At 39.0% G+C, this 72089-nt stretch overlaps 2 protein-coding genes across 2 annotated transcripts in view; both read left to right on the forward strand.

Annotated features, from left to right (window-relative positions):
- Window positions 1–9708, forward strand: part of LOC108424770 (voltage-dependent calcium channel gamma-4 subunit) — a 19612-nt gene extending 9904 nt beyond the window's left edge. Inside the window, exons 3-4 of the mRNA XM_017692987.2 lie at window positions 3710–3850; window positions 5721–9708. Coding sequence (XP_017548476.1) covers window positions 3710–3850; window positions 5721–6259 — 680 coding nt within the window. The 3' untranslated portion in view covers window positions 6260–9708. The remainder of the gene's footprint in view (window positions 1–3709; window positions 3851–5720) is intronic.
- An 11117-nt stretch (window positions 9709–20825) lies between these two features.
- On the forward strand, window positions 20826–51692 carry cacng1a (calcium channel, voltage-dependent, gamma subunit 1a). The gene is made up of 4 exons (XM_017692986.2): window positions 20826–21243; window positions 35619–35693; window positions 41551–41688; window positions 45601–51692. The coding sequence occupies exons 1-4, from the start codon at window positions 21009–21011 to the stop codon at window positions 45831–45833; spliced, it is 681 nt and encodes a 226-aa protein (XP_017548475.1). The 5' UTR covers window positions 20826–21008; the 3' UTR covers window positions 45834–51692.
- Window positions 51693–72089: the final 20397 nt, after the last annotated feature.

Below are 72089 nucleotides of genomic sequence, written 5' to 3' on the forward strand. Positions count from 1 at the left end.
CCCCCAACAGTCATTGTTAGTGTAGTTATTAGTTCAAATATGTGCAACGTGCATTAACAGTTACATTTAAAACCTAGCTGATTTGAAATGAAGTGCATTAAGTTAGTTACCTTGGATTGAGTAGCACTGTAGTGGAGAAGAGTGGGTTTTGTTCCACATCACTAAAGCTCTTTTGTGCAGCTATAAATAAAGTATGTTTCATAGTTTTGATCCTCATTAATCTCTGTCAATAAAAGTCTCTGCTCAACTGACTGAGTAAAAGCCGAAATCGATCGTGTTCTGTGGTGTGTGTAGTCATTGCTGAGCTTTTATCATGCTTAAAGCCACCACACACTGGTTTAGCAATGTCCAAACATTTAAAGGCATTGTCCTTAACGATGGTGTGCTCACCTGGGGCAGTGCTGCCTCAAATTCCAACTCCCTGGGGAGAATCCAATTCCCTTTAGTGTGGACACATGTCACGCAGGCATATAGACATTAAAGATTACACTCGCTGTTTCATTGTTTCTAAGTGTAAATAGCAGTGTATCCTTAATTTTCCTTTATTGTAAACGGCACAATAAGCCTTAAAGCCAAACACAGAGTCTCACAGTGACAGTTTAATGTTTGGTTGTTGTTGCTGCACTCGAGAGACTGAATGCCTTTCAGTCATAACGATAAGTATAACAAGAATATTTTTAAGTTTTTATTTTCAATTTTGGAGCCATACGATACCAGCAGTTGACAACTCTGAGCACTGTTTAGTGCGCTACTGTAATGTTACTTTGTTCAATTAAAACCACATCAAGACCACAGAAAGCCATTGTAGACAGTCACTCTTTTAGATAAAGAGCCTAGTGTTTTTCAACTCACTAATAGAGAGCTGTTAGTAAAGTATTGATGTCAAGTGTGAATAATGATGGTAAATCAACTCCCACCAGCGTAAAAAATGAAATGCAAAAAAAAAAGAAATAAGAATGTGGCTATGGCAGGCCGCCATGGGTAACACTATGGCCTCACAGCAAGCAGGGTTTGATTCCCCAGTCAGGTGACCAGAGTCCTTTTTATGTGGAGTTTGCATGTTTCCCCCATGTCTGCATGGGCTTCCTCCCATGGTCCAAAGACATGCTGTCATGCGAATTGGAGATGCTAAATTGGCCCTAGGATTGGCGTCTTGCCTGGGGTGTCTCCTGCCTTTTGCCCAGTCAGCGCTGAGAGGGCTCCAACACCCCTCGTTACGCAGGAGGATAAGCATCTTAGATATGTGTGTGGTGAAGGTGGTAACAAGGTTATCGCCACAATAGTAATACATCTCTTATTTTCACTAGTCAGTTTCACTAAGCCAGTATTATCATACTAACCTAGTCACTTTTAGCTTGAAAAAACGGAGTGTATTAAGATTTAGTTAGCTGACACCGAGGGTGATAAATTCACTAAATGATGTTGAATGTTTTATCCCATTAAATGAATTCCAGTCAACAGTAAAATGAGCCTAAGCTTCTCGTTTATTGGCATTATTCTGTGAAACCTCATATATTTAACAGCTGCGCATGGTGCAGGGTTTCTTGTACGGAGTGCGAAAGCCTTTAGATGGCTGAAGTAGTCTTTCAGTCTTTCCTCATTGAGAATAAACAGATAAGAAACTCATCAACAAATGTTTATGCCTTATTTCCTTTGGTACCACCAACATTCATGTCCACCTGCAACAAGTTAAATAATAGAAGGTATATTGCCCCCTACACTTCCCTTAGTTTGTTACTTTGTCAATTTGACTGCATGTATCATATGAACAATAGAGAGCATTATAGAGTGTTTTAAATGAACAATTCAAGAACTTTGGACAATTCAATCGACATCAACATGTTTTCATAATTGACATTGTTACTTTAGGACTAATCACTGAAACTCTAAGTTTCATGGCGAAGGGAGATTAGCAATGTCTCGTTGCCAAGGCCAAATAGTCCAAGAAGAAGCAATGGCAGGATGCACTGGAATTTCAAGAGATGGTGCATGAACTTCTTAGATGAGTGATAATGTTGCACGATTAGGGAGAGACTTCTTACACTGGGAACTAGAAAATGAAGAAAAGACATTAGGACAATAAAATCAATACCCAGAGTGCTGCTTAAGTGAAAAGCTGTGAGTACATCACTCAAATCAAATAGCTATTCACAGTGATGTAATGAAAAATAGATGGTGGATCATTCTCAGCAATGCAGTGATGCTGATGTGGTGGTCATGTATGTGTGCGCTGGTATGAGTGGATCAGACACAGAAGTCCTGCTAGAGTTTTTCAACACTATGTCCACTCACTGTCCACTCTATTAGCCACTCCAAAATTGTTGATCCACCTTGCAGATGTAAAGTCAGCCATCTGTTGCTACACAGTTGGTCATCCTCTAGTCCTTCATCAGTGGTCACAGGACACTGTTGACTGAGTATTCTTGGTTGGTGGACTATTCTCAGTCCAGCAGTGACTCTGAGGTGTTTAAGTTCAGCAGCACTGCTGTGTCTGATCCACTCGCACTAGTGCAGCACACGTTAACACACCACCACCATGTCAGAGTCACTAAGAATGTTGAGAATGATCCACCACCCAAATAAAACAAGACAAAACAAGATAAGAAAACTTCAGACAACAAACATGTCCTGGTTGAACAACAACATTTTGAAGTTACATCATTTTTGTGATTATTTCTCACAGAAATGATCATACTTCAAGGGTTCTTTTATAAAGAAAATGGTTCTATATAGAACCATGAACATCCAAAAAACCCTTTGCTTGATTAAAGGGTTCTTTGTGTGGTGAAATAGTTCTTCAGACTGATGACGAATGTGCTGTTTATGGTTTCATATAGAATCTTTTAAAAAAGCGTTCTGTATAGCTTCAATAAGAGACAATGGCAAGCTTGTAACAATAGAAGAACCCTTTTAAGTGTATTATATTTTTCAAAAATATTCCATATAGAACCATTTACAGCACATTCTCCATCAATCTGATGAACCATTTCACCATATAAAGAACACTTTAATTATGCATTATGTTCATGGTTCAATATAGGACCATTTTCTTTATGAAAGAATCCTTGAAAACCATAATTTACCTAACCAAAAAAAGGGCCCTGCACTTTGTGCTTAAGCAGGAAGCATTTTTATAAGGCAGGTTACATTTGATTGACAAATAGGTAAATACGAAACAATGATTTGAGGGAATAAGAAAGACAGATGACTCATAAACATGTAGTAACTGACATATAATAAATAAAGAAAACTGTTCTCTGACTCCCAGCAGGTTCTCAGAGCACCACAGCGCTTGACTCATTCTGATGAAACCAAAAACAAAACCACAGACACTGATATTAGATGATGTGGCTTCGCCGCTAGATTATGAAAAGTCAACCTGGGAATATATTTAAAGAAATAAGTAATTTAGTTTATGCAAATCGCCTGTTACATCACCCCAGCCACACCTACTAGTCTGCAGTTATACAGTACAGTCTCCATCATTCCTATGTTAATTAATTCAATGGCCTTGACAATCAGGCAAAGTTGATTACTGATTATATTATGTATACATTGTCTTGGACCGCTGAGCTAATGGTAAATTCCTGGAATCGCCACTAATTTAAACCATGTTAAAGCAGAGAAAACAGGGAAGCATACAAGCCTTTGGGTCACTATAAGTGGAAAAATCCAACATGAGTGTTTGGCATGTTCCTGTTCTGTGCAGGGATTGTGCGAGCCTCCAGCCTTTTTCCCATCCTAAGCACCATCCTGCTGCTGCTGGGGGGGCTGTGTGTGGGGGTGGGACGTGTCTACAGCAGCCGAAACAACATCCTCCTGAGCGCTGGCATCCTCTTCGTAGCTGCAGGTAAAACAAAGGACCAGAGTAAAGCGGCTAGTGATACGACGCTCACTCATCTGATGTGTTTTTACTGACGTACAGAATTCAATTTACACACTCCTGAGGGAACAGCACAGCGGTCGAACTGAGAGACTGAGCTCCTGCTGTACTCGCATCATGAATAAATCCTTTGTAAGTTACCGGATGAGATGAAGCACAAAGGATGTTTCCCTGCAAAATCATACATACTGTAACTTTCTGTGAGTGTATAGGCTTAAAAGACTACACTGTAAACATTTTCTGTAATTTCCACAATCATATATATGTATTCAAGCCAGTATGATACATTAAAACTATTTTACAGGTTTATATATCTTCCCATATTGAATTCTGGGAAAACACTTATAGTGCAGGCAGATTATACTGCATCAGGCACCTTATTGTACATGATCACTGTAACATTATTGTAACAATATTGTAATAACACAAAAAATATAGTAGTCTCAGCTTTACTGTAAATCTGCTTCTCTGCAGCAGCAAAGGATCATCTTCACTGCGATTTAATTATATTTTTCACTTTTTTTTTATTATTTTAATGTTAAAAGAGCAGCTAATGAACCAGAGTACATTCTACAAGTTTATGTTTTCAGTGGTGAAGTTAGTTAAAAATAATAATAAAAAAAAAGCGTAACAAGCCAACACTACCTTATTATGTAGTAGCATGTTAGCTTACCTAGAACAATCTGTACCATCATACAATAAAGCAGAATATTCATATTGAGTATATGGATTTGTTTAAATTTTGGTCATATCTGTTATTACATAGCAGAATTCAATGTATTCACTCCCTATGGTATTTTCAATGCCATGTTAGTACCATGCTAACGATGGTATACATTCAAATTCCAACATTATTTTTATTACAGCTGTGGCTTAAACACTTAGGAGCATATAAAACATTTTTTTACATTCTATATTCCAGTTTTAAGTGAATTCTTCAACTTAAAGTATAACTGTGTGCATTACTACAGTAGCCTGTTAATCTTGTGAAAAAATAAGCACATAAAAATAAAAAATGAAATCATATTTTATTAGGATTTTTTAATCTATTGTATTTGAAATTGTTTCAACTATTTCAGCCCTTTCATTTCTACCTTTGTATGTGCAATTCAGAAAATAGGAAATTATTGTTTACAGTATGATGCATTTAAAAATGCAGTGCAATATATCATTATGTTGTAGAGTAAGAGTGTTGTAAATATTAATTGCAGTAACTGTAAGGGAACTGTGCTGGCAGCAAGTTACTTTAAATCTAAAGTATATTTTCTTATATTTTCTAGCCTAAACTGTATAGCATACAAGTAAAAATTTATTTTATTTAGTGTCATGGATTTGTTTAGATTGATATTGGCTGCTTTGAACTGATGCCTAGCATAATTGAAAAAGGCAAAAAAAAAAGAAAACGAAGAAAATTATAGAAAAAAACATAATTCAGTTAGAAATATGATGACAGTTGCATTAAATACAGATTTAGCATGCTGATGCAACAAATCCACTGTGTGGTATGTAAAGATAAGCGAACGCATAAGGATAAAGCTGCCAGCAAAGCCTGCAAAAAAAATCTAATCATTTGCCGTCCATCAAAAACATTGTGGGCAGCGGTTCAGTCTCTCTATAGACTCTCTATAGAGCCATGGTTCTGAAGCCAGTCCTCAGGGACCCCCAGAAAGTAAAAATTCTTACAATGTATAGAGCAAAAATATGGACAATCTGGAGGGCCTTGAAACAAGTTTAAAAGCCATTGCCCTAGAGGGTCCAGTAAGTTTATATGGTAATACAGAAAGGTCAGGAATGTCAGACTTGATGTTCCACTCTGAAGTTTCTGTTCTTTCTCCAGGTCTCAGCAACATCATTGGCATCATAGTGTACATTTCCAGCAATACCGGTGACCCCAGTGACAAAAAGGGTGAAGACAAGAAAAACCAGTACAGCTACGGCTGGTCCTTCTACTCTGGAGCTTTGTCCTTTATCGTAGCCGAAGCCATCGGCGTCCTGGCCGTCAACATCTACATCGAGAAGAACAAAGAGGTCCACTTTAAGCGGCGTGAGTTCCTCAAAGGTGCGCCATCTTCGTCCTCCTCACCCTACACACGCATCCCCAGCTACAGGTACCGCCGGCGGCGCTCCCGCTCCAGCTCCCATTCCACTGAACCATCCCGGGACGCCTCACCTGTGGGCCGAAAGATGGCCGCCGCCTCCTCGCTGCCTCTGGGTGAAATCTCCATGTACACACTGGGAAGGGAGCACCCTTTGAGGCAGGCAGGGGCCCTGGGCCCTTATAGCCCTGACCGAGAGCCACCCAGCTTCCTGCAAGTCCACAACTGCTTCCCCAAAGACACAAAAGATGGCGGAAACCGCAGGACCACACCAGTGTGAACACACTGTGGCTGTTTACAAGATGGCCACCGGTTAAGGTGGTGCTTGGAAGATTTGGAAAACAGCATGGTTTCCGTTTGGTGCAGTTATCAGTGGACAAGTCATAACAAATTTGACAAGAGGTTTGAGACCTTTGAGCAAGAAAAAAGATCTTTGCTTAATATTGTAGCATTTCCAGAGTCATATTTGGCTTCGTGGAGCTCCATACTGTATATTTGAATGCACAGTGACAAGTCCAAGTAGCAATACATCTATGATGCACTGAACACTGAAAATATTAAGCCTTTGCCCCAGTATTGATGAAGTACAGTTTTTTTCTCAACTTTTCTTTTTAAAATGAATGATGTACAGTGCCAGTATGTTTGACTTTGAGACAGTAAAGCGAAGGAACAAAGTCTGCAAGGTGCTAACTTAGTCAATGTGACAGGAGTTGTGATCCACTGCCCAAGCTATTATCAGGTCCTGCCCCTTTTTTGATTTTATATCTAGTAACAAAGCCATTTTGTATAACTGTGTTTTGAACCACTGCCATATTGTTTACTTCTGACGTTTACATTTCAACAAATCTGTTGATGTATAAAACTGTGAACTGTCCTATGTAAAACCTTGGAGTTAATTTGAAAACTGAAGAAAAAGTCTTAAAAAAAACAAAAAAAAAACGGGATGTTCAAGGACTTTCTGCTCAGGGAAGTTAATAATTATTGTTGACTGGACAGAAATGGAGGTACTTTATTGAACAGGGTTAAGATTGAGCCTTTATGACCTAGAGCAAACTTTGCTTTGAAACAGTATCAAGGTACTGTTGACAAACTTATCAGGCCCTATTAGAGGTCTGCTGCCCAACCTGAGCCTGACAGGAGCCTGCCACAATATCAAGTTTTGGGCCAGTTTTTTATGATCGACTTTGAGCTAACTTTTCACACACAACATTAGGTTTGGTCTGGATAATTTTCCAGGACAGCATCGGACCATTCTGGTTTATTTTCTATCGAGTTTTTCTTATAGAGTAGATTTGCTATTTTTTGATGACATTTGCCTGCATGAAACACTTTCTTCATTTATCTATCTAACTACAATTGAAAGAAGGCTCACAAGAGAGGAACTGTTTCAAATTCCATATAAATCAGAAACGTCCTCATTGTGCAAACGTTATGAACTGGTCCCTATATCAGATGAAGCACTAAGGTCATGTACACCGAAGAGCTTGCAAGCTAATTTTGAGCTGTGAGAGCAGGACACGACATTTACCATGGATGCAGGTGTTCAGGAGAAGCTAATAGCCGAATGTCAGTAGCCATGTTTACATGCAACTTAATAATCCGACTAATAGCTCCATTGGAATAGAATACGTCCATGTAAACACCTCAATCGGAATAGTCTAGTCTGATTGAGGCCATTCGGAATACAGTTTCTATCCGATTGAACAAGGTGTGTAATCCTGTAAATAATCCGTTAAATAGAAGAATAATAACGTAAACACCCGTATCCAATTACATTTCCAATCGGAAGTGTAAGTACATTCTGCGCATGTGCGTTTAACATGGCGGGAGCAGAAACTGGTCTGCAGAGGAGACGAAGTTTATGCTCTGATCTTTAAAAGACGGCGGTGGGACGGACGTCCAGCTTATGTGTCCCATCCTCTCGCCTCTTCTTTTATAAGTATATGTGAAGTATGTTTTTCTGAGTCTGACATCATTTTAAAGCAATGAAAAACACAAGTGCGGCAACTGGAGTTCGCTGTCTTGGTAATGTTTACTCTAAGTGGTTCCCCCACATGCGCGTCATTTTCCATCAGATTACTTGTAGTGAGCATGTAAATGAAGATTTTCCATCAAATTGTTAAATAGAGTGAGCATAAACACCTCAGTCTTAATCTGTAATTGGAATGTGTTCAGTAGGATTGACAAAAATCTTTGCGTGTAAACACAGCCAATGTCAGAATACATCCTCGAACCAATTAGCCCTTTAAGGCTGGCACAAAATAATAGCTAAACCTGTTCTTCGCTGCTAATCACATGCTGTAAAAAATATGACCTAACAAAGCCATAGATTTTTGTTAGGTTTGTCTCACAGACTACCTTTTTTCACAAGAAATATATGAACTTGGAATATAAATCACACATTAGATGCCTTTTATAGATACTCTGAATAAACAACAGAATAATAAGCACTCACTGATCTGAATTTCGCTCTATATGAGCTCTGAAAGGTTCCAACAATAGAGAAAGGCTCATGCATCTTTTATCCAGTGATAGGAAACACTGCAAACAGAAAGCTCCGATTCTACACGCTGATACATTTTAATCTGGCCGATGTAGACATACACATGCCTTCACTCCTCTGGCAACAGATATAAATGAATTTTAGGGACTACTTTTATAGGCTGCCTAAGTCAGTGTCAGCTACAACACAAGCTCGGCCTCCAGATACGTGTGTGGAGTATCTTCTGGTGATCAACTGAAATCTGAATTTGAAGGTGCATCATAACAAAGCAAATAACTACTGAGAAACCATGGAGTGCATGGAGGCAGGCTCAGGTCAGGTTCGGGCTTTACATTTAGCAGTACCAGTCACAGGTACAGGTCGGGTTCGGGCTTCAATTGCATGCCCCTGCAGACCTCTAGTCCCTTCATCTAAGCCTAAAGTTCTGTTGTTGAACTTAAGCTAAAGAAGCTCTTCATTTTCACTTCCTCAGTGGGTGTGCTTTAGCACATATGGTCCTAACATTTGGGTAATTTTCTCTAGTTTGTGCCATGGGCGGCTCATGTTCATTGTGGGTAGAAGGAGGCATTTGGCTAATGAAGCAAGCTTGATTGCCATACAACACACAGAGTCCATTCAACGAGAGCACAGAACACATTACAGCATCCACAGGGTGTTAAATTAATGTGCCACAGCTCTCCAAGCGTGGCGCTGAGCCTACTGCAGCAGTCCCAAGCATTCTGAGACATTTGTCCAGGTCTCTGAACAGAGAAAGCTGAGTAATTAAAAAAAAAGTAATAACGTCTGGCATCAGCTGACAATTACGGATGGTAACATTCCAGGGCCAGGATGCCACAGTCATTGAGGTGATGATATAACTGCCAAGAAGTCGATTCGTTATCATATCTTATTGCTGTGATCAATCAAACACGGACAGTTGTTGTTTCTCTGTGGATGGTGTGAAATTGTCTCATAATATAACAACATTACCGCAGGAAATATCTTTCTATTCCCAACAGTTATTGTCATGGCAACAGTTAATAAAGTCAAAGTGAATTGCGCTCTGAAGTTGCCTATACTCCTGTTGACGACTACGTGAAGATAAAAAAAGCTTCTTGTTTCCAAGCTGTCCTGGTATTACGTCTTTTAACAACTATTCTAACAAAAAAAAAAAAAACAACATGCATACCTGTAATTTAGCGCTATGCTTTCTGTTAATCTAACACATTTGCAATACATGATTTTTTCTGTGGAAAAGTAAGAGTGGATGTGTATTGTTATGCTGTAACTTTTTTTAATTATTTGTCGTCTGCTCTCCTTGACTGTAGTCCACCTCAATAAAGGCAAAGATGATAATGTTTACCTGACATGCTTGACCTCTGCACTTTCAATCTCTACATCATATAAAGACAATTTCCAGAAAATATGATCAGAATACAAGATGTGCACTTTTAAGAATAAAAGTGCTATAGAAGAACCACTCTTGGCTTCCTAAAAAATTAGTCGAGCCATGATTATTTAAAGAAAAAATTGAATAAATGGCATTTTGGAGAAAGACTATGACTGAAGGTCTTCCTCCCTCTAATCTACCTTCCCTTTAGGACTGTAAAAAATGAATGTGTTTGCAAACTGTTAATTAAGCCCAGCTGCATTGCACTGAATGTTGTTCTGACAACCTGTGATTGTAATCAGTTCAAGTACAGCTTTCAAATGGCTTTTAAAGCAATATCTTCAGCACCTTCAAGGAGAGCTATGGATAAAGCAATGAGCAGCAAACTAACAAAAGCAGCCCCGAAATGAAAAGTTCCCTTTCCCCTTGATAGTCTAAACATGACTATGTTCGAACATGCAGCCACTGTTGATCTCACTGGACATCGTTGATGAAAAGCAGGAGCTGTGCTCATGCTGATTTTCATGTTTAGATTGAGAAAACAATTTTAGTTAGTAATGCGCAATGAATAGTGAAAATAATTAACATATTTTGGTGAAGCTTAACTTAACCACTCATATACACTCTAAAATTGTTCTATAGTAAAGAAAATGACTTTACATGGAACCATAAAGACTCAAAGAACTCTTTGCATAATTAAAGGGTTCTTTGCATCGTGAGAGGGTTTGATTGATGGAGAATGTGCTGTAGATGGTTCTACATAGAATGTTTATGAAAACGGTTCTATAAAGCATCAAAAGGGGTTCTGCTGTTGTTAAGATGTCAAGCTTGTACCTATAGAAAAACCCTTTTTGGTGCTATATAGAACCTTTCTCCTAAAATAAAAACATAAAAGTCACAGGCTAACTAAACGTCATGACTTCGAGACAACAAAGCTGCAGGAGCGCAGTTAGCCAGAGGTTTCTCAGGATGCTTTCTCCTACCCCGTTTGGTGAGGACCTATCAAATATTTCTTTAGTTAGCACTGTTTTGATGTGTGAAAATTCCACCTGTGCTCGGGTTGGTATCAAACAGCTGAACCCACATGCTTCAGTCCACTTCCAACCTGCTGGCAGGAAGGAGTTCTGTAATAAAAATGTGGGAATTTATCAGCAGAGCCTCATTTTCTTCTCTTCTAGCAGCACGTCAGCGCTGTATGCTGTCTGTTTTAAAGTACGACTCTTCACAGACTCTCATATCATTCCTGCTACACCAGCTGCAGCTAATAAAAGCTACAGATGACCTGTAGTACTTAAACTGATAAACAAATGACAAAGAAGCAGGTATCAAAAAAAGGTTGATTATTATTGTTGATTGTGGAGACACAAGTATTGTATTAGTATAGTATTTGCAGTGAAAACCTAAACTACAGCTCCAAATCACTGTCCACATCTAACTTTTTTCCTCTTTTTGACATCTTTGCAGACATATGTTTTTGACACCCATGTCATGTGCACTAATGCACCCCTATACCATCATGAATACTGGCTTTTGAACTGTTTGCTGATAACAAGCTGGGTGGACTTTGAGGTCCAGTCTTCTAGTGCTAAGTAGAAGCCAACTAGGAACTCATCTGAGGTTCTCAGGGTTTTTTCCCCTCCTGCAGACTTACAGCTTCCACAGATACTACAACCACATGTCTAAGATTTGATCAAAACCTTTGTTGGAAACTAGCTTTAAAAAGCAATTCTTGAGCACTACTCTTAGTCCATTCATCATAAAATGTTCACTCAATGTCAAGAAACCAATATAAATGCAAATACAAAATAAAATACAAATACATGTTTTAGTGTAACAGCGATGATTGTTGACACTGCTGTTTCATTTAATTTATCACAAACAAAAGCATACCTTTTTTCATGCATCAATACATGAAGGATAAAAACCTGCAGCTTAACTTGCAGATATCGCCCAGTAATGGAAGGCAAAAAGCCAGCAGTTTTCCAGGAGTGTGAATCCTTCACAGACCTGATGAAAGTGTGAGAGTATTTTTAAGCCATGAATTTGCATTACAAGTGATTTCAGTTCTTCTCTGAGCTCAACAATGACACACAAAAGCCTGAAGTGTTAAGTGAACTCCAGCAGAGCAAAATTGTCACCTGCAGAGTTCACTTTAATACAGTTCATCTTCACACAAGCTAAATCCATATCCATAATTTTGCTGTATGCAAAGAAAAACATCATAAAAGTTCTTTATATCTGAGATTGACAGCCATCTCAAGAGTCTTATCAGTGAAATGTAAAGCTGTTTGCACCTGGGACTAATATATGTTGTAATAACAGTCAATGTCTCATGCAAATTTTTATAACATATGATCAATAATCTGTCGTGGTAACTCATGACAGCATACTACATCAGTCATAGCATGTTTACAGCATGCCTATGTCAATATTGTGTAGCAGGGCTCAAAAGAAGTGATACCAACAAATGTTTTATATAGGAATTACTTTGAAATTAACAGGATAATCTAGGCCACTTAATGCAATTATTTAGTTTTTATTTAAGTATAACCCCATTTCCAAAAAGGTAGAATATTGTGCAGAATGTAAATAAAAATAGAAGTAAGAACGGGCTTTCACACGGAGCACACGGGAACGTTTTAAGCTGCACCAGACTGCTCTTGCTAAAATCCAGCTGCTACCTCACACCAACCTAACGCACCTTAAGTGCTGTTTCAGACGGTTTCGGGGCTAGTTTCGGCCGAGGGGGCGTGGCAAACCCCCTGACGTTCACACTCGCGGCATATAAAGGCAGTCTGGTCGCGCTGATCTCCCAGTAAGAACGGGCTTTCTAACACGCTAACAGATTTCCTAACACGCTAACAGCTGTTTGCAATTTGCACTCCTATTTACCACGCCCAGTCGCTGAGGCGTCAGCCGTGGGCGAAGACCCCCTCGCGTGAACTCGGGTAAAGACCTGCGAGTCTACCTGCGCCAGTCCACCGGGCAAGCCTGCCTCCCAAAATGTGCTTCCAACACATCCCCGTTATGTGCGCTATGACCAGAAGGCCACTAAATAACACACAGGCGCCAGAACCATTCTAACCTAAGGCGACTACGGCAAACCACGCCCACTGCTGCCTCATTCTCAGTTGGGCTGTGGAACTGCCAGTCAGCCGTTAACAAAGCTGACTTTATCGCCTCTTATGCCAATCATTTATCATTACAACTACTGGCTCTGACAGAAACCTGGATTAAACCAGAAAACACTGCTACTCCGGCGGCTCTATCAAACAATTATTCCTTCTCTCATACCTCTCGTCCCTCAGGAAGAGGAGGCGGGACTGGCCTATTGATTGCAAATGGCTTGAAACACACGCCACTGCTACCAACAAATACGTACACTTCTTTTGAGTATCATGCCACGCTGGTTGATACTCCAGCTAAACTTGGCATTATTGTCATCTATCGTCCCCCTGGGCAAATGGGCGCATTTACAAATGAACTTGATATGCTGCTTTCTTCTATCCCAGATCAAGATTGTCCCATGCTTATTCTAGGTGATATGAACATCCACCTTGACAGTCCGTGCTCCACAGACTTCATATCCCTCATGCACTCTTTCGATCTGGAGCAGGTTCCAAGCCCTCCGACTCATAAAGCTGGTAAAAATCTGGATTTAATTTTTACTCGCAACTGTGACACTGACTCACAAACCGTCACTCCTCTGCACCTCTCGGATCACTATTTCATACAACTCAATGTGTGTATTGAGAAAAAAACAAAAGCTGCTCTAACTATGGTCTCGTTCCGCCGCAATCTTAGAGACCACTGGTCACTGGCCTCCACCAGACTCTTTTTCATCACTCAATGTAAATGATGCCACTGATGCACTCTGCTCAACGCTAAGGTCATGTCTGGACGACCTCTGTCCCCTAACTACTAGAGTCATGCGCTCAAATAAACCACAGCCATGGCTTAAAAATGATACAGTCAGGGAACTGCGCTCCAGGCTCCGGGCTGCTGAAAGAAAATGGCGGGAAAAACGTATACATGCAGACCTAAAGAACTACCAACTGCTCCTGGCTTCGTTCTCAACCTGTTCTCTCACTGACTCCCGGAAACTATTTGCAACGTTTAATACGTTGCTCAATCCTCCACCTCCAGCTACTGGCCTTACAGCCGAAGCCCTTGCCTGTTTTTTCACTGGAAAAGTGGCGGCCATAAGCAGCCAGTTCACTGATGCAACGTGTAGCGGTCCTACCACATGCTCTGCTCCTCTGTATCCCTTGACCAAAGGTGCCATCTTCTCCTCGTTTACTCCTCTCACTGAGAGCGAGGCACTGACTCTTGTAACATGTAGCCGTCCTACTACATGTCCACTTGATCCGATTCCTACCAACCTACTACAAACCATTGCACTTGCTATCATCCCAGCTATCACACACACCATCAATACCTCCATAACTACTGGTGTGTTTCCAACTGTCTTTAAACAAGCCCAAGTCACACCATTGCTTAAAAAGCCTTCCTGCAACCCTGCCCAGGTTGATAACTACAGGCCAGTCTCACTACTACCCTTTCTTTCCAAAACTATAGAAAGAGCAGTCTACAGTCAGGTCTCTGGTTTCCTCTCCCAGAATGACCTCCTGGACCCAAATCAATCAGGTTTATAAAAAGGGCACTCCACTGAAACGGCTCTTTTATCTGTGAATGAGGCACTAAAAACTGCCAGAGCTGCAGGACAGTCCTCAGTACTCATTCTGCTGGACCTCTCAGCCACTTTTGACACAGTCAATCATGAATTTCTCCTATCTACTCTATCAAACATGGGTATCTCAGACAATGCGCTACTATGGTTCAGATCGTACCTCACTGGGTGCTCATTCAAGGTATCGTGGCATGGAGAGCTCTCCTCAGCCCACTCGCTATCCACTGGGGTTCCCCAGGGATCGGTACTGGGACCCCTTCTCTTTTCTATTTACACCACCTCTCTAGGCCGGGTTATCCGCTCACATGGCTTCTCGTACCATTGCTATGCTGACGACACCCAGCTCTATCTGTCATTCCCGCCTGATGACCCGTCGATCTCTGTGCGGATATCGCAGTGCCTCTCGGACATATCCGCATGGATGAAGGAACACCACCTTCAACTAAACCTGTCCAAGTCTGAACTTCTGGTTATACCAGCTAAACAATCCATTCAACACAACTTCAACATAACCATCGACTCACTCTCACTCTCCCCGACAAAGGTTGCTAGGAACCTGGGGGTTATGGTAGATGACCAACTCTCCTTTACGCACCATGTTGCCTCGGTGGCTCGGTCCTGCCGCTTTGCGCTGTACAACATCAGACAGATACGGCCGTTTCTAACACAACGAGCCACCCAACTCTTGGTACAAGCAGTGGCCATCTCACGCCTCGACTACTGCAATGCCATACTGACGGGCCTCCCGGCCTGTGTTGTAAAACCACTGAAGATGGTTCAGAACGCTGCAGCGCGTCTGGTCTTTAACCAACCAAAACGGGTGCATGTCACCCCACTGCTCATTGAGCTCCACTGGTTACCGGTTGCTGCTCGTATCAAATTTAAAACTCTTACGATTGCCTACAAGGTGTTAACAGAGCAGGCTCCTTCCTACCTGCACTCGATCCTAAAGGCTTACAGCACCGCCCGGCCGTTGTGATCCTCCAATGAACGTCACTTAGCTTTGCCAAACAGTCACACAAAGCAATCGAGACTGTTCTCATACTTGATTCCCCAATGGTGGAACAAGCTACCTTCCACTGTCAGAGCAGGGGCGTCCCTCGCTATTTTTAAGAAACTCCTGAAGACAGAGCTCTTCAGGGAGCACTCACTCTGATCGCCTCTTGCAAATCTAACCACTACCAACCTCATCTCCTTCTTGCCTTCCTTCCCTTCTCTACCCCGCTATTACCCTTTGGCCTCCTTGAAGGCCTGACTATGTTTGTTCTATGTACCACATTATTTGTAAGTCGCTTTGGATAAAAGCGTCTGCTAAATGTAATGTAATGTAATGTAATGTAATGTAGAAGGCAATGATATGCAAATCATGTAAACCATATTTTTAAAGGAAAATACTACAAAGACAATATATCAAATATTGAAACTGAGAAATTGTTTTTTAATTGACCACCTTTAAAAGACCACCTGCTGTAGTTTTGAAAGTGAAATGTTTTCCCATTCATGTTTGATACAGGACTTCAGGAACTCAACAGTTTGGGGGCTCATTTGTCATATTTTTAATTTCATAATGCACCAAATGTTTTCAGTGGGTGACAGATCTGGACTGCAGGCAGGCCAGTTTAACACCCAGACTCTTTTACTGAAGAACCATGCTGTTGTAATACATGCAGAATGTGGTTTGGCATCATCTTTCTGAAATAATCAAGGCCTTCCCTGAAAAAGACGTTGTCTGGATGGCAGCATATGTTGCCAAAACATATATGTATATATCATTCAGCATTAATGGTGCCTTCACAGATGTGCACGTCACCCATGTCATGTGCACTAATGCACCCCTATACAATCATGAATACTGGCTTTTGAACTGTTTGCTAACAAGCTCGGTGGTCTTTAGCCCAGACACATTGTCCATGATTTCCATACAGAATTTCAAATTTTGATTTGTTGGACCACAGGACAGTTTTCCACTTCCCTCAGTTCATTTTAAATGAGCTTGGGCCCAAAGAAGGCAGTAGCATTTTTATATGTGGTTTCTTCTTTGCGTTTTAGAGCTTTAACTTGCATTTCTGGATGCAGTGATGAACTGTGCTCACAGACAGTGTATTTCAGAAGTGTTCCTGAGCCCATGCAGTGATTTACACTACAGAATCATATCTGTTTTTAATGCAGTGCTAGCTGAGGGCCCAAAGATCATGGCAAGCAAATGCTGTTTTTTGGCCTTTCCCTTGCATACAGAGATTTCTCCAGGTTCTCTGAATATTTTCATGTTATTATGTATCAAACATGATGAAATGTCTTTTAGACAGAGCCACAGTCTCCAAACCATACATCATAGCAGGACGCACTACTGTCTTGTAAACCTTCCCTTTCACTCTTGCTGCTATCCTTCTGTCACACATCAGCTCTGACACCCGTCTCCACCTACTCCATCCTGCCTGCACCCTCTTCCTCACCTCTTTTTTGCACTGTCATGGTTGACCCAAAATATTTGAAGTCATCCGCCTTCACGACCTCTACTCCTTGCATCTTCACGTTTCCACCTGCCTCCCTCTCATTCACACACATGTATTCCATCTTATCTCTACTGACCTTTATTCCTCTCCTCTCCAGTGCAAACCTCCACCTCTCCAGATTCTTTTCCACCTGCTCTCTACTCTCACCACAGATTACAATGTCATCTGCAAACATCATGGTCCATGGAGCCTCCTGCCTGACCTCATCTGTCAACCTGTCCATCACCATTGCAAACAAGAAGGGGCTCAAAGCTGATCCCTGATGTAACCCTACCTTCACCTTGAAACCATTTGTCACTCCAACTGCACACCTCACCACTGTCTCACTATCCTCATACATGTCCTGCACCCCCCTAACATACTTTTCAACTACACCTGACTTCCGCATACAGTACCACAGTTCCTCTCTTGGCACCCTATCATATGCCTTCTCTAGATCCACAAAGAGACAATGTAGCTCCTTCTGACCTTCTCTGTACTTCTCTACCAACACTCTCAACGCAAAAATTGCATCTGTGGTACTCTTTCTGGGCATGAAACCAAACTGCTGCTCACTGATCTGAACCTCTCGCCTTAGCCTTGCATCAACAACTCTTTCCCATACCTTCATGATGTGGTTCATCAACTTTATACCTCTATAGTTACTGCAGCTATGCTCATCACCCTTGTTCTTAGAAATGGGGACCAAAACACTGCTTCTCCACTCATCAGGCATCCTCTCACTCTCCAGGATTTTGTTAAACAACCTGGTTAAAAAGTCCACTGCCTTCTCTCCTAAACATCTCCATACCTCCACAGGTATGTCATCTGGACCAACTGCCTTTCCATTCTTCATCCTTTTTAAAGCTGCCCTCACTTCCACCCTACTAATTCTCTGCACTTCCTGATCCACTATCTCTCCCCCCGTTGTCCTCCTCTCTCTCTCGTTTTCCTCATTCATTTGTTCTTCAAAGTACTCCTTCCATCTACTCAACACTCTCTGTTCACTCACTAGTACATTTCCCTCTCTATCCTTTATCAGCCTAGCCTGCTGTACATCCTTTCCAGCTCTATCTCTGTTTCGCCAAACGATACAAGTACTTTACTCCTTCTTTACTGTCCAGCCTTTCATACAGCTCATCATAGGCCTGAGCCTTTGCCTTTGCCACCATTCTTTTCGCTATGCAACTAGCCTCACAGTACTCCTGCCTACTTCCTTCATCTCTCTAGTTATCCCACTTTTTCTTAGCTGCCTTCTTCTTCTGAATACTCTCCTGGACTTCCTCATTCCACCACCAACTTTCCTTGTCTTCTTTCCTCTGACCAGAAGAAACACCCAAAACATTTTTGCCAGTTTCTCTCACCACCTTAGCTGTAGTTTCCCAGTCCTCAGGTAGCTCCTCACTGTCCCCAAGGGCCTGTTGCTATTTTTCCCTGAACTACCTGCAACCATCCTCCTCCATCAGCTCTTCTTTGTTTCTAATCTCATTCTACAGACAACCACCCTATGCTGCCTTGCTACACTTTCCCCTGGTACCACTTTACAATCTCCAATCTCCTTTAGGTGGCATCTCCTGCTAAGGATATAATCCACCTGTGTGCACCTCCCTCCACTCTTGTATGTCACCCTGTGTTCTTCCCTCTTCTGAAAAGATGTGTTCACCACAGCCATTTCCATTCTCTTTGCAAAATCTACAACCATCTGACCTTCTACATTTCTGTCTTTCACACCATACATATCCAGCACCTCTTCATCCCCTCTGTTTCCTTCACCAACATGTCCATTGAAGTCTGTGCCAATCACCAATCTCTCCTCTCTAGGGACACCATCTACCACTTACTCCAAAATTCCGCTTTCTCCTCTAACTGACAACCAACCTGTGGTGCATATGAACTGACCACATTCAAAATCACACCATCAACCTCCAACTTCAGGCTCATGATCCTATCTGACACTCTCTTTACATCCAGAACACTTTTCACAAGCTGTTTCTTTTAGGATTATTCCTACTCCATTTCTCTTCCTCTCTACACTATGATAGAACAGTTTGAATCCACCTCCAATGTTCCTGGCCTTGCTTCCTTTCCATCTCGTCTCCAGGACACACAGAATATCTACCTTCTGTCTCTCCATCATGTCTGCGAGCTCTGTGCCTTTACCAGTCATTGTCCCTATATTCAGAGTCCCTACTCTAACCTCCACACTCCTGCTTTTCCTTCTCTCTCGCAGCCTTCTAACCCGCCTTCCTCCTCTCCTCTTTGATGGTCTTCGACCTACAATAGTCAAATTTCCACCAGCACCCTGCTGGTCAACAGCACCGGAGGCGGTCGTTGTTAACCCGGGCCTCAACTGATCAGGTATGGCAATCATATTCGTGATCCGCATGATAGTTTTGGCACAAGTTTTACGCCGGATGCCCTTCCTGACACAACCCTCACCATTTATCCGGGCTTGGGACCGGCACCAAAAGTACACAAAGTACACCCCTAATGGCTGGTTTAAAGACACTAAAGGAAGTGAGGGGAAAAAACAGGGGGAAAAAATTTGAGTTTTACTTAGCCACCAACAATTTGTAACACTAAAAGTAACTTTAAATAGAATAATTTTTTTGTGTTTTACATGTGCTGTAGTGTTAACTGTAAAATGAAAAATGTTTTGTTACATTATTAATGTAATGAGAAATCAACAGGTGGCATTAAAGTGGTGGTAGCTGGTTGGGGTTGAGCATGATACCCCCTCCCTCATGACAACATACTACATGAGTTATGACATGGTTATGTAGTTATGTAGCAGGGCTGAACTGAAATGTTACCAACATATGTTTTATCGAGGAATTACTTTGGAATTAACAGTATAAATAACCACTTAAGAGCTGAGGCATAATTAAGATATTTATTTAGTTATTTATTTAGTTTATTTTATTTATATTGTTAACTGTGAAATCAAAATAAGTTTCGTTGGTCTATCATGGTTGTGGTGTAGGTTTCAGAATCAGTACAGCCATAGAAATGATTCACATTCACATTAAATTACATTATTTGAGTTCTACTCATTTGCTGTTGCTGTTTGCCTCAGGACATGCTGCCTGTACCTCTACACAATGAATGCATTAAACAAAGTGTAATTTTAAGCCAAAACATTCGTGAAACTATCATAAAACCATTTGTTGTAATAATTTTCTGTGAGGGAGCTTTTAGAACTCTGGTTCCCATCACCACCGCTGTGAACAGTTCTGGCTTGACAAATTTCTCTAGAATGGAGCATTTAAAAAAAAAACTGAATGTTTACAATGTTTAATTGTGCAGAGAATTTGAAATTAAAATTCTAATTAGTTCTAATAATGTGCTTTACATTGTTTTTTCCACTACAAATAGTGCATTAGAACATGATAGTTATAATCCCTAATTACTAAAGATGTACCCTTGAGTACCACCCCAGTGATTTGAACTTGAAAGATACAAGATGCATTATTAGTAGGGTTACTTCATATTTTTAGAGGTGTCTTCATGTTTTTTACTCATACCAGTCTTATCTTGGCATGTCCAGCCACACCTCTGCCCACACATGAAACCTGATAGGTGGACAGCCTGATAGTTTGACTCACCACACACTTTTTTAGCTTGCCTCCCCACACAACCCACCCCCCAATCCCACACGGAAGACAGTATGGTCATCAACTTTTTTGATGTACCTCAACAGCTGCGGGCCAGTCCACAGGCCCAGTGCCTCGGGGGAGAGCACTATGAAAATCTAGGCCACTGCCATTTGGCCCTCTTCTCAGTCCACAAGCACAGTGGTATACTGAGCCTATCCCAAGTCAGGACCTCCACCAGTATTGTGGGACAGTCAAGGAGCTGACCTGTCCAGACTCACCCCTACCCAGAGCATTGGCTAGGGGACCAACAGGGTGAAGCTTTGGTTCTTCATTCTTTTTCCCAGTAGCACAACTTAGAAGAACGAATCTTTGGGACATTATGCAGAAGGACACAAAGGTGAAGATCACTTTCCTGGTGATCCTGGTGGGCATGGTGTGCATGTTCACAGCGGTGGTGACGGACCACTGGGCCGTGTTGAGCCCAAGGGTGGAGACTGTCAACATTACATGTGAAGCGGCCCATTTCGGCTTGTGGAAGCTCTGCAAGAAGTACATTTACATCAATGAGCAAGAGATGGTGGGGAAAGGGTGCGGACCCATCAGCCAGCCAGGAGGTGAGTATGGAGAGTTTATTTCAATGTGCAGTCTTATGTCTTATGTTAAGCACAGCGATGGGTATTTTAATCATGACTGCTTTTCAAACATCCCATAAAGAAAATTTAAATTGGTAACCAAAAAAAAAAAAAGAATTAGTTGTTACATACAGGTGATGTGACCATTCCTGCTTAGCAGATAAAGTGAAATATCACTTCAGTTTCTTAAGATTATTTGCTTTAACACACAACCAGTTAACCTACAGTAGTCATATGTAGTTACAGTATGTAATACGTCTGGGATTTAAAGGGGTTCTTTTATTTTCACCTAGATTAACACAACCTGACCTTTAACCAGGGGTGCCCAGACTTTTGCTCATGACTGTAACTTCGAGCCACACAACTTTACACTGAACACATTTTTTATCTAGTTGTTTGAAATATTTCCATATATAGCTGTTTATTTCCAGTCAAAAAGGCCTTTATGTCCAAGTTATCCATTTTAAAAAAGGAAAAGCCTAAACAATGAAATATGATTTCATTGCTCAGTATTTTACTGTGTCCATAATTTACATTTATTATAGCTTCCATTCTTTTTTTTTTTTAAGAAATCTTTAAGAAGATTTTTAAAGAAATCTGCAGAGATATTCTTTAAAGTTCAGTGTTAGAGGTTGGTTGCATTTTCATTGTTTCATGATAAGTAATCCCAAACACAGTCACTGCTGTTGAGATCTGGGGTGGCCCAATGTTCTAAAAACACCAGCAGCAAGAGGGAGCTTCTAATTTCTGTCTAAGATGAAAGCTTCAAGTCCTGTCTATCTGATGGGGACAGTTTTGGTGGTCTACCAGGTCTAGCAGGTGGTTGTTAGGAGTCTCATTTTCTCTGCATTTTTCATTTTATTTTTCTATGTATTTATCATTATTTCAACACCAGTTTTAAAAAACTTTTGTTTGTACACTTATTTTCCTTTGACTTGTGCCTTCCTTATTTAAGTGGATTGTTTTATATCTAATCTCTTCAAAAAAGGAATAACTTTTCACATAATGGCCCCTTTGACTGAAACAAATGAAGGGTGGTCATCCATGTATTCACGTATCCACACCTTAACCACCATAATCTGAGTCATTTGTACAAGGATTTGTCCTTTATAAGTCAGAAAGTCATTTGCAAATCTAGAAAGTAACATGCTGAGCTTTTGTTACATAAAACGGTAAGCATGATCTTAATAATGCTTCTCTCTGAGTCTGTAGGTTGTTGAATGCATGATTCATGAGCAGTCTATTATTTAGGTCAGTGTTATCCAATCTGTAATGGAGCTGCAGACATCTCTGCAATGTGGAGGCATGTACTTTCCTGCTGCTATGCACTAGCAACTGAGCAGGCTGTATTATAATGAATCCATGGGCCTCTCCAAGTGATCTTAAACCAAAACACTAGCACTATATTAGTAATATATACAGCAACATCAACAAATATACTGCTTTTGGGTACTGTATATGCAGTACACCCAACATCAAGCAATGCTCAGGCTAATAATTCTCTCTGTCAGTATCTGAGCATGCTAATGGTAATTAGCGTGTGGCTTGTGTTTCAAAACTGCAGGGTATCTATGAGCGCCACAAATACACTGCAGAAGTGAAGTGAGCTTAAATACATGGTGAAACCTTTGACTCTAACTCTGTTCTGCACTACTGCCTATAATCTATGAGGAATGAGGGTGGATCTGTGCTGTATACCTACTAGAACATCAGCAGGATTTGCTCACATGCACTTAAAATGCCTAATGACATGAACAGTTGTAGAAAACATTTGTAAATGACATGTGCATGTGCAAAAAAATCTTTTGAAAGTTTGAAAAATATCCACATGGAGTAAAGTTTCTATGCCAAACCTGCTGTAAGAGAAACAGCTTGGTTAGCTCAAGCCAGTGAAACTGGTAGACCAGCATAGGATATGTTTTACTTTGAGTTTGGTGGCTAGACCAATCTGATCATCCAGCATGGCCAACTGGACCAAAGTGGTCAACAAACATGACCAGCTTGCCCAAACTCAACTTGTTGCTTGAATACTTTGGTGAAGTCAGTCAAACTCAAAGGAAAATATATATTATGTTGATCAAACAGATAAGCTGGCCAGCATACTTTCATTTTTGCCTTGTCTAGCTGGATGTCTAGCTTGTCAACCACCTTGATCAAGTTGATCTAAGCTGTATTTTTCAGCAGGGTAAAGACTGGACGTCCAAGCCAAGAACCATTTAGGAACATTTACTTTAGCCATTACTATAAAACATTATAAGAAAACATTATCAAACCTAATGATAAAACTCCTACACTTATCATAAAGCTGGCTAAAATACTTTAACCATAAATCTGAAGTCCTGCAACTAGATGTACTAAGACCAGCCTAGCATCTTAGTTAGCATCATAGTTATTCAAGCATCGCAATTATAGTTGAATGCTGGCCATGCTAGTCTCACCAACATCTAGTGTGAAGTACTGTGACTAGTTGTAGCGAGAGTAGCCTAGCTAGGACACAACATAACAAAGACACGTCTTAATTATGTTGTTGTGTGCTAGCCGTGCTAGTCTTGCTAACATCTAGATTGAAGTACTGTGACTAGATGTAGCAAGACTAGCGTAGCTCGCTAAGTGTTTTGTGCTGCATTTAGCTGAAGCTCATAACTTGGAATTTTTCTAAATTTTCAACTCCAAGCTTACCATATGTCATCACATCAACATGGCTGCTCGCACAGACAACAGTAGTAATAAACCACTTCTCTGCTTTTAAATGAGAGTTGCTTTCGATTAATCAAAATACAGACACAATAACATGTCACATTTCTGACACTGACCATTAAGTTTTCTAATTTGGGAAGATAAAAAAATAAATTATATCACGAACACTAACTGACAAGCTTGTTGCTAACAATACTTCTTTCTCATGGGGGAGTTCATGTCTTCCCACTTTGTGGCTAGAACGTGCAGAGGTTTAAAATGATGTTATTCCAAGCTTTGATTTCCACTGCTGTCCTATCTTGTATCTTCACTAATGAAAACTTCACAGAGGAAGGAAAAAATATACTTTTAATGTAGGTCAATGTAACCAGCCTTTTTTCCAAGTAATTTTGGGCTGTTTATTTTGGTCCATTCATTATGAAGGGCAACAGGCATTTTCAAATTATGCCAAAAACTGACAAATGACAAAAATGGAGGTTCCAAAAGCAGCGAATTGTTTACTGTATACTAGTTACTTCAGTCTAGACTACATTGCCCCTGCACTGATAGTAGTACTTCTGACAATGAACTCTTTGAATGCAGAAGAAAAAGACCTAACAGAGCATGCCTGCTCTGAGCTCTGCTAATAACCCAGTCCCTTTGTTTATCTTTACCTGAGCTTGGTGGATTACAGTAGATACTGTAAGTATGACTATGATAAGATCAACTGAGTCAATTCATTTGTTCAAGGGATTATGAATGTAATGCAGGGAGATGGATATCTGATATGCTTTCAAAACAGCTGCTGTATTGAGATACAGTGTTCAGCAAAGTGCTATTGAGGCTTATTAATTCATTTGTAAATACTTTACGTCTTTACATACATACTTAATACTTTACATAAAAAGGAAGGTGTTCATGTAATGCTAGTTCAAATGATGATGCACCCTAAACTACATGCTGTTATTGAACATTTTTACTTAACCTTACCCTTAAAAACATTCAGAAAAAACAGCCCTTTACATGATTAAAGGGTTCCTTGTGTAATGAAAGCGTTCTTCAAATTGATGGAGAATGTGCTGTACAGGGTTCTATATAGAACCTTTTGGAAAAGGGTTCTACCTGGTACCAAAAAACGTTCTTCTATTGTAAAAAAAAATTGACATTGTAGGAGTAGAAGAACCCCTTTAGAATCATCCACGGTACATTCCCCATCAATCTGAAGAACCCTTTCATAATGCAAATAATCTTTAATCATGAAAAGGGTTCTTTGAGTGTTCATGATTCTATATAGAACCATTTCCTTTACTGCCCTTGACGAACCATCATTTTACAGTGTGTAGATCAATATATGAAAGCAAAAAAGCAGAACTTCAGTGCTTCAGTGTAGCTGAAATGTGCTATGCTTTGCCTTACTGCAGAGAGAAAAGGAGAAGCATCTCAAAGCTTGAAATCTCAGACTGCACCCTCATCATACTGTCAGCTTTTATCTATGTGATCAGACACACAGAGAATGGCTGTTAATGCCTGTTGTAGACAGAGCCTAAGAGGCAAAACTTGGAAAGCATGTCAGGACTGTCAGTATATTTACAAGAAAAGTGTTGTGAATGATGCATTACATGTGAACTCATATCAAGAACTGAAAGCCTGAAGATCGGTGCTTTGTGTTGTAAGCCTTCCCCAACATTCAGGCAGGGCATCACTCCATTCAGTGCTGCAGTGAGAATGCATTGTTTCCGGGAGTCGTTGAAATCCGTTAAGGCTGGAATCCAAGGTGAATCCAATCCTGGGCTAAGAGCGGGTCTAAATTAAGGGCTTCTCATATTCCAAGCAGGCTAAATAGAGCCATCAAATCTGAGCAAACTAAGACATAGCCAAGTCCTAACTGAAAAAAAATTAATTGTATTTTGGCTGTGGTGCAGTTTCACAAAAACCTTTTAATCACTGTCTTCAACAGTGTGAAACTAACCCGGTTGTAGAAAAAATATAGCAAGATAATTCTAATATGCTAATACTGTGCAGCTTCACGTTTGAAAAATGACTATGCATGATGTTAAATAAAATTGTAGATGATATAAATCAGAGTGCTCTCTCTCTCTCTCTCTATTTTATATATATATATATATATATATATATATATATATATATATATATATAGACATAGAGTCAGCTTCTCACTCACCAGCTTCTTGTTCAAATTTTCTTGTTCCACCTTAAATTGTGGTTAAGGTTCAAAATGCAAATGCTGTACCATTTAAGGTGGAATAGGAAAATTCAAACAAGAAGCTGGCAAATGAGAAGCTAACTTCATGACTTTGACAAGTGACAGTTTCTCATTGCAGACTAAACCTATCAGGAAACCAGCTGGAGTGATTATAAATGCAAATAAGTTCATTCATCCCCAAATTATTGATGTTCGTCTTAAATCTTTGCCATTTCATTGGCTACTAGCTAGGCAAGACTGTTGTCTGACCAGCAGTTTGGGTGACAGCCTTCAGGGTTAAATGCTAAATTAGCAGTTGTACATTAAGTCTAGCTTTTAAGATCATTTATGTTGGAACAATCAGCAGAGCTGCATGTTGCTGGCCCCTTCTGTAGTTACTGAATAATAAGCCTTACAATAAGCACAGGGTTTTAAGAGGTTAATACTTACTATTGGTTAAAAACTATAATTTGTATCTAGTTTATAAAGCTCCAAATGACATACGTTAATACTGTATTTGAAATAACAAATGTTGTAGGAGCTGGACTAAGATTTTTTTCAGTTAAAACTGAAAGAAGTAACATTACTGAGTCAGAAGAAAGAAAAACACTAAAATAGAGCGTGTGTGTGTGTGTGTGTGTGTGTGTGTGTGTGAGTTTTGTGGACTATGTTGTATGTCTTTATGTGTTAACATCACACATGTTTTATAGAAATTTTTCACAGTATAAAAGGCAGTATGACCATTAAGAGCTTTAAAACCATTAAAAATCTTGGTAGTGTAAATTGTCTATGAAACACGTTATTGTCTTTTTAAAATCATCCCTAGGACTTGTGATAACTATCACTTTGAGGAACAAATATTTTCTCTTAATTCCTTCATTTTTCTAAACCACTGGATCTGGACTACAGGCAAAAGACACAGTGAGTTCAAAAAAATTAATCCATACAGCTTGAAGAAGCTCGGCCATAACTCCATCCCATGCTGGACCTCAGGGAACATTATTTCTGTGGAGAAGGATGGGCTGCCAGGACTAATCTCTGCAGAAGGAAATTTGCCCTGAGCAGGGCAGAACCTAACCACAGTCCACCCCCACTCAGTCCCACTACTGTACTGTGACAAGTGACTAATGCACAGTAAGATATGTTGCACCTTTAATGTAGACAGTGTTTTTACCCAACAACAGCACAAATGCCAACATTACTTCACTATAGCATTGTTATTTTGCTGATGCCATTATGGTTACAGCTAATCCTTAGCAGTCTAGAGTTATTATTGCTGCTTTGCTATACATTTGATCATATATAATCACTAGGGATGCACTCAAATTCAGATAGAAAAAAAGGCCTCAAATTTTGCCAAAAGATCTAATAGGTTCAAATATAGTACAGACACATTCAAACAGTTTGAGCAGCAGCGGATCAACTGTAAAACTTAAACAAACACTGTAACTACAGTGTGTACCATTTTTAGCTCACATATTTTTTACTAGTAACTAGATTTTGAAAGTTATTACTGTAACCATGTGCACTCATTAGACCTGCTGAGGTTTGCTGCTGGATAAATTCAAGACTGGAATTCTAAAGCTGCGTTTACATGCTGTACATATTGAAAAACAAGGTGTTAGAGGCACTATGGAATTCAGCTTCCCCACAACCATGAGAGAGAAGTGGCTGTGTGTGTGTGTGTGTATGTGTGGGTGTGTGTGTGTGTGTGTGTGTGTGTGTGTGTGTGTGTGTGTGTGTGTGTGTGTGTGTGTGTGGGTGTGTGTGTGTGTGTGTGTAATTCAGCTTTAGATGCCTTTAGAAACCATGAAGTATGATATTTTCATAATTCATTATAAATTCACTACATCACTGTTGTCTGAACTCATATGTCCATTTTTTAAAAAATCATCATGTAAAGTTACCAGATTTATCTCAAATTTGTACTTTCTTCAGAGTTTCTCTGCTTGTTTCAAAAAGCTAATATTGATAAATAATTAGGCAGTATGTAAAATACACCATGGGGGGACCTAGAAGCTTTGAGAGTGTTTTGAATACAAAAACTATTTAGCCTAGTCTTGGTTTGAGAACTTCAAAAATTGAATAAACTAATTGCTACTTATAGTTTAATACCCCAAAGAAAGACCTAGGTCAAGCCTTAATTAGGCGTCCAAGCACCTGGGGGTTGTAACCTTCCTGGAATTATTAGGATTTTTAGTGGAATTCTTCCCATTTCTGACTCAAGTTCAGGCATTCCACTGTCATCTGTTGTAACTGAAGTCTAGCACTGGGACACACCTGTCTAGTAGACTGAATGCGGTGGCTATGTTTGGGGTGCTGGACAAGAGGAATCCCCCAAACAGCTGTAGAGAAGTGCCATCATAAATAGCAGCTGCTGTAAACCTGACATGGTGGAATTGCTGGAAGAAATGTATTATGCTTTAATTTCCTGCTAAAAATGAAGTTACTCTGGGTGAAAGAAACTTCTGTATTATCTTTTTAACATTATGCCCTACTTTTTATTCTGAAGTTATTCATACTTGCATATTATGTTCATTTGTAAATTATATATTATATTACATCTAACCTAGGGACTTCGTTACATGCACAAAAATTGATAACATGTTTGAAAATCAATTCTTGAGCATTTGGTGGCACTTTATTTGAACTCTAAATAATGTAAACATTAGCATATACATAAATGTTAATTTCACAATTATTGATGTCATAATGTTTGATGTCATAGCAGCTTATGCATGCTGTTTTTTTGCTAAGTGTGCTCTTGTTCATCTTTAGGACATCAAACACTATGACATTTGTCATGACAATGTTATGACACTTCTGTGACAGTTGTTTTTAAAGAAAATCTGTTATAGCATATCATGACAGCATATGACATCTGTCACTACAAGAATGTTATGTGGTTTTGTTATAAGAGGAACAAATGCCACTTTAGTCAAAGACTGCAAAGTCTTGCAAACACTGACATTACCTGTTCATAAGTACGCTGATATATTTCAGTTGAACCCTGCTACATGTTCTTGTAGTGGAATCTCATGTAGCAGGGTTAACTACAGCATAACAGATAAATATGAAATAGTGAAGCCATGCTAGGAAGACTTCCCTTAGTAGCTTTAATCAAAGGCTATGAATCATTTTGTGAGAGAATATAATGGTTGCATTCAATCATTGTATGCTGGAACAGGATCTATTCTGAAAGGAACCTTCTCCAAACCTGCTGCTTTACTATAATTGTTTTACTGCTAAGGATATAAGCTTACATGTCGGCGTACGTGAGACAGCAGTTTAACCATATGGCCAATGAAAGACAAATTTAGGCTGGGGAAATAGTCAGCTGTCCAGAGAGAGTGGTGGGATGGACTTTAGGGCTCTAGAGCTTTCAGTCTCATGCTGAGTGACAGCCACACCTGAGCATAGCAGCCTTACTCATGCTATCCAGGCGTTCTGACTGAAAGCAAGTTCTGTATTGAGGCACAGGGGTCTCAGTTTGGCTCAGCAGTAGGTTTCGCCAAATGAACACTCAGTGTTTGTTCAATTCACACCCCTAGTGATTGTTCTGAGTTGGCTAGTGAAGGCTGTCTGTTGGCCCATTAAAGGCTGTGTGTTGGCCCAAAGCAACTCCATGAAGAGTCAAATCACTAGCTGCCTTCAGCCCCCAGAGAATGGTCCACTGAAAACATTAACACCATGCCAGTGAATCCACCAGCCGAAAGAGGCATAGTTAAAGGATATTCAAGGCTTAGCTTCAAACCGTGGCAAAGTGATAGTAATCTGAGATTTGTGAGATTTGACTGATTAGAGTAAAAGATATTGGCAAGATTCTATTATATGTTTAAGTTAAGACACTGACTCATTGTTATATATATATATATATATATATATATATATATATATATATATATATATATGTGTGTGTGTGTGTGTGTGTGTGTGTCTGTGTGTGTGTGTGTGTGTGTGTGTGTGTGTGTCTGTCTGCGTATCTGTCTATCTACAATGTAAAAACATCGAGTCTCATATATATATATATATATATATATATATATATATATATATATATATGTATACAATTTGAAAATACCTGTTACCCTTTACATTGTATGTAATTTGACATGATGGACTAAAAGAAATGACCTAAAAATATTTGGAAAAATATCTGGGTCCATTGACTTACATTAAAAGTAATTTTTTTCCTTCTCCTGTAAAGTTTTTATTTTGGAGATGCAAGGTTTTCTTCTGACAACAGTGATAAATAGATAGATAGATACATTCAAAAATATACTGACTGTCCAACCAGTGACAGTTCACTGTATTTTCTCATCTGTGGCTGTTTTGCTGTTTGTGTTGGTCTAGTCTCACATGAGAACGTCTTGACAGACGGTAGCAACAGTGTTGGGAGAAAATGTACATTTATTGGCTCTTTTTTTCATTTTTAACTTCCACTGAAAGCTGATTTTCCCTCTAGGCATTGTTACAGCACCTGTTGAAGAAGTCTGCAAACGCATTGAAGTTTTATAATAATTTGCCCTGAATAGCGCAAAACCCACAGCTCCTGAAAAGCTGCGGTATTGGAGATAGGGCGCCTAACAGAAACAATACAACACGTCCTGAAGAAACCCTTGAGTGAACACACAAGAAACAGAATGAAATTTAAAAAGTCCAGTAAGAGGAGAGTAGCGTCTGGCCTCCGTTACTGTTCTGACAGATCACACATGCTTAGCAACTCTGCTGCCACTGCCACAGAAATATTTCTCACAATAATCCCACATGCATATGGAATTTATAGGAATGAGTTATTAGTATACTGTGAAATGAACTATACAGTAATGTACAGTAATGTTCCATGTTTCTATGGAATGTGCTATAGATCCACACATCTTAGTATGAGCACTACATGCGTCTCACAATCCAAATAATCACAATTACAAATTACTCAGTCTATAAATATATAAAGTCTATAAAACCTCATTTAGACTTATTGTGATTCATTTAGACTCATCGTTCTACAAAACCTTATCTTATATCTCCAGTTGTGGTGTTCCAGTGCACACTTTTTTTATTTTATCAGCACCAGCTGGTGCCACGCCCAACAAGTGGCATTAAGCAGAGATACCTAAACAAGATACATTACAGCTCAAACCATGTGTGGCTCCTTCAACTACACAAAAAGAATATGCATCATGAAGAACTTCCAGATATTAATAGTTGCATTTCATTAACCTGATGCAGTGAAATTCCATTTGTGGTACCATGCCTTACTCTTTACTTTGGGTGCAGCTGAGATGAAAGTCTATACTGTTTAAATATGGGTTAAAATCCCAGGCTTATTACATCCTAAGGCACATTATTCAGTTACTACAGGGACAATGCAAACTAGCTGAGCTATTCTTAGGCTATAGAAGTAATAAAACTTTGGACCCCCCAGTGAGCGCTGACCACTTAAATGTTAAGTTAAATGGTTCTTGGCTTGGGCATACCATTCTGGGAAAAAAGCCTTTAGAACCTTAATACTATGTGAAGGTTCTTAAAGCTTTCAAAGGGTTCTTCACACTCATGTGCCTTATTTATAAAACGCTTTAGGGAGTTATTCGCTGAAATTTTCTTTGGGCAACAAAAAAAAAGTCTTCACTCCAAAGAATCCTAATTAGCAGCTTTGTACATACAAAACATGGTCATTCTTGGTCACAAACTCGTTCTCCAACTGGCTTGGTCATTCTCCAGTGCAACTTGATAGATTTCAGCCCTTATCCGACAAAATTAAAAGTGGTAAACAATTAGAACTCATTTTCAGACATAGTCCTACTTTAACATTGATATTGGTTTGACTCTGAATAACTGCTAGAACTTTTGAATTCCATGGGCTGGAAACTGTTGTACCAACACAAGGTCTCCTAGGAGGGATTGCTTAGTCATCTGGCTTAGCATGAAAGCATTGTCTAACAAACCCCTCTCGTCTATAGAGATCAAATTTTCAGTTGCATCATGGGGCAGCGTAGCTTCAATAGCTTGGGTTTAGTTCTTGTCAGCAGACTCTAGTAAGCTGTTTATGTATTGGCATTTAAAACAAGTGGATGCTGCTGACTTTCACAGCTGTGGTCACTGCCCTGGACTGGATCATGTTCCCCAGCTATAACTTACCTGAACCAATGCATGAGCTAACTATTAAGGAATTAGAGCTGGAAAATCTAAGGATGGGAGTGGATTCCCAAAAACATCACATCATCGCTGTCATATCTAAACCTTGTTACTCTATTTTTTGGTTTATTTTTTTACACAGTCTGAAAATGCCAGCGGCTCTTTACATAAACATGTCATGATGAATGCACCCACTCTCATATAACAAGATGGGGACTGGGAGAGACATGGCCCGCCCAAATTTTTGGGATTATGCAGTGTCGTTTTTGTGGAATATATAGTCTACATTTTCAAGAGAGACTCTTCTATAGTCTCTAACATCTTGGCTGTTTACTCTGAGGAGTGTGAACGCTTTGAGTCTGATTGACTGATGCTCCTGTGCTGTGACCCACAATGACTAAATTAAGTTAAACTTAACGCTTAATTTATAATCCTTCCTTTTTTCTTGTGTCGTTACTGTCACATTGATCATTAATATAAAATACTTTTCCTACTTGCAGATTAGGCAAAGGATTTGCTATAGTGATAAACAATGAAACCATCCTTCTACTGTAAAGGGCAACATGGGAGGATATTCTGAAAATGCATTAGAAGATATCTGATATTATTCCTGATAATAATATTATTTGGTTTTATGTTTTAATATTGATGTGCAAGCCATTAAATATATACTAGTATGGTCACTTTAGCTGCATGTGCACTTGTGTACTTTCTTCACCTAGGTTTATGTTTGAATAGCTTAGCATCCTAATACAGACACACACACACACACACACGTCAGATCAACTGTGCACCCCGAATTGACAAATAGAAATGATCCAAAATTGTTAGAACTGAAATCTCATTATATTTACATATTGCTGCTGTCAGACGAAAACCTTATATGAAAGGTGTTACTCATTTATATATGTTTATGTCACTTATGAAAAGCTTATGTACACTCTTAAAAAAGATGGTTCTTCAAGGGTTCTTTAGTAATGAAAATGGTTCTATAAAGAACCATGAATGCTTAAAGAACTCTGCATGATTAAAGTGTTCTTTATATCATTAACTTTTTCATCCGAGAATGTGCTATAGATGGTTTGATAAGGAAATGGGTTCTATATAGCAATGAGAATGGGTTTCTTTATTGTTACAAGCTTGACATCATAACATTAGAAAAGCCTTTTTGGGTGCTGTAGAGAACACTTTTCAAAAATGTTCTATATAGATCTATCTACAGCACATTCTGAAGGACCCTTTCATGATGCACAGAACTCTTTCATTTTGCAACAAAGGATTCTGTTCATGGTTCTTAATAGAACCATTTTCCCTACTAAATAAACCTTAAAAGCCATCGTTTTTGAGAGAGTAGTTGTCACGAAGCCTTAAAAATTTTGTGCTTCACTAATGTGTTAGTGCCAACATTCATACATTATACACTGCTAAAAAAAATAAAGGGAACACTTAAACAACACAATATAACTCCAAGTAAATCAAACTTCTGTGAAATCAAACTGTCCACTTAGGAAGCAACACTGATTGACAATCAATTTCACAGCTGTTGTGCAAATGGAACAGACAACAGGTGGAAATTATTGGCAATTAGCAAGACACACTCAATAAAGGAGTGGTTCTGCAGGTGGGGACCACAGACCACTTCTCAGTACCTTTCTGCTTTCTGGCTGATGTTTTGGTCACTTTTGAATGTTGGTGGTACTTTCACATTCGTGGTAGCATGAGACGGACTCTACAACCCACACAAGTGGCTCAGGTAGTGCAGCTCATCCAGGATGGCACATCAATGCAAGCTGTGGCAAGAAGGTTTGCTGTGTCTGTCAGCTTAGTGTCCAGAGGCTGGAGGTGCTACCAGGAGACAGGCCAGTAGACCAGGAGATGTGGAGGAGGCCGTAGGAGGGCAACAACCCAGCAGCAGGACTGCTACCTCCACCTTTGTGCAAGGAGGAACAGGAGGAGCACTGCCAGAGCCCTGCACAATGACCTCCAGCAGGCCACAAATGTGCATGTGTCTGCACAAACGGTTAGAAACCGACTCCATGAGGATGGTATGAGGGCCTGACGTCCACAGATGGGGGTTGTGCTCACAGTCCAACACCGTGCAGGACGCTTGGCATTTGCCAGAGAACACCAGGATTGGCAAATTTGCCACTGGCGCCCTGTGCTCTTCACAGATGAAAGCAGGTTTACACTGAGCACATGTGACAGACGTGACCGAGTCTGGAGACGCCATGGAGAGTGATCTGCTGCCAGTAACATCCTTCAGCATGACCGGTTTGGCAGTGGGTCAGTAATGGTGTGGGGTGGCATTTCTTTGGAGGGCCGCACAGCCCTCCATGTGCTTGCCAGAGGTAGCCTGACTGCCATTAGGTACCGAGATGAGATCCTCAGACCCCTTGTGAGACCATATGCTGGGGCGGTCGGCCCTGGGTTCCTCCTAATGCAGGACAATGCTAGACCTCATGTGGCTGGAGTGTGTCAGCAGTTCCTGCAAGATGAAGGCATTGATGCTATGGACTGGCCCGCCCGTTCCCAGACCTGAATCCGATTGAGCACATCTGGGACATCATGTCTCGCTCCATCCACCAACGCCACGTTGCACCACAGACTGTCCAGGAGTTGGCGGATGCTTTAGTCCAGGTCTGGGAGGATCTTCCGCCACCTCATCAGGAGCATGAGCAGGCATTGTAGGGAGGTCATACAGGCCACACACAATTCTGAGCCTCATTTTTACTTGTTTTAAGGACATCACATCAAAGTTGGATCAGCCTGTAGTGTGTTTTTCCACTTTAATTTTGTGTGTGACTCCAAATCCAGGCCTCCACTGGTTAATAAATTTGATTTCCATTGATGATTTTTGTGTGATTTTGTTGTCAGCACATTCAACTTTGTACAGAAGAAAGTATTCAATGAGAATATTTCATTCATTCAGATCTAGGATGTGTTATTTGAGTGTTCCCTTTATTTTTTTGAGCAGTGTATAACCTGTGGTTCTCTGGTGCAGGGGCCCCATAAAGGTTTGTATTTTTCCCACTCAAAACCACCTGACTCAACTTATCTGCTCATTATCAAACCGTTCATCAGTTAAATTAGCTGTGGGAAAACACTTGATGCTGAGACTGAGAACCCTCTTCATATGCAGTCACATGATTTAGTGCCCATGGTGGCCAACAGATGTTGTCATAACCATGTGGTGGCTAATTAAGAATTGCACACAGTAGTACAGATGAAGAACATGCACAATATTGCTTTGTTCCAGAAAGTGTGTTTTCCATTGTGTGTTCATAGCTGCACAACTTGAACAATGTTCATAATTAACAAAAAATTCTCAAATTTGTTCTTACAGATGTCAACTGCTCCTACTTTAGGCACTTCAATCCTGGAGAAACTTCTGAGATTTTTGAGGTTAAAACACAAAGAGGTAAGGCAGCATGTACAGCTGTCCATTCGAATGTCCACTCACAAGTAACCCCAAACTCTACAGACCCAGACAGAGTTTATTGGATTCAAAGATAATTTCTCAAACATTTGGCATACATTCAGTCATGCTTTAGTTGTTCTATCTAATTTCTTTAAATGCATTATTGCCTTGAATAGTTTTTAATCTAGTGGAGTCATTCTGTTATTGGCAGATCTTCAAACTGATTCACACAGCCAACATGAAAACAAAACAGACTAACAACACTATACCAAACATTTTAAGGACATTCTTAGAAGGCACTGCTTTATAAATACATTTATTAAAGTTTAAATTAAGTATAATTTTAATTTTTAATGACTTTTTAGGTTTACTTAAAAACGCAATAGTAGATTAACTTAGTAATTTATATTGCACCAACAAAATTGCTTTATTTTTAAAGAAAGCATTTTAATTGTGTTGAAATGCTTTATATGATGCAATTCAATTCAGGTAAAGGAGGAATTTAAGTCTAGCTCTGCATGGTGAAACTTTCATGAAATTTTAGTTGCTTGAAACCTTCATGAAACTAAATCACACTTCAGTTGCACCATGTAATGTGTCCTGCAATTCACTTGAAACTCAGCTGCAGTAGTTGCAGACATCTTTCCTTTGTGAAACAATTTTAAACGATAGATTGAATTGGATCAGTGAATGAAAAAAATAAAACAGGGGATAGTATACTTGTCAGCTGAAAAGGGGCCTACCACAGTAATAACAGAGATTCCTGCAGAAAATGATAAGGTGTGAATTGTAGGGGCCGGACGATCAGTCACAAGGCTGATAAATTGAGGAGGTGTTCCCTGCAAGAATCAGTGTGCTTGTCTTCTAATTGAATTCTGTCTTTCTGCTGGTAAAGGTAGGCTCTGAGTTAAGATTTTCTCTAGCTTAGACTTAGTTACAAGGCTGTCTTGTTGTACCTAGTGCTTAATTGCAATTACTAGTTTCAGGTGTGGTTTCGGGTTAGTGAAAGGTGTGAACTGTAGGGGCCGGACTATCAGTCACAAGGCTGATAAATTGAGGAGGTGTTCCCTGCAAGAATCATGTGTTGCATTCAACATTGTTTTAGAAGTTGCATGGAATTTAAGTTGCATGAAATGTTTCACCATGTAAAGCCAGTCTTAAAAGAGCATTCTGCTTCTTTTTAAGCATGAAACATGGCACTTCATTCATTTGAAAGGGCATTGTAGGAACGCACCTTAAATATTTTTTGAATGTTACCCATGCATTCATTCAGATAGAATAAGGTCATCTTTTTGGACTTTTGGACATTTTGGCTTTAACTGGTTGCACATTTTTGTTTGCCAAATGACTCAGTGTAGACATCAAAATTCCCAGCCTAAAAAAGGATTTTCAGCGCAAAATACATCACTTAGTGTAATGTAGTGCTTAACTTGTCTCTTGAACAATGTCCCTAGGAGAACCCGCCAGAAGACGTGATGAACTCTTGTCATGCTTGAGTGAATGGTGTCAGAGGGATTCAGGGTGACAGAAGTTGACCCCTGTAGTTAGGACACTGCTCCGTCTACTTGATTATCCAATTTGTCCCTATTGTCCCAGCACTCTCCTTACAGCAGACTGGGCACATTACAGACCATCTGAGCATGTGCTGTAGTGCTGTATCATAGAAGAGTGGCACTTTGGCGTGGCCTGAGAGGAGGCCTGTCAGACACACTGAAAAACATAATGCACTGAATTGACTTGATTTAAATCTTTCACATGAATAAAATACATCAACACAATATTGTCTTTCAGTTTACTTACTGCTGGAATTAGTGTTGATGTAATCCATTTTCTTTGCATGTTTAAATGATACACAGTTAAATCAATTCAATTAAATGTGTTACTTTTTTCAGTGCTAGAGACTATAGCACAGCCACGAGCTATCCAGACCATTCAACTCCTAATATAACAGTACAGTATGGTGCTATAAACCGGCATGTCTCTACAAATGTTGATCATTAGAAGTCTAGAGTTATTATTGTAATTTCACTCCACTATTTAATTGTGAATACACAATCAATTGCATAATTACAATAATATTCAATTCACATTCTGAACAGACAGGTTTGAGTCACTTCTGACATTTTCCTGTGGTTTCAATGTCGAGGAATGACAAAAACAGCAAACATGTGAAGGAAGTTTTTTTTTTCTTTCTGCACAACAAGACTGTACACAACTTTCAACTTTCCATTAAATTCAAATCATAAAAAATATCTCCCCTTCTAATTAAAAACATATGGAAGCCTATTCCTTCCAGCTAGATGAGAAAAATAGTTTTTTCTCTCCTTTTCTCTTTGTGGCAGCAGTATGTAAAAGTACTGACTTGGGATTTCAAAATAATTACTTGAAATATTGACTTCCTGCTTTAAATATATCTCAAGATAATGACATAAAAGACATAAAACATGAATCATTATTATCAGAAAAATAGGTAATTCTATTATAAAATGTTAAATCATTCTTTCAACCTCATAAATTTGCATTTTGAGAAAATTTTGTGATTATTATGAGGCACTAAGTTGTTATTGCAAGACAGTAAGACAAATCTTTGAGAAATATCACTATTTATATTACAGTAATATCACATTGGAAAATGATATCACAGTAATATTACAGTAATATCACACTAAAAATATACAGAATCTGCACTATTATCAGAATTTGACCTATCCATGTTTGCAAACGCATTTTTTGTAGTTACTTTTAGAAAAGCTGGCAAAAATCCCATTCAAGCTATTGAGAAACTGTATAGATTGGGGGTAAAGTGGGTGTATTTGTGTTTGTCATGAGTTTCCAAGTTGTCTAGTTCACAACAATAGTACAATAATACAAAAAAGTTCTTACTAGATAGCATTTGGCATAGTGTAACATTTAGATTTGAAACATTTTGTGGGAACCTGAAACAATGTTGTAGCAGTTCAATATCTGTAAAATACATATATGACAAAAACTGAATTGTACACTACAATTTCTCATCAGGTTGAATGCCAACATTCTGTAGCTTGTCCAGCTTAGCAACTGTTACATTAAAGGAAAGCACTGATGAGGAGAGAATGGATAGGCCAATTTCTTCTCTTAGTCCTCTCACAACCAACAATGTGCATAAAATTACAAAGTAATTTCTGTGATAATAGTTGCAATATTAGGGTTAAGTAACTGAAAGTGATCATCAGAAGTTATTTCCATCAGAAGTTATTTCCAAATTAGCAAAACCTAATTTGAATCAACATTAGCACAAGAAGAGCCATTGGCTTGAACTGTCCTGTTGCAGTTTCTTGATCTTAGCTGTGAACTTCTCTGTGTTCTTTCAGTCATGCAAAAACGTCTGACTGATGTCGTAGATTGGCCTGCAGGGCAGAAGCTGAGAATCTGCTCCAGCGGCTTGCAGGCAGACATGCTGTGAAGCGTGCTACTTGTCTGTCATCCTCGATCTGACCTCCGATTTCACAAATCCACGGCATCTCCCCAGCATCCACAGAGCACACGTGCCACTTGGGTCTTCTTTTCTGCCCTTAGGCATTGCTTTCCTTACCATTCCACTATGACTCCACTAACATTATAATGTGATTACTATATAGGTTGTTTATGCTGTACATGAATTATTTATTATACAGGACTTCCAGTTACTCTGGAGTCTAACATGCAAATTCATGGTGCACTGATAGATTACATAACCAGGCAGAATGCTGAACATTGGTTCTACAACCAATATTACGATGTGCTCTTAAAAGTTCCATAATAAGTTCACTGAGTGCATTTTCATGTTTTAGTTTCAGTCTGATTGAATTCATTGTCAAAAAAGTTATTTCCATTAGAACTGGACACATAAAATAAAGGTGTTTCTGTTTCAGAATGTTCAGAATTGCTAGTAAAGAACTGCACCCATTAAAGTGTACAAAACCAACTTTACATCAACTGCTACACCATGCTGCCTATTATTAAACAACACTCGCTCACTGTTTCTCCAACTGACCTGTCCAGATTCTGTCCAGATATGTGATTACAGCCATGGCAAACCATAACTATTAGAGTTAGGCCTTCAGTTCGGCCCATGAATGTCAGAACTCTGCCAAAAATGAGGACAAAAACAACACCTGAACAAAATGCTCATTTCTGTTGGCACCCCTATGGGATTTTAGTAGTATGTTAGCACTAACAGCATTTCACGCTGTCATTTTTAGATTAAACATGGTCTTTTTTGAAGCTTGTCAAAAACATTCAATTACATTTATTTGATTTCATCAATTGCTTTATTTATTGTAAAAGGTGTCTGTTGTTTGCTAGTTTTACAGAACAGTGGATAAAATCACATACAACCTAATAAGAAGCTGTAGAGCACACAAGCCTGGTGCCACAGGAGGGCACAAGGGGATAAGGCCGTTTCAGAACTTTCCATTCTTGTTTTGTCCTGCAAGATAATCTAGCCTTAAACTGCACTCACAGATATTACACGAAATTCCTGAGGAACATCAAACTACATGCTTCTTTCTTAGGTCCATTTCATTGGACTTGTTTATGCAATAGTAAAACCTTTTATCCAAATTCGATTTCTAACAGCAACACTAACAAAAATATTGTAGCATTGGCATACAGTAAGTGGGATTCCACCATGAGAAATACTCTTTATTAAATGTCCATGGCCCACTAACAGGCCCGAAGTTTTACTATATACTTTTTTAACCTAAGAATAGCTCAATCAGTTTGAACTGAAGTCCCTGTAGTTACTGAATAATAAGCCTTTTAAGGATTTTAAGGAGTTAAACACTAGAGCAGAAAGCTTCATAGAAATGAACTTGTGAGACACACACACACACACACACACACACACAAAACATCCCACATTGCCTGAAACAGACTAACACAATAAATAACAACATAAACAACATTTATGTCATTTTACTGAAGGGTGCCCCTGATCCTCCTAGTGTGGCCATCAGCATGGTTACACCTCACAAGCATCTAGAGGCCAGTGCCAGCCAGCAGCAGGTCGCTACAATATAGATCTATGTTTCTATCACAACAGCAGCAAAAGAAACAATGGACGAACCCCACAGAAAGGCAAAATGTAGTTCAACTTGGTTTGCCAGTTGTAAGTTAACATTAATCATTTCCATAGCAAACATGTTGTTTGCCATGTAATTTTTTTTTTTCTTTCATGAGAGTTTATCGCTTACCATATCACGCTGTCTCCCCTCAGTGCCACATTATATGAAGTAGGCTGTTCACTGCTTTGTACAGCTGAGAACATATGTGTGTTTAATAATGTGGGCTAAAATCCACACAAGGCAATGTTAGTGCTAAATGAAATTCATTTTTGCTAATGCTAAGCTGCTTGTTACTCTGATATCACCCATACCACCAGCCTTTCACTGGTGGAAAACAGTTGTGGTCCCTTGTCTAACTGACCCTACTGTTGGGTCAGAGCGCACAACTCAGACATAACAGGTTTTGTTAAAGGACCAGCAGAACATTTAATCAATGATGATACATAATGTTGAGTTTCCAGATTAAAATGCTAAGATACAGAGATGGATTGTGTTGTTGTACATAATCGAAACTAAGCAGGTTGGCACAGGCCTAAAATTTCTTACCATGATAATATTTGTTTAATCACAACAAAAAAACTAACAAAACTAACAAAATAAATAAAAATTTACTCACTTAAGTATTGCGGAGATTGAATAAGGTTGAAGATTTGTGGCTGGAGCTATTACTATTTGTAACCTTACTTTGGGTTAAATGGATTATTATGCTGCTGTATGATCTTTGCAATATGTAACTGATTAATGCTACACAACTTCACTCCTTCTCTTCACAGAGTACAACATATCAGCTGCAGCTATTGCTGTTTTCAGTCTGGCCTTCATGATTCTGGGAACTATCTGTATGCTGGGCTCCACAATGAAAGGAAAAGATTATCTCCACAAACCAGCTGGCATGTTTTACGCATTTGCTGGTAAGTCAAGGCCAGTCGTCATGTCAGTATATCTCTTCATATATAACGCTTCAGTCCATCTGTTTCTCTGCATACTTTGTTACACTGTTCTTTAATGGTTAGGTCACCTAAAGGACTATGACAGAGCAAGTATAATTTGGTTGGTGGATGTTTCTCAGCACTGCAGTGAGTGCTACTGGAGTTTTTAAACACCAAACATGTCTCCACCACGTCAGTGTCACCGCATTGCTGAGTCGGATCCACTCCTCAAATAATACCTGCTCTGTGATGGCCCTTTTGGGTGTTCTGACCATTGAAGAACAGGGTAAAAGTGTGCAGAGAAACAAACGGACTACGGTCTGTAATTGTAGAACTACAAAAAGCTCCAATATTGTATGTGGAGCTGATAAAATGGACAATGAGTGTAGAAACAAAGAGGTGGTCAGTGACTTTATATCTCTTTGTATCTAAGTATATACATGCATATGTTTTTAGCCATTAAAAATTTTGCTTTGTTCTTTGTGTTTCCTTGCTTTTATGGATCAACACGTGCTATACCTGTTTGCCTGTGTCTAGACTTCTGGTATTGTTGCTGTTTTTATCAGGTGGTAGCTTTCTCTGCGGAGGAGCTTATTCACTTACCTTAATGTGGTTCATACTGAAAGTAAACAAAAACATAGCAGTTTGTTGGACAGTATTAGTGTATTAGATACCAAGCAGCTGAATGCTGAATGCCTATGTTGTTGGACACAGCAAGTGAGTTAGCTGTACATATTAAAAATCATTTTGCCATTACCATCCACCATTTGCACAGTGATATTTGATTTCTTACGGCCCATGGACTGTTTGCCATGAAAACAGTGCTGATGTCACAATGCATTTCAATTCATATTGCACTCAATATATTTTGCCATGTCACTTCATAGAGTGTTCATGTGGAGCCTCAATTTTCCTGAGAAAACCCCACTTCAGACTGTAGGAGCTGTTGTAATAAATAGACTGCAAGCCTCTATCCGGCTTCTCTGCCTTTCAAATTACAATTTCATAGTGATATGAAACATCTAGCTGATCCATTAAGCTTATGTTTGGAATCAGAAGGGGTCAGGTCAGACCTTGAGTGGTTCCAATGACAAAAGCAGTGTTTCTATCATGGGGACGTGAGTTTGAGTCGTAGCCACACTGTTTGATGGTAGCTGGGGTACCCTTGCACTCTGAGCTATGCTCTGACTGGCTCATGGGGACGGCAGGATCCCTGTCTCCCCCATTGCTGAGTGACGTCCCAGACAATCAGGGTGTCTGCTTGGTCCCGTAGACAGAGATGAGGAGTTTCTCCCCCAAGCGCATCCACAAGTGACTTGATTATGCTTTTTCTCTTTTATACGGCTTCATAAAATATTTTGCTCGGACTTAAAAAGCACCTCTCTTCTTACCTTTACTCAAACATATGCGCCAAATATGTGCCAAAGTTTTAGGCTAGCACAGAAAGTTGTTTAAAGCTATTTGTCTAAGCAGTTATGTGTTTTTACCAGTAAAACACTACAGCAGTGCATTGTTAATGCACATATAACATAACAGAACATAAATTGGAGGCAGAATTTATTTTAGCAGTAACATTATCGATATTTCGTGAGCAGTTCCTGGCCATCCCATGGATCTGTTGCAGGGAATTCCACCAGCAGCACTCCTGATTTAACTTAAAGAGCCTAATCATGGAAAGCCAACTTTTTTTTTTGAATAACAGAACTGTATGTAGTAAAGTTTCACAGGTTGAAAACATACCAGTCACTTCCCACACCATACAGTTCATATGAGGAATCTAAGTTTTGAATGAATTTCTTCATTTAAATAATTTTTTTTTTTTTTTTACATACAACCGCTTGCTCGGCCTTCAACAGTTTATCTCCAATGTTCACACTGAAGACCCGAACTACTGTCTGGATGCAGAACAATATACAGCAACCAATCAGAAAAAAACTCATTTACATACACCAAGTTTTAAAGGCACAGCATCAGTTTGGATGAGAAAAGAGATGATGAAAGAAATGTTCATAAGAAAATGAATTATGACTGCTTTTAGTACCTAAACCAACACAAATGTCATAAGTTGACTCTGAAGGAAAAATAAATCATAAAAGAAATGTCCTAATTGTGATTAACAGAATCAGGTATATGTGAATCTGAATACAGATCAATAGCTATAAATACAGTTTTGCACAGTACTGTAGAAGCTATTTTCGGAGCTGTGTCTGGTATATAGATTTTGAATATGGAAAAGAAAGACACTCCCAGATTCTCCTTCACCATAATGAAAACAGTTTTCAAAAGGGGTGATGGAAGTTTCTACCAGCAGTCACTTGAAAGCTCATTTTGACTTGAAAGACTAGTCTGAAAAGCTGTACTTCAGGCAGTGCCATGACTTCAGGTGCATTTCATTTTTGTCACAGTCGTAAGGTGAAGAGCTGCCTCCAGAGCTAACACACACAAAAGATATTTTAAGGCCTGGTTTGAACTAATGTTACAGAGCTTTGTGTTATCATTTTATCACTATTTGTACCTGTTGACTGCATTAACTATTAATTAAATGTAGGTTAATAGTAGCAAACAGCAATTTTGGCATTTACCAAAGTTTGGACCCTCTTCCAGCTGTAAAGTTGCAGAACTTAATTAACTTGTTACACCTTAATTGACTTAGAACTCGTTACATCAAGAGTAGTAATTAGAAATTGTCAGGTAGTTAAGGGGAGCTGTGGAAGTCAAGGTGAGATCTGGAAGACCAGGAAAACTCAGATAAAACTGCTTGTATGTTAGTGAGAAAGGCAAAGCAAAACCCCCACATGACAGCAAACAAATTGTAGGAGGAAAACCTAAATTTGTTCTTATAAAATGTCATTGTATGGAGGAGATGATGATATGGTTGACTTGACTTGAGAATGCATTGTTGAATCATTGTTGAACTAACCTCTTAAAATTCTAGGCTTATAATGAGATAAATACCATCGAAACAAAATTCTTAAATTATAAGCAAAACAATTCTTAAATTATAAAAGTGTGTAATACGGTGTCAACCAGATAAGGATGGGCTCCTTTTTTTAGTCTTGTTTGCTCTTAAGGTTTCTTCCTCTTGCCTTTAAGCAGTTTTTTCTTGCCACTTGGCAATTGACTTATTCATGGTGGCTTGGACACCGATTTTTTCTGTAAAGCTGCTTTGTGACAATGCCTGTTGTAAAAAGCACTGTATATAGATACAAATTAACATTGACTAATAAAAGTTTGGGCAGGCTAATGGCCTTACATGGCCAGGGCCCACTGGTGCACCCAAAGTTTTATTTTATAGTTTCACTAAGTCCCTGTAGTTACCGAATTGCAAGCCTTACTATGTATTAAGCCTGGGATTTTAAGAAGTTAAAGGGTTTTAATTGAAATGGACAGATTGCAAAAAATAAACCTTCCCCTCAGTAAATGTAACTAGTTTGATTATTATTGCCTAATTAAGGTTGTGTTGGGTGTTAAAAAAGTCATTCACTAATTTATTGTCTCTTATAGTTCAAAAACGTAATTAAAACCCCAAACCTCCACTGATATGTAATATAAAATCAAAACACATACTTGTTATATTGCTTTTGTGGTTTATACCTTAATAACATTGGCTTGGTCCTATACATGAGCCGAGCTTTGCCTTGGCATGACTTGTTATGCCATCAGTGCAGACTGTTTGGACAGCAGTCTGCTCTGACTCCATGTTTACAAGTCGATTCTATTTATAAACTTGCCTTGCCCCACACATCTTTCACCAAAGCACTCATATTACACACGTATGGTGCAGTTAAAAAGTTTAGGAAAGTTGAGGGAAGTCAATGAGAGACAGAAATGGGGCGATTCTACTTTAATTCTCTATTTACCTCCTCATGCTCTTTCTCTCTTCTATTTCCTCAGGGCTGTGTGCCTTCATCTCAGTGGAGGTGATGAGGCAGTCAGTGAATAGGATGATTGAGAGCGAAGAAACTATCTGGATGGAATATTATTACTCTTGGTCCTTCGCCTGTGCCTGCGCAGGCTTCGTCCTGCTCCTCCTCAGCGGCATTGGCCTCCTCCTCCTCTCCATGCCCCAGATGCCCCGCAACCCCTGGGAGACCTGCATGGATGCTGAGCCTGAACAGATCGAGTAAAATCCATAGATACTAAGCATTCTGTTACGTTGCTATCATCCAGTCACTGATTACAGCAGAGGCTTGGAAGCAAGAGGTGCAAAGAAATACAAAAGATGGTAACATTTTGCTTAAACCCTGCTGCACAACTTTGACATAACCATGCCATAAACATGTCACAGAAGATGTCATAATCTGTCATGAATTACAGTGGCCTTAATATAATAGGTTATCATTACTAGTCATTGTCATGATAGATCCCCTAACGTTTGATGTCATTATAGTTTATGTAAATGTTTGTTATGTACATGCAGCCAAATGAAAGTGTCATAAATATGTCATGATGAATTTCATGTTTATAACAGGATATGTTTAAATATTATCATTTGCGCTTGTTATAAATAAGATATTACAACAATGTATACATATTTTCTTCTATTGGGTTAGGAATTCTATCTATATGACATGTTTATGACAGGTTTTTGCCAAGCCTTTGACAGCATTATAAATTGTCATTAAGAGCACCCTTATGAATTTTCAAGATATTCCATACCGTATGACATTTGCCATGAAGGTTGTGCCCTCAAACATTATGACATCTGTCATGACATTTACCAGAAATGGTAATATGCCACCTAATATTACTTGACATGATCTGTCATAACAACATATGACATCACATGACCAAGCGCAGTCTTTTAAAAAGTAGGCAGCTGCCTAGGGCCCCCAGGAAAATACAAATTAAGCCCTATTTGTGTTGGACTCTTTTACCAGTGCAGGTCCAGTAATGTAATGTGTGCATGATTTGACTGGCTGATTAGACCAGTATAAAGGATCTGTGCAGTTTCACCAAATTACCCCAAATAGTCTGGATGAAAATATCATTGCATGGATGTTTACATCAGCATTATGCAACAAGCACCACACTTCCAAACAATAGCAATAGCATGACTTATAGACAATGACATACAGACTAGCATTAGGCTAGTAAAGTGGATTCATTCAATTTACCAAATGCTGACCAACAGGACAGAAAATGCACTGCCTTGCAAGAGGTACTTTCTAAATATTTCATTTTCCTTCTACTTGTATTTCATTCATCACCTAAATTGTTTCAGTAGTCTTGTCATGAATTTGAGGATTAATGAATTGGGTCAAATTAGGCTTGGGAGATAGGGCAACGTAATCAGATATCATCAATGATGGACGAGTAATCCGACAGTGATATGTAAAAGGCAATAATCATGCAAAATTTTAAATGAATGTTTAGTAAAAACTTAGAGAGTCAAAGAGCACCAGAGAGAGAGAAAGAGAGTTGAGTTTCTTAAGAACTTTTGTGTTATTTCTCTCTGCTCTGCACTGTAATGCCAGCTTTACTGCACAGATTCTTCTCAATTTACATGAATGGAATCTAAAATTAATTCTGACATGCTTTGGAACTTTAGATGCCTCAAAGTGACTCACTGCAGTAAAAAAACAGCTAAACTCTAACCTAGAGAGAAAGTCCCTCGGATCCTCATTTATGGCCAGAGTGTAGTATTTTCTGTACAGATTCAGTGTCCCAGTGGTTAGCTGAATTTTGAAAAAACTGCTGTAGCAACAGAAATGCCTTGTTTTTAATAAGGAAAGCATGTGGGCATGGCTTTGGAAATATCTTGCAGTCTGAAGTTTCTCCAGGGAGCACTATTAGTATGCAAGCTACAGCAGAAGAACTGACTTGTCGATTTGAACAGGACTACTACTGAAGGAACTCTGAGTTTGGTGAACTATAGAAAGTAATTAGCTCCAGAATTATTACGTAGGGCATTTGTATAAGCTACAGACAAGACAGATTCATACTGAATTAAAATCATGGCTTTCATGGGTTACCACTTAACCCTTTAAATGGCCACCAGCGGGCTTTCATTACAAATGTACATAATCTACGAATAGCTGAGCCAATTTGTATTGTTACTGAATAATTAGCCTTAGTATGTTATAAGCCTGGAATATTAAGGGGTTAAATTATACAACTTCCACATATAAAATGAATTCAACTCAAATAGGGCTTTAGATTTGTACATGTACATGTTGTTAAATAACCTACTCTAAAATATATCTACATTTTAAAAATTATTTATTTCAATGCAGTCCCATCCCAACCCATCATGTTTATAATGGACTGTTAGATGTTACTACATGATGACACAACTGTGCGAGAACTAGTATGAACAAAGCAATTAAGTGATAATCTACATTATGAAGGGGAGGTTCTTTGGTGTGATTTTTCTGGGTGTTGAGAAAATCAGAGGTCATCAGAACCACAGTGAAATGCAAAAAGAAGAAAAATAAAAACAAAACAAAAAGTTGCTACACATTTGCTATGACGTGTTCATGGCATGCTAATGTCAGTGTTACATTGTAGGATTCAAGTAAAGTGTTAATGAGTTGTTGTTTTTTTTTTTTAACAGTGTTCTACTAATACATATGTTGGGGCTTTACACATGAGCCAAGTAAAATACTTTCATCGACATGGCAACCTTGACTTGTGCACATCTGCTTAACGTGAAACTTGGTGAATGGGGAATCCCCCCCCCCTTTTTTTTTGTTTAATTTTTTTTTATTGTTTTAAATTGCCCTGGTTGTGTTTTCTTAAGCAAATATCATTCTGATATCAAACAGAGCAATCAGGGCAAATGAACAAAGTTCTGATTTAAAGGTGTGTTTTGTATTATATTGCTGTACATATACAGACCATTTGTACCTGGAGTGGTTCTCATGCTGATGTATAATCAAGACAGATTCGTTGCTGTCATATCAAAGCCTTGTAACTCTATGTTTTTTCAGTTTTCATGTTACATCATTGTGTGAGAACATTGTGATGCGTGGACTAATAAAAATAACAAAATAACTAAACTCTAAGTAAATTCATGTCATTTAAAAAGTTCTCTTGCAAAGTTGCTATTTTTGAGCTTCAAGATTCTGTTACGGCAGTGGAGATATTGCTGGGTAACACTGAAGGATGTCATCTACATAGGCCTTTCATGATATAAACCTATGTAAGCTTTCATGAAGGCTTATTCCAACAAGCATCATGCTCATAACACACTTACGACAACTAACACTTGTTGTAAATAAACTTTATAAATGTTTTTGTAAGTTTATGGAAGTTAATGGCTCATGTAGCCTCAAACATCCTGCCATCCGGTAAAGTGTAATCAAATAATGTATATTTAAAAGTGGTCATCTCCTTAGGAGGACAGCTGTGATGTAAATGACTAAGCTATCTTTGATGCTAAATGACTAACATCCACACTTAGTGAACTGATTTAACATACTGTATGTGATTTAGTATTCAATTCTGCAGTTGGGTTCTTTGATATGGCTGTGGCCTATAAGCACACTATGCTAGCTTTGTTTGGAAGCACACTAGCTCAGTTTATCTGGCTTCAGCTCTGCACAGAATGCTAATATCCATTCTTCTGTAGCCTCTGAATGCCTGGCCAGACATTTTGGAGTGGTTTCAGTTCTGGCAGGTGCAAACAAAATGGCATCCATTGCTCTTTTAGAGTTTGAGAGTGAGAGAGGGCAGCTAATTCCAAAATACTAGCCCAAAACTCACCACCCCTGCCCACCTCACCCCTTCAGCCTTCATCTTCCACACCAGATGGGGGTAGAAGCTAGTTCTGTTTTCTGTTGTATTCAGATAGGCCTACTATGTAAGGAAAGTCATCTACTTCTAACTGAATAACACTTAATTTCTAAATTTTTAAGGTTTAATTCCTTCTGCTCTTTTGGTTCAGCTCCTGGACTGCATTTCTGTTACTCAGGCCTCTCACTCTGGAGCTTTACCATTAGCACTTTAGCCCCTTGGGAGAAGAATAGCATCAAGCAAACCTCAGACGTTTCCCTGCAGCTCGAAAGGGATGAGTTTTTGGACCTGATATTAGTTTTTTTACTGAGTTTATGCTAGGCTATACTTGTGCTTCAGTTAATATTTGATTCACTTAGCAGTGCTTTTACTTGTGTATGCTTTTTTTTTTTTAATTCTCTCTGCCGCTTAAATTATCCAGCAAGTGCAGACATGTCTCTTTCCAACATCTGTAAAGTTCAGCCATTCAACTTTAAACTTAATACATTTTCTCATGCCAGTTTTCATGCACCAAAGCGAAAAGAGGCTGCTTTGAACCTCTTAATTCCACACTTGGCATTAAAACTGGGTCACAGCCTCTCTCATGCCTTAAACTTGAAAATGTTTCAAATCAATGCAATTCTATCTGCATGTTTAATGACGCAGGACTACTTTTCAGGCTGCTCAAGTTTCAGTAGTCATGATATCAGTCATGCATGCCTTTTTCCAGTGAATTAAGTGAATTAGTGAGCTCTAAAATACAAGGAGTATTACAGTCTTGCAGAGTTACAATTGTTGCAATTAGAGTTGCAATTAGTACTTTCATATATTTCTTGTGAAAGAACTAGGAGTTTGTTCATGGCTTAAGGATATGATGTGCATTTTTGTATCTGCAGGAATCTATGCATTTTGTTGATATTTATTTTATAGCTTTTATAATGGTGTAAATTAATTTTTAAACAGGGTAATTTTGCCATCTAGAAAATGTCAGGTGGTGCAACCACTTATTAATAACAATATTATCAAGTTATTTACAACTATTGGAAATGTGTAGAAACTAGTCTTTGTACTACACTTTGGGCTCTCATTTAAACCTTTGTCTTTGAACTCAAAGTTGCATTTATATACCTATATATATTTATATAACCTTGATTATTGTTATAATGCTAAAGCGTTTTTGTTTTCCTGGGGTTGCACCATTTGACATTAGCCTAACTATGACTCAAAAGTTTTTCAATATTTATGAAGAAGCTTCTGACTCTAGCACTGCACCATGAAGGTCACTTGGGATCTTTATGACGTGACACCCAGCCAACTTCTTCAAAACATAACAGAATAAAAGTCCTCTCTTATCACTTGTGCTGTGTGAGGAAATCAGAATTTACAGGCAAAAGCTTCGCAATGCTACTTTGCCTATTTTGCGACATGTGATTTTAAATGTTTTGAACGCAACATTTAGATACATCTTTCTATTTTATTTTAAATTACCCTTCTAATATAGTGAGGTTGAATGGTCACACCATTTGACATATTTAGACTTTGGGAGGCATACATGCCTAAAATGTGTTTTATTTGGATGCACTGAAAATATATTCATAATGTGCTTATTAAATTATTTAATAGAAGAATAATGAACACAAAAATATATGATTTCATTGACCCAAATTTAGATCAACAAGAGGCTGCACTTCACATTGTGTGGAGATGAATGCAGAAAAAACTAATCAGTTGAAATTATTATGACCATCACTGACAGGTGTTTTTAATGTAGCTCCTGTTGTCCCACCTAAATCAACTTTACGAAGTTCCTTTCTTTGGCCTTTGTGAATTTCCTAAAAATACTATGATGACAAAATGAACAAAGAGTCTATTTATTATTCTAGATGTTTTCCCACCCCCCACATCTTTTCTTTTTAGTTTAATTGAGCTTATCTTGTTGATGTCCAGCATGTTTAATTTCAGCATTTTTGATTATACAGAAATTTTGATAGAACCCTGCAGAGGAACCCCTCTATTCAAATGATTAAAATTGTCTTCAATTCTTTTAAGCACGTACTGGGGGCTGCTGTCCAAAATGTAACATTTGCCACAGAAGTTAAGACTGTAGTGTCTGGCATTTGTTTTTTATGTCTTTTTTCTTTTTTTTGTTTTTTTTATTTGCATGCTTATATATGTTTCAGATTTACTCCTACCTGAATTGGTTTTGATGTATGCATCCTATGTCATGTATTTTTATGGAAAAATTGAAAAATAAACCTGCATTTCGGCAAGTTTTGGGTGCATTTGTTCTGAATGTATTTGTATTTAAACTAGAAATGGTGTGAAATTTTGGTAACACTAATTAACACATTAGCAATATGTTACATAAATATAACATGTTAATGAATGTTTACATTAACATTTACATTTAAGTATATGTGTTTTACATGACATTAATATGGACTACCATATCATTTAGCCAAGATAAAATGTTCAAAATAAAAGTCCTTATTTTGAAAAAGTATATTATTTTCAGTAAAAAAAAGCCTCATTTCTGGACAGCAAAAAAGGCCTTGATTTTTCCCTTTGGTTAAGTGGTTAATGTATCACCTATACTTTCAATTTCTTTTCAATCATTTCTTTTTTCTTAGGCATTAATTGCTTTGAATGTCACTTTAATATGTGGTCGTTAAATTACTCATTAATATGCTATAAACAATCATTCAAACAATCATGTCATACATAAGAATATAATGAATGTGGTCATGAAAAAGAGGAGACAGAAAGTTATTGGCCTAGTTAAAGAGTTGAAGTTACACCTCTACTGTTATTGTAAACGACAGCCATATGACAGGAGCTCAGTATGTGCCAATTATTCACACTTCCGTCTGGAAAACAGAGGACTATTTAAATTAGACCTGGCATGTCTATCTGAAACAAAAGGGACATTTAATGACCTCATGCACATTAAAGACTCTGTAATATAGCTTTGACAAGTGAAGGTGGTTGATGAATGACCCAATTGCATCAGAGTTGTCGTTCACTATTGTGGTAATGTATCCTAATGAATCACTGGCCGCTTTATTTCACATACACATATTAAACATCTCTCTTCTACTCCCACACCCACTGGCCACTTTATTGGAAATAACTCCCTTCTCCTTCTTCTCATTGGCCACTTTATTAGAAACACTTCCCTTCTACTTCCACTCCCTGGCCACTTTATTGGAAACATCTCCCTTCTACTTACATTTACTGGCCATTTCATTAGAAACACCTCTCTTCTGTTTACACTCACTGGTCACTTTATTAGAAACACCTATTTTCTATGTCCACTCACTGGCCACCTTATTAGAAAAGCCTTCCTTCTATGTCCATTCACTGGCCCCATCTATGACTACTACATGATGAATCAAGCAGTCTCAGCACAGTATTGGCATTAGCACCTTGCTAGTTATGACCCTTATACAGTGGTCAATAAGTGCACTCACCTACAATGGTCATTAGAAATTGAGTTGTAATCACATTTAAGGACACCCTTTTCTGAAAGTGCCTGAAATAAAGAAGTCAAGCTGAAGATATGCCAGGTGAGGCAGCGGATGAGCTGAGTCATAAATTCAAGTGTTTCAATTAAGGCTTGCTGAGGAAACCTACCATCTACCACTGTATGAAGGGGATCCCTAATTGCAAAGAAAAGCTGCATACAATCACAACTTAAGGAAAGCATTGAAGCAATCGACCTTCCAAACTTACAGCAGTCATACCCCCCACACACCCCCACGCCCCACATCCCCAGTATTCTGCCTTGCCAATCATGTCCATTCACAGTGGGCCCAGTGACATGCAGAGAACGCAATCATGACAATAATGAGGGGGGATGAATCAAACATCAGAGCAATCGGTGGCACCAGGGCTGACTGTGCGGAATTACAATGAGCCCGAATCAGGCGATATGCGCTCCCCAAGGGAGAGACAAGCGAGTTCCAAAGAGAGCGCGTGTGTTAGGAAGGAAATGCTGTTGTGAGAGCTAACCTCTGGCCTCCAGCTGCTTTCTCACACAAGGTGTTAGTCACCCAATAAAACAAACAAGACATCCTGAATGACATTTTAATCTTCTGCAGGATGAAAGCTTTGACTGGGCTTTATATTCCAAATATAACAGTGACTCTCAAATATAAAGTTTGAGAAATGGTTCTTGGCTTGAAGTTACAAAGCCCTTAATTGATAGAGAACATATTACATGATTTGGAGGTTCTTTAACTTTAAAAACGTTCTTTACACTCAGTCATTCACTGAAATGTTCTTAAGGGAACCAAAAGTAGTTCTTCTGAGGCATCTTGTTTCATGGACATTAATGATTTATGTAACAGATTTGTTTCTTAAATGGCATTGAGGAATATCTCAACCAAACATGCTAATGTGGCTAACAATGGATGGGAGTTAGGAGCCACCAGAATAATGCCATTTGCAAAATGCTATTTAGCAGCTATTAGCTTTCATTCATCATTATCAACATTGGCATGTCTGGATGAAATGAGAAAAGCAAACAATACAAACACAGTAGCCATAAAATGCAATGTCCCCCTATTCTCACCCATTTCCACCTATTCAATATTATTGTGCATTGTTTTCATATTTTACTGGTTATCTCCAGAGTAATGATCACAGCTATAGTCACCACACGGATGTGATTCTGAAGAGCTTTGTTGACAGTCATGCTAAGGATTAGAATGTTTGTAGTTTGTAGCCAGTCTTTATTAGGGATTAGGTGTAATATTGACGTTCTGCCATGAAACTTTCATGCAACTAGTTGCAAGTTGCCTACAACATAATTTTGGTTAGACAAAGCAATTCAAGTTGCACACAACACTTAATAAGCTCAATAAGCAGCTCATATTTTTGCTACATCATATCATTCTCACTAAAAAGTCACCCATCAAGTGTAATTCATTTTTGCACCCTTTTTATTATTTATATGTTTTTATCTATCTAGATTTCTTCACTATATATTTGTTTTTTATCTATTTTGTAGCCATTACATACAGTTATAGCCTACTTTACTCTACAAAAAAGCTGTTTTACACCTAAACAGCTGTTAGCGTTAGAGGGCTAGGTAACATAGGTTAAAAGAATGCTAACTTTGAGAAACTCATGTCTGTTGTCATGGCTCAGGAAACAGCCAACCTTGATTCAGTCAGGAGGGTCTCCTTTTCGTTCACCCAATAAATCATCTTGTGTGCTGTTTTTGTTGTAGTTTGAGTTTCAAGTGAGTTGCAGGACATCTTACATTATGCAATTTAAGTGCAATTTATGCTAACTAACCATATACTAGAAGACTTTTAAAAAGACTCTTAAAAGACTTTTAGAAGGCTGACGTCGCATACTACGTTTTTGCAAAGACCAGGGATCTTGCAGCATCACTATTTGCAAGACTGCAACAAAATTTTTGAGCTTACTTTCCATCCTGCACCTAGTGAAAATTTACCAGAAGAGAAACCCTTTTCCTTCAGCACTCTGTAGTTCACTCAGTCCAGTTCACTGTAGAACTGTATATTCTGGTGTCTCATCACCAGTATTTTTGATTTAACCTGTAAAATGTGCAATTACTTTTGTATTTAACATAAATATTTACACAACAACAAAACATATAGCGAAACAGCATTGTTGATTTGTTACATTTAAATATGTGTTATGAACTAAACAAAAAACAAACAAACAAAATAAGAAACCAGTGTAACAGAAAGCAAATATAGGAAAAATAAACATCCATCCTGCTTCAGTAATGCCCTTCTTAAAGTGCACATTCTGTTACAGGCTCGGTGAACTTAAAATATTAAAACCGTTAGTTTACATTTTTAAGTTAACATGATTATAGTTTTAAAGTGGAGCAGATGTGCCTTTTTTATTGAGATTTCAGGCTCTCATGCAGGCCTTTTCCCTCTTGCTCTCTGTCTCTCTCTTTCTGTCTCCCTCTCTCTCTCTCTCTCTCTCTCTCTCTATCCAACTATCTATCACGCTGTGTGCATACACTGGCTCACCTGTTCTCAAAGGCACTCCTGGCATGTCACTATTTGCATGACCCAAGACATACTTAAAATATTTTAAAATAATATTAAACACAGTTGATTTTATCGCAGCATCAAGACGAGAAAAAGACCACCATCCTGACCACCTCACACTAAACAGTGAAGATGATACGAATGCATCAGACAGTGGAAATTTGTCTGCAACAGTGAAATCGCTTGGAAAGTCACTTGGTGTAAGGCCGGCACGAGTTTCATATAGGTTTCAAGTTTCACACTGTAAACCAACCTAACAATGCATCATATATTAATTATCATTCGAACGCCAAAAGTTAGAAGATGATTAGCACTAATCAGCACCTCACTCCAGCACGCCTGCCTCCCAGTTCTAGTGTCATTTTTCTTATTACTTTATTTCTAATTACCTTATTACTGATTCACCAATGTGTTTTTGAGATAATGTAAAGTGTTTTGTAATTGCAATATGTATCAATGTAATCAGAGTACTGGTCCATTTTGTCCTGCCTAAGTTCTGACCTTTCAGGTTATTTTTCACTGCATCAAGTTCCTCTGTTCATTTGCCATCAGCAGCTTGCCAAGTGTTAATGCATGGCTTTTTCTAACACACAGAAAAGCATTGCCATTTACAACCGCCTGTCAGAACAGAGTCTTCAAATATTCTGCTTGTTGTATGAGTTGTATTTGATGTTGTTTGGACCCAAACGTCTGATCAAGATGCTTGCTGGGTTGCAAATGAACACTCTTTGATCTTTCAGTCACAAACTCTCTGTGACAATAGCTTTCATGCACTCACACACACAGAAACACAGCATTTAAAAACTCTAGGCATGCAGAAAAAGGTCCAAACATAAAGGAAACAAGCATGTTGTTAATGTGGACATTCAATTTGTGCAAATACAATACATACATCATGCATTTTTCAAAGTGTGAGATGAAGACATGTGCACTCACAAGTGTATAGTATAAAACTGTACTAAATTTGATTACATTGTACATTGTACATTACAAAGTACATTGATTTCTTCTTTGAACATTCTTATTCAAGATTTCCTGATAGACAGCAGAATGTATGGTTATGACAAGTCATCCAGGTCCTGTAGAAGCAAAGCAGCTCCAGACCATCACACTACTACCACTATGCTTGACTCTTGGTATGATGTTCTTATAGTGGAATGCAGTGTTAGCTTTACGCCAGATGTAACAGGACCCATGTCTTCCAACATCACAACATCAACGTCCACATCAGTCCAGAGTATTATCCCAAAAGTCTTGAGGGTTCTCTAGATGTTTTTTGGCAAATGTGAGATGGATCTTTGTGTGCTTTGGGTCAGCAGTGGTTTGCACCTTGCAATTCTCCCATGAATCCCCCATCAACAGCACTTAAAGCTTTCATCTTTAAGAGAAAGAGAAACATCTGCAGGCGTTTTTTGTCCATCTTTCCACTAAAAAAACAAAATAACTCAGGCCCTCACAGAGAAAGGGAGACAGACATATCAAACAGTAGCTGCTGGTGTTTATTTGGATTTGTGTTTTATTATTTGGATGGTGAGAAGCAGAAAAAGCAAAACCAACTTCTAAAACTGAACTTTGGAGGTATGGAAAAATATCCCTGCAGATTTCTTTGAAAAACTGAAAGTGAGAGTCCTGAAAAAAATGGATGCTGTAATAAAAACAAACCATGGACACACTAAATACTGAAAAATTGATATGTGCTGGTTGAGGCTTCTGTGTAATGTGTAACTTATACTTATTTGCAGTTTTGACTGGGAATCAAATAACAGAACAGTGGTTGTTGACTTTTGCACAATACTGTACATTCAACATATTATTAATTTTCAGTGTAATATATACATAGTAGTCGGTGTTCTTGGTGAGATGGATCACAATTGTTATCGTATTTGAAAAACAACCCAAACAAGCATCTCATAAAACGTTCTTTTCCAAGAACACACTGTGCTGGAGCAAACGTCCTATCATGCTAAAGATACAGAATCCATTTCTCAGACAAACGCAAGTCTTGCAACATCCAATCCCCGAGTCCTCAGACACTCCAAACAAGGAGATCGAAATGTCGTGCTGGGCCAAACGATTTCATGATTAGAAATAATTATTCCATCCACCATTGCTCATTATGTTTTTAGGGGGGTAAATTATCTGCATAAATTGAGTAAGATGGGAAGTTTACTTCCTCTTTCAGCACGCATATGTGCAACACAAGGCCTGTGAAATCTTACCCCAAAGGCTAATTGAACATGTTCCTACTGCAGAAGTAATTACATTCAAATGTGCACCACTTCGTCTTATTTTCTGAAGATTGAAAGAGGCGTGAAAGGCAACCAAAACAAAGCCAAAGAAGTACTTTTTATACATACATAAAGTGCACCACACAGCTTAAAAGACAAAAGAGAGAAAGAGAGTAAATATAGAAATAAAAATATAAAATGAATTATTTTTAGTAGAAGTTCAGTCTGTGAATTGCAGTAATCCCATACGCATTCAGTGATGCTGAGGTCTGGACTCTGAGGTGATCAGTCCATTGTTCTAAAAACACAGCTTCTTTTTTTTGATATGTCTGTCTTTTCTCAGTGAAGGTTTCTTAAACACTAACACATAATTTCAGACCCATCGCACTGACTTGTCTTCTCACAGTAGGATTTTTTCAGACTTGAAGCGAGTGAAGCTTGATTTTCTCAAAGATGAAAGCTTTAAGTGCTGTTTGTCTGATGGGGACAGTTTTGGTGGCCACCACATCTGCACTTTTGTTATGAGTCCCATTTTTTGTCTGTATCTTTTAAGCATTTCTTAGCACTGCATATTTTCCTGGGACTTTTTCCCTTTCTCACGCAGGTGGGTCATCTTCTGTCTCCTGCTAACAAAATTCTAATTGTACTGAAAAAACAGAAGCATATATAATGCACTACACATGAATGGCACTCCCACTGATTACTAGTAGAGTGTGTACATCATCCAGTTTAGTGAAGTGAGCATTACAAGGCCAATATATCTAACAAGTAATAGAAGCTTACACAGTTTTCCCCCTTACCCCAAATATAGATGACATATTTGATGTTAAGACATGTTTGCTAAGACATGTTTGGTGTTGGCTTTTATGAGATCAATGTAGCTAATAAGTAATAAAAGTATATAACCAGTTGTCATAATGCAAAAGTTTGGATAAACATTTTGTGTCCATTTTTATAGATACAGTGTCAGAAACCGCTTAAGCAAGTGAGATTGCTCAGCAACTTGACACGTCAGTCAGGCAAGTATCTGATACTTTGGGCTTCCAAGTGGCGTAACCAAGGTGCAAAATACAAGGGGTCCTAATTAACTTCTTGGACAGCCTGAATGTCTTAAAATCTAAATTCTGAGGGGTACCTTGACAATAAGTATTTTGACACTATGCTATCTGAAAAAAAATCGAAGCTCAATTACAAATTCATGAAAAGGTCATTTAGCTGCTTCACCCACAGTTGCCGACCTGTCATTGGTATTCTTAACTATCTAGTGATGCAGCACTGGTCTGCCTAAGAACTGGTTCACCCAGTTTGTCCTTCACAGCCTAACAACTGTAAGTAAACATTGAAGCTAGCTTCCATACGGCAAGTTAGCAGCCAGCCAACACTGAAGCCAGTGAACCCCCAGAATATCAGATGGTATTTCGCACACTCAGACATTTGAAGGTTCTGAGAGCATGCTTTGCTTAAGATTTTTTCCATTTATAAATACTAACTTATTATGCTGCTGTATGTATTCATAGCCAGTGATGTATCTATAACTTTCAGGAGGCGTAGAGTGACATTTTTCTCAGAAAAGTGGTGCCACAATTTAAAAACCCAAATGTGGTTGGTTGACAGTTTGAACTTATGCAAATTTAATTTAGCACATGAAGACTTGATATGGTCTTGAGTTTTTGAAGTCCTAACCAATAGGAGAACTTAGTATATCTACCTTGATAGATGGTTGGAAAGATGTGGTTACTCTATAAGTGTCTTGGAGGAAACACATGCTAGCCTTTGTGTAGCACGGTGTGATGGGGAGACGTAGCAGGTGGAATTAGCAATGACAAAATTGAGGAGAAAACTGGGTAAACATCCAAAACCAAAAAAAGAGTGTGATGATTTAGGCATACAGACTGTATGATACTAAATGGCCACACTAAAGAAGCTGTTTACTCCCAACATTGGTGGATTGAAAACTATCAAAGTTTGAAGTTTGAAGAGAAGAGACTGCTTTTACAAACACTAAGTGACCGAATAACGGGAAGGGTGGGGAGGTTTAGGTGGCTTTTTTTTCCTTGCCTTGTTTCAGTAGATTTAAAAAGCCACTTGGTTATGGTGGTTGCAGTTTAGCAGTTTCTGACATTTCGCATGCACTGGAATACGTCTTAGTCTTAGTTAGAGGATCTGACGCTACAGTTTAAAGAATTCTCTCAGCTCACTCCGAGTCTTGAGGAACAACCTGAGGGAAGACGAAATGTAAAGGATTTTTTTGATCGAGAGAGAATTTGTAAGATGGCCTTCATGCTAATGCTAACCACATCCCAACAGAACCACATCCAGAAATGTGTTCATGCAAATGGCCGTGAATTTGCAAGTTTGAGAGCTTGTTGTGTGGGATGGTGTTTATGCCATTATGAGCTGTGGTAGGATTTTAAAGACAGAGAGAAGAGAAAATGTAATAGAATGCTATTATTTTGTGTGCATATTTTTAACTACAACTTTTAGAGGACAGCTGGGCTTCTCCATCTTATTCTGCCTTTCCTCCACTGCCTATGAGTGCAAACTGGTATTACTAATGCAGTATTAGTCCATAAGGGTGCCAGAGTGGCTGTATTGCGGTCAGGTTTCTTTGTTCACAGTAAAATAAGAGCATGCGTAGTCCAGCATCTTCATAATAACACCTTTTTGTGCAATTTTTGAAGGCTGTGTTTAATTTACAGCTAGTGCATTAGTAGCAGGCAGATATGCAATATTGATATGAAGTTGTCAGGTGGGGGGAGATGGAGGGAGTATAGCCGTGTTCCTTGAAAGAGTAATGAGGACACATTGTTGTGGCCATAAGGAACAGTGCAGGGTACAAAATGGCTTCCCCTGCAGTGAGGAAGGTGACTGCAATCAAAACCTTTCAATGTCACTCAGCCTGAGATGGGGGAAGCTGACTCGGGCTCAAGAGTGGCTTGTTGTCCTTTGATGCCCAGCCCAGAGGCAAACAGCTGCAAAAGCGAAGGCTTAGACAGATAATGCTAATGCTAATGGCTTCAGTCTACTGCTAGACCACAGAAGACTATTATAAAGCATGGTTCAACAGTTATTAGATTAACCTGTGTATCCACCCCAAGTTCACATGAAGCTACTTTTTGAAAAGTAGTTGGATACAAATGTTGAAAACATCTCTACAGATTTGTTACCATTACCATCACAATGCTTTTCCAGTTCATTGTTTTTATCACTGTTCAATTGTGAATTGTATTTATGGTTCCAGCATGTAACAAAGTGAATAGCGCTGAGTTAGGTTAGCTCACAGATAGTTCAATGTTGACATCAGCTATACATCACAGGAAACACTCAATAACAATAACAATATGGTGCAAGTACATGAGGAAAGCATGCTTAATTGATAAATTCCCTCATTTTATCATACAATGCGTTTTCACCAGCAGTGAACTGAAGCAGGGTTTGTTTGGAAGCTGACTGAGACCCATTGATTTTGCTGGACCACATATCACCTGTTTGTTGCAGACCTGAGTGTGGGTGAAGTATTCCCATATCTTCAAATGAAGTGAACTGAAGAAAAGGTGTGGCCACACCAAACAAGATAGGTGTAAAAATCGTCTTGGGAGCCTTCTCCATCAATGGCTGGCTAACTGCCTGCCCACTGGTGGTCTGCAGCCCTAAAGGATTTGCAAATCATCGTATTCTGTTTTTATTTATGTTTTACACAACATCCCAACTTCATTGGAATTGGGGTTATAGATAAAGATAACCAAATCAAACAAATAAGACAAAAATGTTAGACTTGATACAATAATGATACAAGAAATGATACAATATTACATATCTTTGAGTGGAAAAAGTATATGAACTTTTGCTTTCAGTGTCTAGTGTGACTCCCTTGTGTAGCCATCATTGCAACAAAACATTTATGTTAGTTATTGGCTTGATGTAATTTTAGTCCATTCCTCCATAGAAAACAGCTTCAACTCCTAAATTTCCTTCGGGATCAATAATCTATCTATCTATCTATCTATCTATCTATCTATCTATCTATCTATCTATCTATCTATCTATCTATCTATCTATCTATCTATCTATCTATCTATCTATCTATCTATCTATCTATCTATCTACCTATCTATCTATCTATCTATGTTGTGTTTCCTCCCTTTGACTCCCTTTGGCCATTCCAAAACATTAACTTTATTTTTATTTAAGCATTCTTTGGCAGAACAACTTGTGTGCTTAGCCTCATTGTCTTGCTTAATGACCCATGTTTTCTTGAGTTTCAGCTCATGAACAGATGTCCTGACATTTTCCTTTTGAATTTGCTGGTATAATTCAGAGTTCATTGTTCCATCAATGATGGCAAGCCATCCTGTCCCAGATGCAGCAAAACAGGTCCAAACCACGATACCAAACCACCATCATTGCTCTTATTGTGATCTTCATGGTTGACCACTCCTGGGAGCATAACAATGGACTTAAATTCCCTCAATTTGAGATGGTTTTGTAACATGTTCCATCCTGATGAGCATCAAGAACTCCTCTTCTGAGATCCTCAGAAATCTGCTCTGCTCATGCCAGGATACACTTCCACAAACGTTGTAAAGATCGGACTGTGATAAATCACTGTTCTTTAAATAAAACTGGATCGTCACTCACATCTGATTGCCTTCCCATTGATTGAAAACACCTGATTCTAATTTCACTTTAAAATGATCTGCTAATCACAAAGGTTCACATACTTTTGCAACTAACAGATATGTATTATTATAACATTTTCCTAGATAAATAAATTACAGTCTAATATTTTTGTCTCATTCATTTAATCTGGTTTTCTTTATCTACTATTAGCACGTAACTATGTCAAATTTATGCAGAAATACAGGAAAGCTTTCACAAACTTTCAAGCGCCACAGTACATCACACTATGTTATGCAGTTAGTCTACTGAGAGAAGTATGTGAATGCGATGTTTTATCAAACTATTCTTTTAATCGAGATGCACTGACAACAATAGTAAAAGACATATGTGCCAAGCTGGTAAAGTCAACCTCAGACAGTCATGTATAACTTCTCGTTATGTAACTGTTTAGAATAATTTCAAAATCATCTGAAAGCTGCATCCACTTTGACTAATAACCAGTACCTTAGTGAAACTGCACGAAAGCACTTCATTATATCTGAAGGACTTTCCGCTGCCAATTATTTTGATGCAGAAACTCACCATGTGTCCATGCAAGTGCGTGAAACAGAGAGGACCTCACTGATCTTTTTATATGTGAGTTTTTTCAGACTGGGCACTGTTCCTAGCTTAACAGCACATGCTTTTGAAGAAGCATTCATGTATATGTGTATCTGTAGCAGAGGGAGAGAGACCACTCTGAAAGCCCACCTCATTAAATCCAGGCTGAGGTGTGTCTCATGCAGGGTGTTTGGCAGTGATGGTGATTTAGTTAACCTTTCCATGGAGAGGAAGAGGAGGAGTCATTTCAACTCTAACAAACAAGAGAAGTAAAAAAAAAAAAACCATTAACAGCTTTCGGCTAATAGGAGGAGAAAAATGTTTCTCTTTTCCAAACGCAGCATGCCTCTGATCTAATTCACAGAGCATCTAAGAGCACCTCCTGCCATAAATCTTTTAGTTATACATGTGTGCAGCTCTCTTTTACAGACTGTGCTCTGGAACGTTGTGAGGAATGTCCTCAGTGAGCTCCTCAGATCTGCTTCATATGAAAATTATGTAATCTCGTATCAGGGCGATACTGTACACCACGATATAAGTATATAAATAATTAATGCCTGGAGCCAACTTGGTACAAATGCCTGTTGTTTATTTTTCCCGTAAATGTTGTCAGTTGAAGGTTGATCGCTCCACATGAAGAATATTCAAGGTTATCAAATAATCCACTGCTGTTTACATCAAGAGCACATCATTTGAGCAAAAGGTCAAAGTAGGCTGTACGAAATTCACATCAATGAAAAAGTAAACTTGGTAACACTTCATCTGAAGCATGTATTCATATACTAGTATAAATGTGCTTATAACTCTGCATAACGTAGTAACCGTGCTTTGTAAACATATTTGTAAACTTTTATAGTGCATCATGTGTTATGTGCCAATGAAATGTGTTTTTTTTTTCTTGCATTTCTTTCTTGTTCTGTTCCACTTTTTTCTTTTCTTTTTTCTCCCCTCTATCTTTTTTCTCTGGTGGAGAGCAGAATTAATGAGAGGAGCTGTTGCTGGTTGGCTGCATTGGCACCATTGGCAATCAGGGTAACCGCTTCCTCCTGTGTTGGTGGGCCTTGGTAAACAAAAGAGCCTGCATCTCCATTACTTGGAGACATGCCTTCGCTCCACGTGCAAGAAGTGCTGCCTTTAGCCTGTGTTGCGGTAATTCATCTAAGTTATCTTATATGTGTTGACCTTTTGTTGTGTGATGCATATTTATGAGGTTTTATTAAACTAGTATGGCATTTCAGAACATATATGTATGCTACGTTTAAGTTTTGTTTACACCCTTGACTGCTAATTTGAGGTGTCCTGTCTCCCCAAGTACTTTAAGCATGGACAGAAAAGCCTGGGCACACCTAAACATTCACCATAGGTCCTTTCCCACTGTTTAGACATGCTAGGATAGGGGATTGGTCTGAAAAGGTATCAGACCAAACGGCCTCAGAGAAAAGGTATCAGACCAAACGGCCTCAGAGAAAAGGTATCAGACCAAACGGCCTCAGAGAAAAGGTATCAGACCAAACGGCCTCAGAGAAAAGGTATCAGACCAAACGGCCTCAGAGAAAAGGTATCAGACCAAACGAGCTCAGAGAAAAGGTATCAGACCAAACGGCCTCAGAGAAAAGGTATCAGACCAAACAGCCTCAGAGAAAAGGTATCAGACCAAACGGCCTCAGAGAAAAGCTATCAGACCAAACGGCCTCAGAGAAAAGGTATCAGACCAAACGAGCTCAGAGAAAAGGTATCAGACCAAACGAGCTCAGAGAAAAGGTATCAGACCAAACGGCCTCAGAGAAAAGGTATCAGACCAAACGGCCTCAGAGAAAAGGTATCAGACCAAACGGCCTCAGAGAAAAGGTATCAGACCAAACAGCCTCAGAGAAAAGGTATCAGACCAAACACAAGCCTGGTCGAGCATAAACTGGTTCGTATGACTTAGAAAACTATGGTGTATGTCGATATAAATGCCAGTGTAACATTTTCACAGTTTTTTCTGAGGCCGTTTGGTCTGAGACCTTGTCTCTGGGGCCATTTGGTCACCAGATCTGAGACATGACATGTTTTTCCTCAGACGGCTGAGGATGTCCTAAAATGTACCCCGTAGCCCCGCCCAGTGCTAATTAACATATATTTGTATGTTGGTCAGTTAGAAAAAGAAATAGAAAATTGCAAAATGAAAAGTGAATCTCCAGCAGGTGGCGCTGATGTTCGTTATTCATTTTCCTTTTCATTCTGACAGTTAAAGCGTGTCAGTGCTTTAAAAAGTGGTTTGCATTAACATTTTATTGTTTTCATTTTCATTTCCTTTTTGGCAGGTTTTACCTAAGCAAAAAGGCAGAAGTAATACTTCACACTGAACCTAACTAAAGGTATTGAAGACCCTTGAGGGTACCACCCCAGTGGCAGTTCAGTTCCTTTTTTTCTGAGAGCATATAAACACCTTTTGTTTGATTTTTCTGTTGTTGTTTGCAAAGGGAAAAAACATACATACTGTCACTTCAGAACAAAACCTTCAAAAAACTTTATTGGAGAAGCACTTTTTTTTTTTACTATTAATAAAAAATCCCATCTACGCCATAGGTACTATGGAGCCACAATATTCTTTTTACAGTGCACTGTGAAAAGACATCTTGGTGATATGGGTCTGAAAGGATGTGTCAAGAAGCCTCGCTGAGAAAAGGAGACAGACATATCAAACAAAGAAGCTGCTAGTGTTCTCAGAGCAATGGACTGACCGCTCCAGAGTCCAGACCTCAACATCACTGAATATGTTTGGATGAACAGAAACACATATGGAGTTTTTCAGATCTGAAACAAGAGTGAAATCATTTCATAGGAAGGCAAAGTGTCCCAGATGTTTTGAACAAGCAGTTCATGAATCCTGGATTCTTGTATTCTCCTAGCCCTGAACAGCAGCAAATAAACAGTTCCTCTCCAAAGCAAAGCCCCATATGAAGCCTTCTCTCAGGATCAGCCTGACCTCATGGGACAAATATTGTACAACAGTCCTTTGACATTTGCTCACATGGTGATGGTGTTGATAGTGGAAAACACCTTCAGTTTTTCAGCATCTGCCCTTTTTCCACTCACCTCATGTACCATTTCTGAGTCCTTATGATGGTTCAATGCAATTTACTTTTTAGTTCTCTTTTGATGCTTTATTGATATGCTAAATGTACATCAGACTGAACAGCACTTTTTATTGCTTTTCACATGCTCTCACTATCCTTTAAAATAGTTTAACCCATATCAGATTCTAAGGTCATACAAAATCCAACAGAATTTCACTCAAGCACACAGCTACAATTTAGATAGCAGGATCTATCCACGTCTATCTGGTTGTTTCAGTATGGGAAAAATGTGCAGTGCATAGGGCCCTCCAGACTGGCTGAAACATACTCACAAACTTGTATGAAAATGTGAAACTTGCTATACAAACAGCACAAAAAAAGTTTATTTTTGTAGGTAAATGTTGACTTCAGGTTCTATGCTAACTGTCACCGTCTGATTTTTAGCTTTTCATTCCTATTTAACCATTAGAAAGCAAGACTTTAACTTTGCCACATTATTCAAATGTAATAACAAAGTGTATATGTGATTACATAATACAGTTATATATATTTATATTTGATTTACATTCTGTATGGACAGATTCAAATCTCCACTTCTGAACTGTACTGGTGGTTGGCAATGACCAAATTCAAGCCGTCATAAAATATCTCCTCTTCTACCTACAAACATGAATGTGATACAGATCGGTCATTTAGAATCTGCACTTCCCACACAATTTGTTTGCTTCTTTCACTGAGCTACAAGTTAGAAATAAGTCATATAATATTAGGGCATACTGTTGTTTTCACAGAAACTTCCCAGGGTTATTTTATACTGTCCTCTAGCTCGCCCACACATAGAAGAGCTTATTTTCTTCTTCAAGTAAAACCTTCTGTTAATTGTATCAGAGAGCCATGTAAGATGGCTTGGGTTGATTTATACACCTCCCACCGTTTCTCCTCACTCTGCCTTACGGCACATTTGATGGATAATTCTAGCTGAGGGTGTTGCCTGCTGCTCACATCTTCCCTGAGACACACACACACACACACACACACACAAACACACACACACACACACACACACACACAAAAACAATCATGTTTTTGTATGATGTCAGGAGATCATATAATGATGTAGTGTATTCAATTAAATATATATATATATATATATATATATATATATATATATATATATGTGTGTGTGTGTGTGTGTGTGTGTGTGTGTGTGTATGCAAGTGGCTATATGTAATATATGTAACATTCCCCAGATGTTTTTTTGTGTAAACCTAACCCTAATGTTAATGTTAATCTTAGAAAGCAAAATGAAAAGGTCTTGCTGTTTAGTCAGGACAACACATACAGACACACACACATTAAAACCTAGACAGGTGTTACAGTCCATCCCATTCAGAACAACCGAATGCAAAGATTATGATTCAAGTGACATTTAGCATCTTCGTTTACAGCCATCTTTGTGTTTGTTAGTGTGTGTATAATGGGGAAGGGTGGGTTTGGGGGGGATTGATTCTCAGTGACACGGAAGAGGCTATTTATAGTCCCTTTGGACCCCTGTATGAGTACAATCACCCTTCAACATGGCTGTGTCCCAGAATCCCTCGAGGACATTTTGCAATAACTCTAACCCGCCCCAATTAAACACGCGTTTGTGCATGCGTCTGTCAGTGCTAGTCCCACAATAGTCGGCCTTACAGCCAGAGCATCCACTTGTTATCTCCACCTCTCCACCATGTTGTTCAATGCAGACCAAAGCAAACACCAAGTATGCTGCAGCTATCTGTTTAATATAATCATAATACACTCTGTTCTCTGTCATTAGCGAGTTGGCGAAGGGTGAAATCAGTGAGACTTCTCTATAAAAAGCATCCCGCGATGTGGCATGAGGAGAGAGAGGAGGGGACTAGATACAAGAAAACAAGTTTGCATGATGCTGCAACCGAGGAATTTGCTCTTCAGTACAGTCAACACAATGGCTATTCTCATCCTTTTCAAGACACACTGAACACAGTGTATTTATTTGCACATGAACACCCACTCACATGTTGGAGTGCACAGATATTTAGACCAAAGTTGTTCAGTTTTTCCCCTTATCCCAAATGTGATAGGACTAAGGTAGAACGAGGTAGTGAGTGGAAGTTTGATTTCTTTAACTGAGCTGGTTCTTTCAAATAGTTCATTTCAGAGAATCAATTGTGTGATTCAACCAATCTCGTGGTTACTATTAGCAGTTTAGCTATGCAATACACATTTGTCCATGTTTATAGATGATACAGTGTCAGAAACAATATAAGTAATGCTAACCATACACTAGAAGACTTTGAAAAGACTTTGAAAAGACTTTTAAAAGACTAAAGTTGGACACCCTCTCACATCTAAAGACAGTGTCACAGTTTTTAGTCACAGACTATGATTTTGCAAATACAGGAAATCTTGCAGTGTCACTATTTACAAGACTGCAAATAGATTTTTGAGATTATTCCCCATCATGCACCAGGTGGAAATTAACAAGCAGATAAACACTTTTCCTTCCATTCTACAGCGCTACGGTTGGGAAGATGCATTGGCTGAGCATGTAAAGATCTGGGGCTCAGTTCACTGTAGAACTGTATACTCTGACAGATCATCACCCAGAATTGATTAATTAACCTGTAAAATGTGCTGTAACTTTTTAAATTTCATATAAAGATTTACACATCAACACAACATGCAGCAGTTCAGCATCGTTGATTGGGTGTTATGAACTAAAACATAAAAAGCAAGCAGTGTGACAGAAAGCAAAAAACGAAAAAATAAATAAGGATAAAACATTGACGATTCTTTAATAATGCCGTTGTCAAGTCGTCAAATTTTAAAGCAGTTAGTTTACATTTCAATATAATATGATTAATGTATTAAAGTGGAGCAGATTTGCCATTTTTACAGAGATTTCAGGCACTCACATGTACATTCATTCATTCATTCATCGCTCTGTCTCTCTCTGTCTCTCTTTCTCTCTCTCTCTGTACCACAAGGCATGCACTCACGCACGCCCTTGGCGTGTCGCTATTTGCTTGAGCCAAGACTTAAAACTTACGATAATATTAAACGTGGTTGATTTTGTTGCAACATCAAGACGAGAAAAAGACTGACTAAAGACCGCCATCTTGACCATCATGATTTTATTCCAACACTGGACATTTGTCTGCAGCAGTGAAATCGCTTGAAAAGTCATTTGGTGTAAGGCCGACATTAGGCATGCACTATGTCAAATGATAGGGCACAAACTTTGTCTTGTTAGTTATATCAGCTAACAAGACATAGTGTGTGCATGCACTTGCGTGTTTGTGTTCTCCAGTGTATGTACACTGGTGAAATATGGCTGCCGCTTTACATCTTTTTTATATTATTGTGTGTGTGTTTTGATGTCTCCCTGCTGGCCAATGAAGTCCTGTCATCATATCTACCAAGATAGCGGCCACAAGAGACTTTCCCCCACAGCTCAGGGGCTTCTTGGACTGCTTGATCAAGCAATGCTATACCGCAGCTACTAGGCTACCTGGACTGGCCGCGTGAGTGATGCTACACTGCAGCTACTGTATGTGGCTGCCTTGGTGGCCTGCTTGTTTGATGCTATATAGTAGCTACATGGGCTGTCTGCTTCAGTGCCACCATGCTACAGTTATGAGGCTGCTTGGACATTGTAAAAAATCATCATCACATCATGTCTGTGCAGGTTCAGTCCTGCTGCCCTTCCTCTGACCTCACACATCCGATTTAGCTCCTCGAAGGTGTGATAATTAGCTAATAAATATAATGTGATCAGTTATGCACTAAAAGCATGAACCTGTCCAGGGAATTCCAGAAACCCATTCAAGAAACCTACAGATTTTCACAGTGAAGGACTTTCAGGTTAGCGGAACATTTCTGCTGATATTCCATCAAAACTCTGAACTCCACACCACCAAATATGTAACTGCTTTGTGGGCATTGCCAAGTGGACAGATTTTATTTTAAGGACTTTCAACACAACTCCTGGATATGCTGTGAATATCAGAGGAGTGAACAACCATAAAAATTGTGGCTCGAACTGTGCAATAAAAGAGTATTTTGGCTGATCTGCTGTGCTTACTAATGTTCCAGCCATTTCTCAGAGGTTTGCCCACATGATCCATCTTTACCCCTGAACTTCCATAAGTAGCCCGGCTGGAATCTCTTTGGGCCTGGACCACACTGTGTGCTCTGCAGTCTAATCCAAAGGCTGCGAAAGGCTGAGACAGCCTGTGGTCGCCATGGCTACCAGCAAGTTGCAGCTGGGATCAGTGAGAGTGTATTTGTGTCTGTATGAGTGCATGAGTGTGTGAGTGTATGTATTGCTCATGAGACTCACTGACTCTTACCCCTTTTTCTGAAATGCATTTTCTTTCAAAAACAAGAAAATATTTTTTTTTTTGCTTGTTTGTTTTTGAATCCAACACATGAACTAAATGGTCTGAGGCGCGAGGGAATCCTTATTCTTCTGTTTACTGTAAGTGTTGCCAAGAAATTTCTTGGCTAGAACTTCCTGCAAATATACCAAAACAGCTACAGGTTGTTAAGGGAATATGCCAACATAGCCAGCCTGAATTAATTATCCATCCATCCATCCATTTTCTAAGCCGCTTCTCCGTCTTTCGCCCGAAGACTGCTGGGATAGGCTCCAGCACCCCCCTGCGACCCTGACAGAGAAGCCTGAATTGATTAGTATGATATAATTTGCATAATGCAGCATTATTATGTTTTACACCATGCTAATTAGTTACCAATAGCTTTCAGGGTAGCTCAACATTTCTGATGATATTCCACCAAAATTCACAATAACCCCCTCAGGATATCAATCGAGAGAGCAAAACAATAATCATTGGCACAAGGTGTGCAGTGTTGGGTGAAATATGCAGTGCAAATGATGCCCTAAAGGCTACAGTTGGGTATAGGATTATGCCAACATAACACTGACAACACAATCTGATTAGTAGCACTTATGTGTCTGATCTACTCATACCAGTGCAACACACAAAAAATGTGCCACCACCGCATCAGTGTATCTGCAGTGCTGAGAACGATCCACCACCCAAATAATACCTGCTCTGTGGGGGTCCTGTGGGGGGTCCTAACCATTGAAGAACAGGGTAACAGAGAAACAGATGGACTACAGTCTGTAATTGATTAAATGGACAATAAGTGTTGATACAATGAAGTGTACTTAATGAAGTGGCTGCTCAGTGTGTATTTAGGGCCTTGCCACAAATTCTTGAGAAAAACTATAAATTAATGTAAATGAGAAATTATTTTTCATTGTCTTTTGGTTAATATGACCAGGAACAAGAATTAACATGGTAAAAGGTTTGAGATGACTTTAAGTACAGCATGGCACTGTCACATTATTGCTCTAAGGACAAAATCTTCAAATGCATGAAGAGATACAGTGTAGAGGGAGACAAAAGAGAGGAAGAGGAAGATGGGGAACAGGAGTGGGGGATGATGTCACCCAGTGCCCTAAGCAGTGTGTATGTTTGTGAATCCAATGGGGGGGAGAGGAATAAGAGCTTTCAGTCAGTGTGTGTTAGACTAGGCCTGGCATGGAGGATCTCCCCCACTGGGTCACTTCCTCTGTTCAGCTGGCACCCTGACTGTGTGCTCTCCATAACACACGCTCACACACACCTCCCTCAGAGCATTGTGCAATATACACACACTCATGCAAACATGTAACTACACACACTCACATGCACAAATAATCCTGATGATGATTGAAGCTTTTACATATGGTCAGACAAACAGCCAGAGATATCCACAATTTATTAGCTTTATTTGAGTCAGAATTGGGTCTGCAGTGCAAGTCCAGTCTCAAGTCTCCATGGTGCAAGTTGGAGTCGAGTGTCTGGGATGCGAGTCTAAGTCGAATCTTTAAGTAGAGTCAGAATTGAGACTCTGGGGTGCAACGCCAAGTCAAGTCTCAAGTCTCTGTAAGACAGATTCAAGTTTCTGGGGTGCAAGTTAAAGTTAAATATCTGGGGTGCAATTTGGAGTCAAGTCTCTGAGGTGTAAGTCCGAATCAAGTCTCAAGTCTCTGGGCTGCAAGTTGAAGTCATGTTTTTGGGATG

Source organism: Pygocentrus nattereri, chromosome 30, assembly GCF_015220715.1.
Source record: "Pygocentrus nattereri isolate fPygNat1 chromosome 30, fPygNat1.pri, whole genome shotgun sequence".
NCBI classification, from domain to species: domain Eukaryota; kingdom Metazoa; phylum Chordata; class Actinopteri; order Characiformes; family Serrasalmidae; genus Pygocentrus; species Pygocentrus nattereri.

Coding starts and splice junctions, on each gene's coding strand:
- cacng1a (XM_017692986.2), top strand. CDS start 21,009: ATGCAGAAGGACACAAAGGTGAAGATCACTTTCCTGGTGATCCTGGTG. Junction 21,244..35,618: donor ACCCATCAGCCAGCCAGGAG/GTGAGTATGGAG, acceptor TTGTTCTTACAG/ATGTCAACTGCTCCTACTTT. Junction 35,694..41,550: donor TGAGGTTAAAACACAAAGAG/GTAAGGCAGCAT, acceptor TTCTCTTCACAG/AGTACAACATATCAGCTGCA.